Below are 72,089 nucleotides of genomic sequence, written 5' to 3' on the forward strand. Positions count from 1 at the left end.
CAAAATGGGTTTTCAGGAACAAGCTAGATGAGGATGGAGTGATCACTAGAAACAAAGCAAGGCTAGTTGCCAAAGGCTACAATCAAGAAGAGGGCATAGACTATGGTGAAACCTTTGCTCCTGTGGCTAGATTGGAGGCTGTGAGGCTGCTGCTGGCTTTTGCTTGTATGAGTGGTTTTAAACTCTTCCAAATGGATGTAAAGAGTGCCTTCTTGAATGGCTACATCAATGAGGAAGTCTATGTAGATCAACCACCGGGCTTTGAAGATCACAAGTATCCCAACTATTTTTTCAAGTTGAAGAAAGCTTTGTATGGACTGAAACAAGCTCCAAGGAAGTGGTATGAGAGACTTAGCAACTTTCTGCTATCACATGGTTATGAAAGAGGAATGGTAGACAAGACTCTCTTCATCAAGAAGTCAAATGCAGAAATAATTCTTGTGCCAATCTATGTTGATGACATCATCTTTGGTGCCACACAAGATAGGTTGTGTGAAGAATTTGTGACTGCAATGAAAGGTGAGTTTGAAATGTCTATGATGGGAGAACTATCTTTCTTTCTTGGATTGCAGGTCAAACAAACAAAGGATGGGATATTCCTAAGTCAATCAAAGTATTGCAAGGAAATTCTCAAAAAGTTTGAAATGGATAACTGCAAAGAGGCAAGCAGTCCAATGCCATCAAGCTGCTACATGGATGCAGATGCTGCTGGAAAGAGTATAGATCAAACAAAATACAGAGGTTTGATTGGATCATTGCTTTATCTAACAGCAAGTAGGCCGGACATCATGTTTGCGGTGTGTCTATGTGCAAGATATCAAGCAAATCTTAAAGAATCACACTTCAAAGCTGCAAAAAGGATTCTGAAATATCTCAAAGGAACATCATCTGTAGGACTATGGTATCCTTCTCATTCTCCAATACATTTAATTGGTTATTCAGATTCTAACTTTGCAGGTTGCAAGCTAGATAGAAAGAGCACAAGTGGCACTTGTCACCTTCTTGGCTTAAGCCTAATCTCATGGCATAGCAAGAAGCAAGCATGTGTTGCTCTGCTGAGGCAGAATATATATCTGCTGGTAGTTGTTGTGCACAAATCCTATGGCTCAAACAACAACTTGCAGATTTTGGTTTACAAATCAGCAAACTTCCTTTGATGTGTGATAACACAAGTGGAATAAATCTTACCAAAAATCAAATTCAACACTCAAAGACCAAACATATTGAAATAAGACATCATTTAATCAGAGATCATGTGCAAAATGGGAACTGTGAAGTAAAGTTTGTGGAGACCAAACTGCAGCTAGCTGACATCTTCACAAAGCCTTTGCCAAAAAAGAGGTTCTTCTTCTTAAGAAATGAGTTAGGTATTCTTGATCTTAATAATCTCTCTTAAATCTGTCTTTGATACATGTTAAAGTCTATTTGTGAAGACAAATAGGGGGAGAATTATTGGTTCTTGTATATATGTGTCTTATATGCATAAAATGTTTAAATCTCTGAGTATAAAAGTGTTTTCTGCTGCTGTTGATAGAAACAACCGATTGTTTCGTGTAAACAACCGATTGTTTATTATGTTTAAAGAGTTATAATCTAACTTGCTGCTGTAAGAAGCTTTGGACAGTATAAATGCTTTTCCTGCAGAAACTGCTTCAGATTTAATCAGTACAACACAAGCACCAGGGATTTGTCTTCATCAAATAGGGGGAGATTGTTGAACCAAGTGGTGTTCAATGTTTTGAAGAATCCAAATCCTTTGGAGGATGTTAAAGCCTCTGCTTTGCTGTGTGTTGCTGTGCTGGTTTAAGCTTTGTGCTGAGGTAGTTTAATGTTGTAATCCACCCTTAGATTAAATCTCAAACAATTAGCATCTCAATCTTTATCAAAGTAAAATGTTTTTCAAACTAAGTTGAAACAACCGATTGTTTTGTCGAAACAACCGATTGTTTACACTTAGGTGTTTTGAGAAAGTTTGAAAACTGTTTTTGAATGGTGAAATCTGTTAAGTAACAAAACAACTGATTGATTCGAGGAAACAATCGATTGTTAGTTTTGAAACCATAACAGAAAAATTGTTTTCTTTGACTGAGCTTTAAATGCTTTAACTGAATACGCCCCAGTCATTAAATGCTTTGACCAATCTATTTTAAATGCAATTAAGAGTTTGTTAAGATTTGATAACAAACTATATTCTTGAATATATTCTGAAAAACTGTTTTTAAGGTTTAAGAATCTTGAGACAAAGTTTAAAAAGAATAACAACTAAGAGTTTTTAAAAAGAAGTTCTGAGATTGCTTAAGAGTTGAGAGATTGATCAAGGTGCTGGAATAGGATTCTACTTGTATTGATTTCAGATATTCATCTGTAACAAGTGTAATCATTGAAAACTGCTGAACAATTCGTGTGTGTGTTTTGCTGAGATTGGCTGTGTGTTCTTGAGGTGTTCAAGATCAGCAATCTTAGTGTTGGCCAAGGAGAGTGTGTTTCTTGAGGTGTTCAAGGTCATTCTCTTGGTTGTGGTGTAAGTGATCAAGTGGTGATTGCTTAGTGGTTATCCTCAGAGTTTCTGAGAAGACTGGATGTAGCTCTTGTTGGAGTGAACCAGTATAAACAACTGTGTACAATTTCTCTATCCCTATCTCTTTAATTCAGTTTTGATAATTTGGAACTGGTATAAACAACCGATTGTTTCGCTAAAACAACCGATTGTTTTTCCAGCTTTGTGCTTTTGCTGTTTGTTTTGGAAAAACTGAATCCTTAATCAAGGTTCTTTTGAAGAATTTTCATTCTAAGCTTAAAAGTTTACAAAAAATTTTCTTAAACAATTTGTTGAACCAAGTGGTGTTCAATGTTTTGAAGAATCCAAATCCTTTGGAGGATGTTGAAGCCTCTGCTTTGCTGTGTGTTGCTGTGCTGGTTTAAGCTTTGTTCTGAGGTAGTTTAATGTTGTAATCCACCCTTAGATTAAATCTCAAACAATTAGCATCTCAATCTTTATCAAAGTAAAATGTTTTTCAAACTAATTTGAAACAACCGATTGTTTTGTCGAAACAACCGATTGTTTACACTTAGGTGTTTTGAGAAAGTTTGAAAACTGTTTTTGTGTGTGTTGCTGAGATTGGCTGTGTGTTCTTGAGGTGTTCAAGATCAGCAATCTTAATGTTGGCCAAGGAGAGTGTGTTTCTTGAGGTGTTCAAGGTCATTCTCTTGGTTGTGGTGTAAGTGATCAAGTGGTGATTGCTTAGTGGATATCCTCAGGGTTTCTGAGAAGACTGGATGTAGCTCTAGTTTTGAGTGAACCAGTATAAACAACTGTATACAATCTCTCTATCCCTATCTCTTTAAATTTAGTTTGTTTGTTGTTTGCTGGTATAAACAACCGATTGTTTCGAAGAAACAACCGATTGTTTTTCCTGGTATTACAGTTTTGCTTGCTGTTTTGGCTAACTGAATTGCTGAATCAATTGGTTTCTGAAATAAGTTCATTCTAGCTTTGAAAAGTTTGCGAAATCCCCTTTAAACCATTCACCCCCCCTCTAGTTTAAAGCCATATTTTCTAACAATTGGTATCAGAGCTTGGTTCTTGAAAGTTATTCAAGTTGATCCTAAAAATCTTTCAAAATGGCTGATAGACTACCGTTTGGGGAAGGTGCCTCAATAAACAGACCACCCTTGTTTTATGGTTTGAATTACCAGTTTTAGAAAGTTAGAATGAAAATATTTATGGAATCTCTTGACAAAGGAATTTGAGATGTAATTGAAAATGGCCCTTTTATCCCAATGTTTGAAAAAGATGGTTCTGTCATTGAGAAGCCATGGTCTCAATGTACTGATGCAGAAAGTAGAAAGGCCAAATTCGATTGCATTGCCAAAAATATTATAACCTCTGCTTTAAATTCTGATGAGTTTTTCAGGGTCTCACAATGCAAATCATCAAAAGAAATGTGGGATACTTTGGAAGTCACTCATGAAGGAACAAATGAGGTGAAAAGAGCTAGAAAGCATGCTCTCATCTAAGAGTATGAGATGTTTAGAATGCTGAAAGGTGAAACCATAGCTGAAGTGCAGAAAAGGTTTACACACATCATCAATCACCTTATGAGCCTTGACAAGACGTTTGATAAAGAGGAGCTGAACATCAAGATCTTAAAATGTCTTGATAGAGCATAACAACCAAAGGTAACTGCTATTTCCGAATCTAAAGATCTAACATCATTAAGTGTTGCCTCTTTGTTTGGAAAGCTTAGGGAACATGAGCTAGAGATGAATAGACTCAATGTTCAAGAGAGTGAAGATAAGCACACAAGGAGCATAGCCTTGAAAGCATCCAAACATAAGGGAAAGCAAGATTCAAGTGATGATAGTGATGAGGAAAATCTTAGTTTGCTGTCAAGAAAATTCAGCAAATTCTTAAAGAGAAACCGCAACAAAGACAACAAGGATAGGTATGGAAACAAGAAACCCAATGAATTTAATTCAAATAACTATACTTGTTTTGGTTGTGGTGAGCAAGGTCACATAAAGGCTGATTGTCCCAACAAGAGCAAAGAGAAAAAGACAAGCTACAAGGAGAAGAAAGGCAAGACAAAAAGAGCCTACATTGCTTGGGATGAAAATGAAGTATCATCATCAAGCTCTTCATCAAGTGAAGATGAAAAAGCCAACATATGCTTAGTTGCTGAGGAGGATGATGATGATTCTTGCAGTTCAAGTGAGGTTAGTTCATGTGCTTCCTTAAATGAACAAAACTATAGTGAATTGCTTGAAGCTTTTCAAGAAACTCATGATGAAGCTAATAGATTGGTTCTTTCAAACAACCGATTGAAAGATCTTAACAGTGGGCTTGAAAAGAAAGTTAAATCACTTGAAGAGGATCTGAGAAAAGCAAAAAGTGATTTTGAAAAATTGGAAAAAGATTTCAAAAATGCCTCTTGCAAGTGTGATACTCTCAATTGCACAAATTGTGAAAATCTTGAGAAAAAAGGTTCACTATCTTGTTGAAACTGTGGACAAGCTTTCAAAAGGAAAGTCAAACTTTGAGAATGTACTAGCATCTCAAAGCTGTGTTTTTGGAAAGGCTGGTTTAGGCTTCAATCCACAGAACAAGCAAGATGGGTTTTCAAAAAGCTTTTTGAGAAAATCAGATAAACAACCGATTGTTAAGACGAAACAACCAGTTGTTACATGCTTTTACTGCATGAAGAAAGGCCACTCTGTTAGATTCTGCAATATTAGAAAATATTATGTTCCTAAAGGTTTTATGAAATGGATTCCTAAGGGATGTGATGTTTCTAACAGCAAAGAAAAGCCAAGTGGACCCAAATTTGTAAGGGGACCAAATCTTGCAACTTGAATTTGTTTATGCAGGAAAAATGAAGAGAAAAGGAAGAATTGAGCCTTCTTATCAAGCTGTTAAAGAAAAATGAAGTCATTGAAGCTGAATTAATGATATGCAAAAGGTCAAAAGAGTGAAAAGAAGCTTTCTTGATCAACAAGCAATTGGCTCATTGAAGAAACAACACAAGGATAAGACCTTCCTTTTATTTGTTCTCAATTTCTGTTTCAAAGATCTTTCTTATGATTAATTGTGTTTTAATCAATGTCATATGCTTTAATTTGTTTCTGTTTATGGTTAAAAATTGAAAAATCAAGTTTTTAACTGCTGCAGAAAAACAACCGATTGTTTCTTCGAAACAACCAATTGTTTTGAGTCTGACAGCACTGTGTAGAAATTGATTTAACTGATTTTTGAATTTCTAGCCATTGCAGATATTTTTCAAAGGGAGAATCTTGGTCAAAGGATCTGTGTTGAAAGTTGATCACGTTCAGAAAGGATTTACAACAGTCATAAAGGAATATATTCCAAAATCTTGGAAATTCAAGAGCCTTAATGACTAGTCAAAGATCACATGTGAAGACCATGTGATTTTCAGCTTTTTCTGACATTTTCAGTGCAGAACAGAGTCAAGTCCTCTCTCTGAAAATCAGGTACCCATTGAATGAAATTAAATTCAAATTGATTCTCTTTCTACTATAAAATCAGGTGCAGATTTCTTTCATCAAGAACAACCAATTGCAACATCTCTTGCAACATCTCTTGCACCATCTCTTGCAACTTTCTGTGAAAGTGAGTTTTCATCTCTGTTGTCATGGAATCAACCCCTCCCACCTCTAAAAGAGTCAAAACCAGAGCTGTAAGGTCTGGAGGAAGGCTTGAAAGCTGGTTTTCTGGTGACACCGAACTCATTGAGAAGTATAGATATGAAACTAGTGTCAAGAAGATAAACAACCCCAAGGTTGTGTGCTTTGACTGGCTGAAAAGCCAAAAGCTTGACAATGTGAGGAGGCTTCTCAAAGACCAATCACTCAGAAAGTTTCTGAAGGTCAAAGGGAACATATATCCAAATTTGGTGAGAGTTTTCTACACCAACTTGAAGTTTGAGGGAAACAACTTAGTCTCTCATGTGAAAGGTGTGGAGATGGAGATAACCCATGAGGTTTGGGCTGCTGTAGCTGGGCTTAAGTTCTCTGGATTAAGAATCAACAAAGGAAACCTTGGTGTGGTAGAAGATTTCAACAAAATCCAGTTCTACAAAAGTTGCTTGAAGAACAAACAATCTCAAGTTAGCACTTGCTCGGTTGGAGGTTTGAAGATTGATGAGAGGTTGCTTGCTCTCATTGTAACTTTGATCCTAACTCCGAGGGGGAGTAATCACTCAGTGTTGACTGAAGAAGATCTGGTTTACATCTTCTACATCACCAAGAAAGTGAAGATCAATTGGATTCACATAATCAAGGAACATATGCAAAAAGCCATGAGGTTAGGCGATTACCACTATCCCTATGCTGTTTTAATATCTAAGTTTCTACACTATTTTGAAGTTAATCTTGAAGATGAAACTTCTGAGCTGGTCAAGTCAACTCAAGAGTTGAACAATGGATCACTCAGCAAGATGGGCTTCACAAAAATAGGTGGAAAATGGTTAAGTAAGGATGGTGATCATGGTGTCTCATCAAGTGGTGTTGATCACCTTGAACAAGATGAACCTGCTGAAATGGATGTTCAACATGAAGATCCAGCTGAAGATTTTCAAGATGCAGGACCTAGTGCTGATGCTGAACATCAAGGAGAAAGAATGCAAACCATGTCTCCTTTTGAAAGACTCATGGTGAATAGGCTAGATAACTTTGCTGAAAATCAAAGGAGCCTTCATGATCTATGTGTTAGCAACTTTCAGAGGATAGATACAAGGTTTGACAACATGGATGCAAGGTTTATGACTCTGGACGAACAGATTGAAGTTGTCCAGAATCAAATCTTTGACCTTCAGTTTGCTGATGAAGAAGACTGAGAGAAAAACAACTGATTGGCCATCGAAACAATCGATTGTTTTTGGCTGTTCTCTTTTCTGGTTCTAAATTTCTTTCCTTCTGCTGTTGCTAGTTTATTCTGATGTAATTGGAACAATGTTTTATTTTATCTCTTATCTTTGTCTATTTGTGAAGACAAATAGGGGGAGATATATGCTGTGTTTGTGTTTCCAATTTGTATTAAGTTTCTATTTTTTCAAAGTTGTTAAAAACAGTTTGAGTGATGTTATTTGGTTCTAATATTAGATGTTTAAGCTTTAATTGGTTATCTGTATACTAACAGGATATCAGAAGTTCAATGTATTGCTCAAAGATCTTTTGCAGGAATTGCTTCAGATTTAATCAAGAACAACACAAACATCAGGGATTTGTCTTCATCAAATAGGGGGAGATTGTTGAACCAAGTGGTGTTCAATGTTTTGAAGAATCCAAATCCTTTGAAGGATGTTGAAGCCTCTGCTTTGCTTGATGCTGTTGTGCTGGTTTAAGCTTTGTTCTGGGGTAGTTCAATGTTGTAATCAACCCTTAGATTAAATCTCAAAGCAATTAGCATCTCAATTTTATCAAAGCAAAATGTTTTTCAAACTAAGTTGAAACAACCGATTGTTTTGTCGAAACAACCGATTGTTTACACTTAGGTGTTTTGAGAAAGTTTGAAAACTGTTTTTGAATGGTGTTTTTGTTAAGTAACAAAACAACCGATTGATTCGAGGAAACAATCGATTGTTTGTTTTAAAACCATAACAGAAAAACTGTTTTCTTTGACTGAGCTTTAAATGCTTTAACTGAATACGCTCCAGTCATTAAATGCTTTGACCAATCAACTTTAAATACAATTAAGAGTTTGTTAAGATTTGATAACAAACTATATTCTTAGATATATTCTGAAAAACTGTTTTAAAGTTTTTAAGAATCTTGAAAACAAAGTTATCATCTAAGAGTTTTTCTAAAGAGTTCTGAGATTGCTAAATATTTGAGAGATTGATCAAGGTGCTGAATAGGATTCTGCTTGTATTGATTTCAGATATTCATCTGTAACAAGTGTAATCTTTGTAAACTGTTGAACAATTCATTTGTGTGTGTTGCTGAGATTGGCTGTGTGTTCTTGAGGTGTTCAAGATCAGCAATCTTAATGTTGGCCAAGGAGAGTGTGTTTCTTGAGGTGTTCAAGGTCATTCTCTTGGTTGTGGTGTAAGTGATCAAGTGGTGATTGCTTAGTGGATATCCTCAGGGTTTCTGAGAAGACTGGATGTAGCTCTAGTTTTGAGTGAACCAGTATAAACAACTGTATACAATCTCTCTATCCCTATCTCTTTAAATTTAGTTTGTTTGTTGTTTGCTGGTATAAACAACCGATTGTTTCGAAGAAACAACCGATTGTTTTTCCTGGTATTACAGTTTTGCTTGCTGTTTTGGCTAACTGAATTGCTGAATCAATTGGTTTCTGAAATAAGTTCATTCTAGCTTTGAAAAGTTTGCGAAATCCCCTTTAAACCATTCACCCCCCCTCTAGTTTAAAGCCATATTTTCTAACAATTGGTATCAGAGCTTGGTTCTTGAAAGTTATTCAAGTTGATCCTAAAAATCTTTCAAAATGGCTGATAGACTACCGTTTGGGGAAGGTGCCTCAATAAACAGACCACCCTTGTTTTATGGTTTGAATTACCAGTTTTAGAAAGTTAGAATGAAAATATTTATGGAATCTCTTGACAAAGGAATTTGAGATGTAATTGAAAATGGCCCTTTTATCCCAATGTTTGAAAAAGATGGTTCTGTCATTGAGAAGCCATGGTCTCAATGTACTGATGCAGAAAGTAGAAAGGCCAAATTCGATTGCATTGCCAAAAATATTATAACCTCTGCTTTAAATTCTGATGAGTTTTTCAGGGTCTCACAATGCAAATCATCAAAAGAAATGTGGGATACTTTGGAAGTCACTCATGAAGGAACAAATGAGGTGAAAAGAGCTAGAAAGCATGCTCTCATCTAAGAGTATGAGATGTTTAGAATGCTGAAAGGTGAAACCATAGCTGAAGTGCAGAAAAGGTTTACACACATCATCAATCACCTTATGAGCCTTGACAAGACGTTTGATAAAGAGGAGCTGAACATCAAGATCTTAAAATGTCTTGATAGAGCATAACAACCAAAGGTAACTGCTATTTCCGAATCTAAAGATCTAACATCATTAAGTGTTGCCTCTTTGTTTGGAAAGCTTAGGGAACATGAGCTAGAGATGAATAGACTCAATGTTCAAGAGAGTGAAGATAAGCACACAAGGAGCATAGCCTTGAAAGCATCCAAACATAAGGGAAAGCAAGATTCAAGTGATGATAGTGATGAGGAAAATCTTAGTTTGCTGTCAAGAAAATTCAGCAAATTCTTAAAGAGAAACCGCAACAAAGACAACAAGGATAGGTATGGAAACAAGAAACCCAATGAATTTAATTCAAATAACTATACTTGTTTTGGTTGTGGTGAGCAAGGTCACATAAAGGCTGATTGTCCCAACAAGAGCAAAGAGAAAAAGACAAGCTACAAGGAGAAGAAAGGCAAGACAAAAAGAGCCTACATTGCTTGGGATGAAAATGAAGTATCATCATCAAGCTCTTCATCAAGTGAAGATGAAAAAGCCAACATATCCTTAGTTGCTGAGGAGGATGATGATGATTCTTGCAGTTCAAGTGAGGTTAGTTCATGTGCTTCCTTAAATGAACAAAACTATAGTGAATTGCTTGAAGCTTTTCAAGAAACTCATGATGAAGCTAATAGATTGGTTCTTTCAAACAACCGATTGAAAGATCTTAACAGTGGGCTTGAAAAGAAAGTTAAATCACTTGAAGAGGATCTGAGAAAAGCAAAAAGTGATTTTGAAAAATTGGAAAAAGATTTCAAAAATGCCTCTTGCAAGTGTGATACTCTCAATTGCACAAATTGTGAAAATCTTGAGAAAAAAGGTTCACTATCTTGTTGAAACTGTGGACAAGCTTTCAAAAGGAAAGTCAAACTTTGAGAATGTACTAGCATCTCAAAGCTGTGTTTTTGGAAAGGCTGGTTTAGGCTTCAATCCACAGAACAAGCAAGATGGGTTTTCAAAAAGCTTTTTGAGAAAATCAGATAAACAACCGATTGTTAAGACGAAACAACCAGTTGTTACATGCTTTTACTGCATGAAGAAAGGCCACTCTGTTAGATTCTGCAATATTAGAAAATATTATGTTCCTAAAGGTTTTATGAAATGGATTCCTAAGGGATGTGATGTTTCTAACAGCAAAGAAAAGCCAAGTGGACCCAAATTTGTAAGGGGACCAAATCTTGCAACTTGAATTTGTTTATGCAGGAAAAATGAAGAGAAAAGGAAGAATTGAGCCTTCTTATCAAGCTGTTAAAGAAAAATGAAGTCATTGAAGCTGAATTAATGATATGCAAAAGGTCAAAAGAGTGAAAAGAAGCTTTCTTGATCAACAAGCAATTGGCTCATTGAAGAAACAACACAAGGATAAGACCTTCCTTTTATTTGTTCTCAATTTCTGTTTCAAAGATCTTTCTTATGATTAATTGTGTTTTAATCAATGTCATATGCTTTAATTTGTTTCTGTTTATGGTTAAAAATTGAAAAATCAAGTTTTTAACTGCTGCAGAAAAACAACCGATTGTTTCTTCGAAACAACCAATTGTTTTGAGTCTGACAGCACTGTGTAGAAATTGATTTAACTGATTTTTGAATTTCTAGCCATTGCAGATATTTTTCAAAGGGAGAATCTTGGTCAAAGGATCTGTGTTGAAAGTTGATCACGTTCAGAAAGGATTTACAACAGTCATAAAGGAATATATTCCAAAATCTTGGAAATTCAAGAGCCTTAATGACTAGTCAAAGATCACATGTGAAGACCATGTGATTTTCAGCTTTTTCTGACATTTTCAGTGCAGAACAGAGTCAAGTCCTCTCTCTGAAAATCAGGTACCCATTGAATGAAATTAAATTCAAATTGATTCTCTTTCTACTATAAAATCAGGTGCAGATTTCTTTCATCAAGAACAACCAATTGCAACATCTCTTGCAACATCTCTTGCACCATCTCTTGCAACTTTCTGTGAAAGTGAGTTTTCATCTCTGTTGTCATGGAATCAACCCCTCCCACCTCTAAAAGAGTCAAAACCAGAGCTGTAAGGTCTGGAGGAAGGCTTGAAAGCTGGTTTTCTGGTGACACCGAACTCATTGAGAAGTATAGATATGAAACTAGTGTCAAGAAGATAAACAACCCCAAGGTTGTGTGCTTTGACTGGCTGAAAAGCCAAAAGCTTGACAATGTGAGGAGGCTTCTCAAAGACCAATCACTCAGAAAGTTTCTGAAGGTCAAAGGGAACATATATCCAGATTTGGTGAGAGTTTTCTACACCAACTTGAAGTTTGAGGGAAACAACTTAGTCTCTCATGTGAAAGGTGTGGAGATGGAGATAACCCATGAGGTTTGGGCTGCTGTAGCTGGGCTTAAGTTCTCTGGATTAAGAATCAACAAAGGAAACCTTGGTGTGGTAGAAGATTTCAACAGAAAGTTTGAAAATTGTTTTTGAATGGTGTTTTTGTTAAGTAACAAAACAACCGATTGATTCTAGGAAACAATCGATTGTTTGTTTTAAAACCATAACAGAAAAACTGTTTTCTTTGACTGAGCTTTAAATGCTTTAACTGAATATGCTCCAGTCATTAAATGCTTTGACCAATCAACTTTAAATACAATTAAGAGTTTGTTAAGATTTGATAACAAACTATATTCTTAGATATATTCTGAAAAACTGTTTTAAAGTTTTTAAGAATCTTGAAAACAAAGTTATCATCTAAGAGTTTTTCTAAAGAGTTCTGAGATTGCTAAAGATTTGAGAGATTGATCAAGGTGCTGAATAGGATTCTGCTTGTATTGATTTCAGATATTCATCTATAACAAGTGTAATCTTTGTAAACTGTTGAACAATTCATTTGTGTGTGTTGCTGAGATTGGCTGTGTGTTCTTGAGGTGTTCAAGATCAGCAATCTTAATGTTGGCCAAGGAGAGTGTGTTTCTTGAGGTGTTCAAGGTCATTCTCTTGGTTGTGGTGTAAGTGATCAAGTGGTGATTGTTTAGTGGATATCCTTAGGGTTTCTGAGAAGACTGGATGTAGCTCTAGTTTTGAGTGAACCAGTATAAACAACTGTGTACAATCTCTCTATCCCTATCTCTTTAAATTCAGTTTGTTTGTTGTTTGCTGGTATAAACAACCGATTGTTTCGAAGAAACAACCGATTGTTTTTCCTGGTATTACAGTTTTGCTTGCTGTTTTGGCTAACTGAATTGCTGAATCAATTGGTTTCTGAAATAAGTTCATTCTAGCTTTGAAAAGTTTGAGAAAACCCCTTTAAACCATTCACCCCCCCCCCTCTAGTTTAAAGCCATATTTTCTAACACAATTCACCCCCCCCTCTCGTTTAAGGCCATATAGGTACCATAAGGACACTCTTCAATTGTTAATAGTCTTGTATATTTGCGGGATCTAAAACTAATTGGCATGAAGTCTCATGGTTGTCATGTTTTAATGAAACAAAGACTAGATCCAATTTGGGCTTGAACAAACCTTTATTAGAAGTCAAGGTCCAATTCTCTCCATTAGGGAAGCAAAAATCTTATTTAAGTTCTTAATTTTGCTATTAGTTCTAGCGAAAATTCTGAAAACATTTCCTTAGATAAATAAGTGTTGGTTGAGAGCCTCTTAGGTGTTTCCCTCAAATAATTTTCTCATTTGAATCAAACTTGAATGTTTCCTTCAAAGAATTTTCTCATTTTTAAATCATACTTGAAGCATAATTCATTTTCTACTTGAATTGTGATGAAAATTGATGTATGAATTGAGTTGTTCTCCAAATTGTTTAGTTCTGCTGGACCGAGATTTAAGGTCTGAAAAAGAGAAAAGAATTATAAACTGCATTTCTTAGAAAGAAAATGGAAGCGGCTCGACTCACAACTAGGTATGGAGGAAGGGAAGCGCGTTATGGTCAGAGGTATGGAGGTCATGGACGGGAAGCTTGGGGAACTAGTCACTCACAGAAACAGAGACTGGGAGGTACCGACCACAAGAAACAAAAACCAGTGGATAATGCAACATCTTTCTTCTTCTCAAATTTTCCACATGGGTTTGGTGAGCTGGATATGCACAAGGTGTTCCAGAGGTGGGCAAGGGTGAAAGAAGTATTTATCTCTCGTAGGCTAAACAAGTGGGAGATGAGGTTTGGTTTTGTGAGATTTTTTGAGGTGGGAAACGTTGGGAGATTAGAGAAGGAACTTGACCAAATCTATATAGGAAATCTAAAGCTGCATGTTAATGTTCCGAGGTACCGGAGAAATGAGGTAGAATATGGAAGGGAGTAGAGGAAGGAAGACATGAAGCAACAACTGGAGTTGCCAAAAGAACCAAGGAAGCAGGGTGCGGTAGGTCTGGGGGTGAGCGGGAGGTCAAGAAAGAAGGAGGTCTGGGTGGAAAAAGCTCGAAAGAAATCCTTTGTTGAAGCAGTCGTTGGAGGTTCACAACAACAATGGAAAGGACCAGTTATTAAGACACGCCAACAGTCTCTACCTTGGATGGAAAAAATCTCAATTGGCTAGTTTAATGCAGAGTTAGACTCTGACCATCTGGAAGAGGAGTTTGTGAACACAGCTAAAATCCCTACAGCAGCAATCTCTGATGGAGATATCTTTAATTGTAACGCCCGGTTATGTGAATCGGAAGTTGTGGAGGAATCAGGTATGTTATGGGAAGTTGGTAAACGTATGGGTATTTCTTGCAGAGGGGATGAAGTAGAGGTGGTTAAGGAATATAAGTGTATGGAAGTGAGAGACGCAGAGTGTATACAGAGGTTTGAGGAGGGAAAGAAGTATGATTTTTTATGTTGATCATTAATCTAAATATTAGAGGTCTGGGGGGAGGAACCAAAGCCAGATATCTGAGGCAAGTTATTGCGTGTGAGGGAGCAGAAATCATTTGCATTCAAGAAACAAAGACCACTATTTTTTCCGATGCTAGATGCTTTGCGTTTTAGGGGGATAATGAGGTGGGTGGATAACAATGAAGGGGAAAATGGAGGAGGTAGTCTACTGACTATGTGGAAGAAGTTTGTGCTCGGATATGAGAGTCATATCATGGGAAAGGGGTTCATTGCTTTGTTCGGGAAACTTTTAAGCTCTGCTCTGAGATGCGTAATTGTAAATGTTTACGCTGCTTGTGCATACACAGATAAGGAGAGGCTTTGGGAGGAGTTGTCTAACATTAAAGCAACATCACAAGATCTGATATGGTGTTTTTGCGGGGATTTTAATGCAATAAGAACCAGAAGTGAGAGGAAGAGTATAAACAGTAGAGTTGGTTGCTCTAGGGAGACCTACGGTTTCAACAATTTCATTGAAACAAACCTGTTATTAGATCTGCCTTTAGTAGGGAAAAAATACACCTGGTTTAAGGCAAAAATGGCTCGGCGAAAAGTAGGTTGGATAGAATTCTAGTATTCGAAGAGTGGCTACAGGTATGGCCAAGAAGCAAGCAGTATATACAGCGGAGGGAAGTGTCAGATCATTGCGCCATTGTGGTTAAATCGGTAGACAAGGACTGGGGGCCTAGACCGTTTAGAACCATTGATGCATGGCATATGGAAAGGGGTTTCACTGGGATGGTGAAGGAAAAGTGGCAGTCATATGTTGTTCAGGGGAATGAAATAACAAAGTTCAAGGAAAAACTGAAAAGGCTAAAGGGAGATCTAAAGGTATGGAATAGAGATGTATACGGAAACTTACATACCAGGAGGAGGGTAATCCTACAAGAAATTGAAAGCTTGGACTGCCAGGACTTCAATGGTGTCCAACATGGAAGTGTAAGGGTGGAAAGAGTGGAATTGTTGAGTCGACTGCCGGAGATTGATAGAAAAATTTACTCACTTATAAGTCAAAAGGCTAGAATGAACTGGCTGAAATTCAGGGACGCATGCACCAAATTCTATCATTCATCCATTAAATGGAGAAGACTTAGAAATGAACTCAAGGGAGTGGAAATTGGGGTCAATGGTGTGAGGAACCCTGCACGGTTCGAATAGAAGCAAAGAAGTTGTTTGAGAATAGATTTAAAGCAACAAAGGACCTGAGGGTGCGGCTTGATGCAGTCGAATTTAAAAGACTTAATCAGGAGGAAAACTTGTCTCTTCTGGCAACGTTTACAGAGGAGGAAATCAAGGAAGCGGTGTGGCAATGTGAAGGGTCTAAGAGTCCTGGACCGGATGGGTTCAACTTCAACTTCATTAAAAAAAGCTGGGACTATATCAAAGATGAGCTAGTTACAACTTTGGTTGTGTTCCATGATATAGGTACTATACCAAAGGGTTGTAATGCATCATTTATAGCATTGGTACCAAAAGTAAGGGATCCTTCTAAGCTAGAGCAATACAAACCAATATCTCTAGTGGGGGCTATATATAAAGTCATATCAAAGGTGTTGGCGGGCAGAATTAAAAAAGTGCTACCCTCTATTATTGATGACTGTCAATCAACTTTTTTAAAAGACAGAGGGATACTTGATAGTGTTCTCATGGCAAATGAAGTGGTAGAGGATCTGAGGAGGAGTGGGAGATATGGGTTGTGCTTGAAGGTGGATTTTGAAAAAGCCTATGATTCAGTTAGTTGGGAATTTCTTTATGATATGCTCTTGAAATTGGGATTCCAAAGTAAATGGGTCAAATGGATGCGTGGATGTTTGGAATCAGCATCAGTCTCTGTGCTTGTGAATGGTAGTCCAACAGAGGAATTCAAGCCAACAAGAGGCTTGAGGCAGGGTGATCCCCTCGCCCCCTTCCTCTTCTTAGTGGTGGTAGAAGGTTTAGTTGGGTTAGTAAGGCAAGCAAATAAGGCTAACCTACTATCAGGTGTTAAGATTGGAAGAGAGAAGGTTGAACTCTGTTCTCTGCAATTTGCATATGACACCTTATTCTTATGTGAGGAGTCTCATAGTAATGTGGTGACTATTAAGGCAATTCTTAGGCGGTTCGAGCTAGCCTCAGGCCTGAAGATTAATTTCCATAAATCCATAATTGCAGGGGTAAATGTTAACCGAAACGCCATGGTCTGCTATGCAAAAACCCTAAATTGTGACCAGATGGGAGTTCCATTTAAGTATCTGGGCTTGGAGGTGGGAGGGAATCCAAGAAAGACCACTTTCTGGGAGCCTGTCCTAAGTAAACTAAGAGTCAGACTCAATGCATGGAGAGGGAGATTTCTATCTTTGGCAGGGAGAATTTGTCTAATCAAATCAGTTATAACAGCAGTCCCACTATTCTACCTTTCGCTTTATAAAGCACCAGATTGCGTGTGCAAAAGCATAATCAGCTTACAACGGAGGTTCCTATGGGGTTGGGGGAAGGAGAAGAAACCGATTGCTTGGGTAAGTTGGGAAGTGTTGTGTAAACCAAAGGAGGAAGGTGGTTTGGGAATCAGAGATATAAGGAAGTTCAATTATGCTCTTCTGGCTAAATGGAGGTGGCGCTTGATATCTGAAGAGAAAGGGAGGTGGAAGGAGCTGTTGGTTTCCAAGTATGGGGTGGATTTAGAATGTCGGCAAGCACCAATAAAAGTCCAATCCTGGTGGTGGAGAGACTTACATAAAGTGTGCACGGAGGGAGAAGGTTGGTTTAATCAGCAAGTCGTATGGAAAGTAGGAAGTGGAGACAAAGTAAGATTTTGGGAGGATGCATGGGCCGGTAATAGTAGTTTCAAAACCTTATTTCCTAGGCTTTTTTCAATCTCTTTGAACCAGGGCCAAAAGGTGGAAGAGGTTGGCTCTTGGGTAGACTCAGTGTGGGAATGGAAACATAGCTGGAGAAGAGTAAGATTCGAGTGGGAAAGCATGTTGGAATCAGATTTGGCTATGCACTTATCAAGAGTTAGGCTATCAAGGGATCAGGAAGATATACGGGTGTGGGGTTTTGATGACTCGGGGCTGTTTTCTGTAAATTTTTCGTAGGAATGTATAGCTCATCCAGCTAGAAGCTCTCAAAATTATGTGTTCAGTTATCTTTGGAAAATCAAAGCCTTCCCCAATGTGTTAACCACAACGTGGGGAGTTCTTATAGGTAGAATACCTACAAAGGAAAATTTGAGTAGAAGAGGGGTGATCATGAACACAACTTTTTGTGCTATGTGCGAGTTAAAGGAGGAAACATGTCAACATACATTCATAGAATGTGATGTTGCTCAGAGGATGTGGGTGTTATGTCTTAGATGGATCGGCATTGTGTCTGTACAACAGAATGCCATCTTATCTCATTTTGAAAGTTTTTACTTACCCCAACTAAGCAGTAGACAAAATCTCTTATGGAAAGGAGTGTGGGCAACTATAGTGGCATGTATATGGGAGCAAAGGAACTTTTTTGCCTTTAGTCAAGGGGCGGTAGATGTGGAGGAGATTTTTCAGAAAGTCCAGCTTAAGTCCTGGCAGTGGATAAAGCACAGGGGCCCCTCTTTTAGCTATTCTTTTACAGATTGGATGCCGAACCCCCTTATCTGCATTAGAAGCTACAAATAAGTGGGGGAGGATGGTGGTTAAGGGAGAGAGGTTGAGGGTGTGAGGTTATAAGTCCGCTATGTGGTGTATAAAGAAGAGTTTCTAGCTGCAGGTATTCTGATTTAGGGTATGCTTGATACACTTTTTCTAAAGGAGGGCTCATGCTGCAGTGTGCTGTATAAAAACCAACAAGATGATACCTAACGTCTTGATAAGGTTAGGATGATCTTAATTAAAGTTAAGCTTTTGATGTGAAGAAATGAGTATTGGGTAGAGGAAATAAGAAAGAACAGAGTAAGGTGGGCAGGAGTTAGTAGGAGGGATGTGCGGGTTGCAGGTTTGCAAAGCAGCAGGCAAGTAAAGGCCATGTTTGTGCTTTGGTGCTGAAATGCTACAGAAAAGTAAAACAGGTTGCTAGGAGGTATCTGGTGGGTTGCAGGTCTACAAAGGTGAGGGTGGAGAAAGTAAATTGGAAGGCAGGTGATGGAAGAGGGTAGACAATAGGATTTTTTGTGGCAGAGTGATGCTCTACTCAGGTGCTGTAATGACACAGGATAAACTAGATTAAATTTTGCCTATTCTGGTGCTGTAATGACACAGGATTGACACATACATGTGGATTTTCTAATCAAACAAGCATATGTGGTTTGTCAGTGGTGATGAGGATAGCAAGATGGAGTGAATATGCAGGAAGAGTAAAACAGGCTTAGGAGTAAGGATTGGATGGACGAGAGGGACTGTCTCAGGTAGAGGAAACACAAGTGAAGGTTGAACAGATAATGAGGTTGGCGTGATCAGTCTCGGCTTGGAGCCAAATATGGCAGAGTTTGGCTGTAAAGGTGGTATGCTTCTGCGGTTTAAGAGAGCAACAACTGTTTTGTTTTAAGCTTAGTTTGGTCCAAAGCAGCCTGCTATACTGGTTAGTCTGTTGGAGGGCTACATTACACCAGTAAACGTACCAGTTGTGCATGGCATAATCAATGGTTCGGAACAAACTTACAACATTTGGCTCTCTGAAGGCAGCCAACATAGTCTGGAAAAGAGTTAAATGTCTCCTTTTAATTTAATTTTATTCTTTGCTGATAAAAAAATAAATAAAAACAATTAAAGAAAAGTCAAATTACTTAAAGTGGAAAAGGCAAAGAATGGGAGCGAATATATGCTAGAAACATGTGCTAGAAACATGTGTTGGTGAATTGTGTATGTTAATTTGAGTTAGTGAGTGTATTTTGGTAAATTTTGTCTGAAAAATACTGCACTGGACTAAGACATATCTCTTGCTTTGGAGTCTTAAAGAAACGAGCTTTTAAATAATTTACTATATTTATTTTATTAGAGTTTTATGATGCATAATATTTTGAGAGCGTGCTAATCTTAATAATATTGTATGTATATGTATCTATAATATATAGTATACCTAAATTATTATATAGAATTTATTCAATGAAAATTGTGATAGTAATAACATCTAATTAGGCGTTACAGCTTTCAGTAGAGGTTTTTACTTGTGAATTGTTGAAAATCGTTTGATTTTTTGTTTAATCACAAGGAATAAAAAATATTAGATTTTTGTTCCAGTAACTACGATATGTTCGAGAATGGTCTTTGTGTGAAGATGGATCAGAAAATAATGGTGGAAGAGACAGGATTGTGGTGTCACATGAAATTGCGTTATTTAGTAAAAGAAAAAAAAATGTCTTAAACTTCTTAAAACTAGACACTCAAAAATTTTAATTTTGTTATAATTCTCCCTTTGAAAACTTTATTCACGATAGGAAAATACCTTAAATTTCAGTTATTTTAAATTTGGTGATTAATTAGGTAAATTTTATTATTCGCTCCCTTTTTAAATGTTGTATTTTGAAAATTTATACTTTTTATTTAATTGTAATTTCCAAGTTTCAAAACAACATTAATTACTTTTTTATTATTTATATCTTTATCTTTCAGCTAATCTTTAATCTATCTATACTAGAAATCTATCTATATTACAAATGGAACCTCTTCTAGGAAAGGTTAATATTATAAGAGAAATTTGATGTGACCCCAATGTTCACGTTATTCAATTATCCTTATAATATTAAATCAAAAATACAAAGTAAGAAGATTTTCATATTTGAATTGTATTTATTCAATTTATAATCTCCGAATTTTTTTACATATAATTAGAAGCTAAAAATATTCTACAATACTGCTGCTTAGACATTATCATATTTCTATACCCATTTATACTTTAGGAATTTAAAATATAAAAAAAAAAACAATATACAAGTGCTGAAATACTACATTATCATATTTCTATTCATCCAATTCATAATTTATGAATTCTTAGATACAAAAATATAATAATCATGTTCAATATTGTTTCTTCCTTATGATAGTGGCGTTTTTTTTAAAACAAAAGTAATTATTATTCTCGGTTGTTTTTTTGACTGATAAGTTCTTAGCTTATTTCATGTGTTGGAATAATATTACAACAATACAATAGTGTATTTTCAGAGGTATAAATCTGCCATCTTCCCTTTTATATGTTTATTCATTATAATTTATGTTATGCTTTTTGCACCCTTAACCTCAGTTCATTTTTTTATTGTATTTTGTATAATAATGTTATGTTATTAGTATTATTGTCACAAATTCATTAATATATATTTCCAATTTTTTACTTTACTATTTCTCATTTTATTACTACATTACTTTGTAGGGTGATAAAATGTTATGAAATTATACAAGTGTTACTACATTCACTACAATAAAAACATGAAATAAAAACCAATTTTAAAAACAAAAAAAATTAATTGTTATAATAACTAAATTAGAGACTATTTTAGAAAATAAAAAAAATGGTTTCTAAATTAGTTTCTATTATTGTTAAATGGTTTCTAAATTGGAATCTAATTAGCAACCAAGGTTTTAACTACCAATTATTTAGTTTCTAAATTTGGTAGGAAAAACCTTAATTGCTAATTAGATACTAATTTAGAAAAATTAATTTCTATTTCATTGTTTTCTTGTAGTGATTTGGAAATTGGAATTAATATAATATTTTTCAAACATGTTCTATTTTGTATGATTGTTTATAAACATTTTTTCTTTTTAACTAAATAACATTACAATATTCATTTGTTTTTAAAGTAGTTACAGAGAAAGTAGTATGACAGGTACAAATCAATCTTTCCTACTTCATATGTTATTGTTCTCTTAATTGATGTTATTTAGATTTAAAAAGTCATTTGTTGTGTTAATTGACATTCGTTGACATTAGATTTTATATTGTTCAACACTGCAATTGTGGCAGTCAAAGAAAAGCAATTTAAAATTCCATTATTTTACTCTCTTTTTTTGTTTTTTTTTTGAATAATTGGTGCAAACTGATAATAAGTATAATATATTTCAAGGTGTACCTTTGATAGTAACAAATTCTAACTGTTCCAATAGATTTTGTTCTTTATTGGTAAGATTTTTAAACTTTTGTTCTATACAAATCCTTTAGGACATGCTATGCTATGCTCTCTAAGTGATACTTTGCTACCTTATCTCAAAAGCTATTTATTTAATTCAAATGTGATAGTTAGAACTTTTCACTTATTCATTCCTACATATATGTTTATAGGTTTTTATAATATTGAGTGTTGTCATATTGACAAGTGTTGACTCTATCTTTCCATTGTCAACATCAAAAACTTGGCAGCTACACTTTTCTTTTTTTATCATTTCTTATTTTATTTGTTAATATTTATAAGTTGTGTCAAATTTAATATTTAATCATTGTGATTGTGATTCTAGAATATAAATTTTATTCATTCTAATTTTTTTAATTTATTATTATATGCAGAAATTGATTTATCAGTCATATTGTTTTTTCATATTTGATTACATATATCAAAACAATATAATTTTGTAAATATTTTTTTATTTTTACTTAAAAATATAAAATCATAGTTGCCTTTCTATAAAAAGTCTCGTGCATTGCATAGGTCACGTACTAGTTGATATATATATATATATATATATATATATATATATATATAAAAGAATTTTTATTATATTTATTGTTTATTTTCTAAAAAAAACTTATACAATACATAAAAAAGAGAGAAAATAAAAAGTTGGTAATATTTAATAATTTAAAAATAAATTTATACCATCTTTTATTTTTAACTTAATTTCCGTTTAGTTCCTATAGTTAATTTAGTCTTTAGATTTTTTTAAAAGTTAAATATTGTTCAATTTTTAAAAAATAATTATTGTGGTTCTTTAGGTTAGATTTTCTTCATTATAATAGAATTTTTTCAATAATCCGGCCACTACACATGGAATTATAGGTGTTTTGACCACATTAAATCGTTTTAAGAAAAATTGGAACCATCACATTTAATTGTTTTTAAAAAATTTCATATCATATTAAACTTTTTTAATGGGATCGAATTGAACTTTTAAGAAAAAGTTAAAACAGATTAAACTACTTTTTAAAATATGGAGGATGAAATTGATTTTTGACCATAACTAAACCTTTATCTTTTTACTGGTTTATAATGTATAATAAATAAAAATGAACAATTAATTTTTTTAGAAAAAGAAAAATGTCGTTCAATTTACACGGTTTGTGATTTGAAATTATTCACAATGTCCTTTGTTGAAAAGTATATATGGTGTTATAATTTAAAATTGTTGACAAAAAAAAAGGCATGGTTAGTAATAAGCAAGTAAGCATGCATGGTGGTTGATATAGGGATGTATATAGGATAAAGTAGGATGGTAGGTTGTTGGGGATAGAAGAGTATGAATTGGATTAGCAATGAAGGGAGGGAGCATAATTGGTATTGCATGAATCTTGAGTACGTCAGAGAATCTAAAAGAAAGAAAGAATACGTGCATGGAATATGGAATATGGAATATGGAATATAATCTATCCTCAAATCAATGCCTATCATCATGCTGTCGTTCTCCCATTCTGTTTTTCTTCCTCTTTCAGTCCACAACACACTCTCCCACCACCATCCCAACCTATTCAATTTCTAGTCAGACATTTTTTAGTGTATCATACTCCTCCATTCATGCGTGTTTCTTGCTACACCATCACTCTCTTCTTCTTCTTCTTCTTCTTCTCTTAGCTATGTATTTCATTTTCCTCATTTCTTTAAAAACGAAATACAAGTGGGTTCTTAGATTAATTATTATTTTTTATTTTAAACTTATCAAGTTATACATCTCACTTAAACTCACACTCCAAATTTTAACAATAATATGTCACCACATTCAAAAAATTATTACTAAAAATAAAAAATAAAAGAGATACAAACGATTATTCTTTTACTCCAATGTTCTTTTTTTATTTATTTTAATAATTAGGAAAAAGGACATTGTAAACAAAAGAAAAAGATCTTTCAATAATATTTACTTATATTTATTTTTTTATTCAAAAAATATTTATATTTTAAAAAAACATTGAAGTACTATTATGACATCACTCTAAATAATAAACAAACTTTCTTTGTTCATTTAATCAAATCAATTCCATCTATCAATACATTTTTCACTCATTTCTACTGTATTTTTGCTAAATAAAATCAAATTATTTCACATTTCATTTACTATATTTTTTATTCACTTAAAATAAGCTTCCACTTTCTTCGGTACGAGTGATTTATTAACTGAGGTCGAATTTGAAATTATATGTGAAAATTGTGTATATTTAATTTAGCTGATTTGAGATAATTTTTAGAAAAAAGTTTTGAAACAAAGTAGAAATGAAAAAAAAAGAGTAGTAAATAAATATATTATTATTTAGTATTATTATTATTTTAAATTAATAATAATTTTTAATAAATAATTTATTTTAAGTTTGTCTACGAATCTTTTCCTTTTTTAACCTATTTTTTTATATATTTTATACAAATACATATATAGATAATTATGACATTACAGGAAAAATAAATTATCAACATTTGTTAATTCAATAAATTGGTTGTGTTAAATTTTTTTAATTGGTATAATTTATTTTTTAAAATGATATATATATATATATATATAAACTAAAATAATAAAAAAATATTTATATATTAATGTTATACATATATAAAAAAATTTAAGAGATAAAAAAGGTGTTAAACCAAACTAACTCACTTTTATTCATTTTTTCATGTCACAGCCGAACAAGACAATGTACAAGGAAAATAAAGGATTAGAGATAAATTTAAAATGTAGTTTAATTGCACTTTTATTCTCCAATAATCTCTTTTCATACTTTTTTTGTATCACCAATTTAGTGTTCCGTTTTTAAAATTAATTGTACGAATTTCACTTCCACATTTTAATTGATATTTTGTTATTGAGGTACTGCTCTCTTCTGATTTGACAATACACGTGACACTTGCATACACGTGACACTTGCATAGACAATTGATGGTCATTCTAATTTGATTGATAGAACCTATTATATTTTTAAGAACAACAAAATTTACAACGTATTTTAATTTATAGTTTATAAATTTTACATAAGTCATTCTTGTTGCATTAGGTAGGCCTCCTTACCAATTATAATTGTGTTAATTTTTATTTATTTAATAGTATTAACATTTTATTATTTTATTTTTCTAAATAAAAATACCATAAATATTATAATATTAAAATAAATAATATAATATAAAAGTGACGTGACATGATGGAAAAGAACTTTAGAATTTAGGTGAGATTGGAATATGAAAAAAAGGATTGAAAAAAAAAAGTATAAAAGGAGTTTTTTTTTCATAAAACTAAAAAATTGTATAGATCACGATTTAAAAAGACTTACTATATTGCTACCAAACAATTTTCTAATCGTCGTTAAAATTATTAAATTTAGATGACGGTTTAACATATTATCTATTAATAGATGAGGTTTCCAACATAAATTTTTATTTACATACAAGAATATCAATGATGTTTTTGACTAAATCGTTATTTTTATTGTCAATTAGATACACAAAACTATTCACAAAGATTGAGGATAATTGGGGTTGAAATCATTGTCTATTAGCACACATAAACAATGTTTGTGGCATTAACCGTCGTTTATATGACACATAGACGACGATGTTGATTTGAATTGTCGTTTACCCTTTTTATTAACATGTATACAAAAAATACCAACTAGATTGAACAATAAAACATAAAAACATACAAAACAATAACTAACACATCAAATCAAAATGTAAATTAATCTATAATGTCAAAATTTCATAGAACTAAAAACATTAACTAAAACTAATATTAAAAACATAAGACGAATAAATCACTAGTACAAAATATCAAAACCACGACCCCACATTTTAGGCATTTTTACGGCTAGACGATGTCATTTAAAACGCTGTGATATTTTTGAAATTAACTTTCTTTAAGAAGGCGGCTATTTGGTATAGTCACATTCTTAAAACAAAAGCTTTGTTTAAGAATGCGACTATACCAAATAGCCGCTCTATTATACAATTTTTTTTTATCCTAACACAGAGCGCGCCACTTACGCTTTCATACTTCCTTTCTCTGGCGCTTCGTTTTCTCTTTTACTCTTCTGCTTTGATGCTTCCTCGAGCCTACGTTTTCTTCTTCGTGTCATTAGTAAGTTCATTTTGAGCTCTCTACTTCTTGTTGACCATTGGTTTTTGTACTTTTTTCGTTTCTCTTATATGTATCTATTTTGCCATTGCTCGAAGGTCACCACTGTTTCATTGCCACACTGGTGTTTGGGTTTTCACTGTGCTTTATTTAAAAAACAATTGATTGAAAGCTCGATTCAACCTATTGAATTGGCCTTGACTATGAGCTCAGCCAAATTTAGCTTTTTAAAATCCTTTCCAAAACCATCAAGTGTAAAACAACCGATTGAAACGACAAATCAACAGGTTATTTTTCACTACTTTGAAAAACAATTTTCTTTTGAAAGAACTTGATTGATTCAATTTTGGATTAAGCTAAGAGTGGATTGAAAAATTCTAATCTACCCAGAACCCATGCCCACAAGCAGCAACCTTGTCTTCAAGCAATCTTCATGGATTTTGTTCCTACCGGTTGACTCCCTTCGTTGGTTGACTCTAACAGCTACTTTGGCCCTTCGATCTTGCTTGAGAATCGTGCCTTCTTGATCAAGAAACCTCTCACCTGCAAAGACAAAGGGGCGCCCTAGCGACCGTTTGCACTCTGACGCTCAAGTCAGTATTAGGGCAAAGAAACACCAAGAGTGTATATCAACTTCAGTGTTAGAAACTACGTACCTTACCAGGGTTTTGGGCACCCTTTATATAGGCTGAAACTAGGGCTTACCTTTTCGTCGTTACCCTTGACTAGGGTTCCTTGGAGAATGTCCTTGCGTCGCAATTCATAGTATCTTAGCGTATCTGGCACATGAACTTCCCTTAACTGGAGTGCAACGAATGTCAGAGTGGCCGCTTGGGTACCAACTTGTGCACCTAATCTCTAGCGCCATCTACTTCTTGGGTGCCCTAAGTATTCACGTGCCATGCATGCATCTTTCCTTGGAAACCCTAACCCTCATGGGCCTTAATGCTTCCTAGGATTATTCATACGTGTTGCGCCTTCATGTGTCATAGACACCACGTGCATGGATCCCTCGTGGCTTAGGCTTCCCACATATCTCTTGTCTTTAACTGTTATCTTAACAAAGCTCTAGGGCCCACCTTACGTGGCCTTCTACAACGCTCAGACGACCGATGTCCGATCTTCTCCCTCTACTAGCGAGGTTCGATCTCGTTCTCTAATCATCGGGGCTTAGGGTACAAATACCAAAGACTAACCAATTCCCTGGTAGGTGTGTCTGGGGCCCATCTCACGTTGCCTCCTTCCATCACCAAGCATCGATGCAAGATGTCTGAGGTCAGTCTCTGGGTTGATGACCGAGGACTGGTCGGGAAACAAGCCCCCCAGTCTCGATCTGTAACTTGTTTCAGTAAAGAGACTAAGTGATCACGCTGGGCGACCTACGTGGTGCTGGGTGACGGGCGTGAACAGTACACCGAAGTGACATCCCATCATTTTTTCATCAATCAACGTACACGTGTCGGGATCGATGGCTGAGACTTGTTGGCGCTCGAACTTCTTCGTGCACTGTTTAAACACTTTAACCCTGACGCTTTCACCACTATTTCATCACCCTTGCTTACTCGATCCTTCAATTGGCATTTGCGGAAAAACGCTCTCCTCTCTTTCCTCGAAAGCTCAAACCCTCGTTGCTCAATCTTCGAAAGGTATGATTTTTGTTCCCGATCATCTCGTCCTTCATGATTTCACTGCTAGTAATATGCTTGTATCTACCTGGGACTGTTTATGATCTCTGTTGTATCGCTCTGCACATTCATTTCTACTGTTCATGCTTCGAGTCTCTGTTTTCTGGGTCTCTTCTGGTTTCGTCGAGTTAAGCCATTTTTGACCTTCTAAAGTTTCTCTTTTTCTTCTCCATTTTAGCTTTCTCATCCAAGATGACCAAACGAGCCAAACGAGTTCCCGAACCGGCTTCTCCGTCAGACTCCAACTCCACTTCGGCTTCATCCCCAATTCCAACCTCCTCCCCAGTTCCTCCTCCCCCTGCCTCATTTATAAATCCCTTTATCGCTGGGCGCCGGTGGACCTCTTAGAGGAAACATCCACTTTCACAACCTTGGGGAGCATAGCGGCTTATAGGAAGAGGAAAACCTGCCACCCGTCACGTGTTTTTGGCAAAGACCATGACAAGTTCGTGCGGGTAGTGGCCTGTCGCGAGGGTGAGCCAATATGTTCCGATGAAGCTTCTGACCCCGACGACCCCTTCTGTTTTATCTATTCCACCATCTTTCGAAGACTAGGGCTTCGTTTACCCCTTACTCCTTTCGAACGCACACTCCTGACCGAGGTAAACGTAGCCCCTGCCCAACTACATCCCAATAGTTGGGTATTTGTAAGGGCTTTCGCCATCCTCTGTCATGGCCTTGGTCTTACGTCGTCGGTAGTCGTTTTTCTCTTCTTCTTTGAAGTTAAGGACCTCGGGAAGAAATTGTGGGTTAGCTTTAATGGGGTGGCGGGGAGGGTGCTTTTAAAGTTCTTCCAACAATCATATAAGGGGTTCAAGAAGAGCTTATTTAAAATTAGGAGTAATTAGAGGGACCCCGCCCTCCTTGATGGGTTCCCCTTGTATTGGACTGAAAAACCTAATCTTCAGAGACCCCGAAGTCTTGAGGACATAACCCCTCAAGAGCAGGGGGTGTGCGAGTTCCTCTCTGGACTCTCTGCCCCCTTCAATACTTTGGAGTTGCTCAAACATGACTTTAGCCCAAAGAGTCTTAAGGCGTATACTAGTATTCCCCTTTTACTTCTTACGTCTCACTTTTGATTGCGGTCTCTCTGGTCGTTTATTCCCCATGTTAAATTGTTGTCTATGTGCAGATATGGGCTTCAGTAACGACAAAAAGAAGAAACTGGCCGATCTACTGGCCAAGCGAAAGGCGATCGCTGTCAGGGAGGGTACTTCAATGCCCATTGCCCCCTCAACCTCGACCGCTCCAGCCCCTCACCCAATCGAACCAGCCTCCGCTGCTGGCAGGCCAGGAGGGGTGGTGGTCGTCGATACTGACGACGAGGAGATGTGCAATGGCCTCGTTTACAAAAGGTCAAGAGTTGGTGAGGTCGTGGCTCCTTCGGCTCTTGCATCGGGAGGGTCCCCAGCCTTTATGGACCATCCTCCCATCGCCTCCTCTCCCCTCCCCCTTGTCGCGCCTGAGGGCGGAGGGGAGAGTGCCCTCGAGGGCCAAGAGACGCCCTCCACTTCACCACTCCCTTTGCTGCTCCAACAAATATTCAACCGCTTCCAAGGTCAAGAGGTGGCAGAGGGTTTAAGTGGCAATCTCCTTCGGGGTCGTATGGTCGATGTCCTTGGGGACCTCTTGATTGCCTCCAACCTTGCGCTCAACAAGACCCAAGAGGCCGAGGACCTTAAAGAGGAACTCATCGCTAGGACCAAAACCTTCACCAACCGCGAAACCGCCATGTACTTGGAGCTGGCAAGCCTTCGCCAATCTGAGAAGGACGCCAAAAAGGCCCTTCATGATAAGGGCCAAGAGGTAGTTGAACTAGAAGCGAAGATCTTGCCTTTCCATACCCGTGCAGTCGAGCTCGAGGATCTGGTGACCGAACTGAAGGGCAAAGTGGCCAATCTGAAGGAGAGGGCCACACAGCGCGAGATCCTTCTGGGGCGAGTTGAGGGCGAGTTGGCTTAGAAAACCGAGTCTTTGGCTGGGACAATCGGGTCCTTCAAAAAGACAGAGGCGGAGATTACGAACGATGTTGCTGACGCTTATGGTGAGGGGTTCCAAGATGCCATTGCTCAGTTTGTCTGCGCGCACCCCGAGGTGGATCTTACCCCCTTCTGTGAGTCCAAATGCGTCGTTGACGGGCAAATTGTGCCACGATGATGACTCTATTTTATAATTTTTTCTTTGTTGACGAACTAACTTTCTTCCACGTGCACTTGTATATGTATTTATCTTCAGTTTAACCATCGTTTTTACTTGCTTCGCTCTCCATACAGAGCCTTTGATTTGGGTTCGCCCTTTAGGGAGCACGTTTCGTATGTTGTTCGGTTCGGGGGTTAATACGCAAGAGGGAACGCATGTCTCCCCCCCCCCCCTTTGTGTTTCAAACCCGAGTGAATGATTCCTTGCGGTATAAAGTTGTTCCTACCAGAAACTTGAGCACCTTCGTGCGTCTCTTCGAACGGTGGAACGCGAACCTTCGAACCTGCTCCTTCTCCCGTGAAGATTTCCTGCAACACAGAGACAAATGGCGTGCTCGCGGCCGTTTGCACTCCGACGCTCAAGTCAGTAAACGAGGCAGAAAACACCGTGCACCTCCGTATCAGAACAGGGCAACAACCGTGCTCTTGGAAGTGCGTAACTGAATTCTCTCTTATTGCCTCTCAAGTTCACAAGTGCGTGCAGTTTGCCAAATGACAGAGTATCTGGAAAATGTACCTTATGTTGTTTCTCTTGTTCCTTATATAACTTTGCCCACATTTCTGCCACGTGGCTTCTCTGACTTAAGCTTACTAACGAGCGCACCTCACGACGCTGCATTCCAGACTTAGGAGTACCCCAGCGCGTGCGGTAGCCCTATTGGAGTGCTGGCGCGCCTAGGGGTGACTACATGGGAGCCAACTGATGCACCCGTCTCTGAGTCACTTCCCTTGAGTTGCTCACGTACCCTGCATGTAGACACCCCTCTGGGGCGTGGCCTCTTACAGGTCGTATCTGCTCCAGAGGGCATCAACGGTGGTGCGGTCTGCCGTATTCCTACACCTCATGCGCGGATAAATCGTGGATTGGGGCTCTTCTTATTGGTACTGAAGGTGTGGCTTTAAATCCACCTTTCTCAGCTATGCTCGCTTCCAGACATACCGAGCCCCGAGGTCTCCAGGCCTCTACCGTGCCGCCTTCTTCTATGCCGCCCCCTCCACGGTCATTTCTACCTGTGGGTATCGGGGGTGGCACCATCTAGGCCAAAGCACGTTCTCAATACAACTGGTTACACCTTCGAGGTGGGCAACGCCTATGGTAGTCGAGGCCCTACAATGGTCGATGCCCAAAGCTGGCGACGCCCAAGGCCCGTAAACACTCGAAGTGGTCAACATATTGACTTTTCCTCTTGGAGCCCCTGGTGGGTCCTACCACATGTTGACTTTGGTCAACGCTCGAAGACGGGTCGGTACACAAGCCCCCAAGTCTTGAGCTGATAACTTGTTTTTAGTGAAAAGAATAAGGCCTCGCCCTACCATCTACGTGGCATTCTAGTGATGGGACGTTCCTGTGCTTGTGACGTGACAACTTAAGTGCTGGTGATGGGATGTTCATCTTCTTCCTAAAGCTCTTGCGATTCCTTCCCCACAAAGCTCGCGCCTTTCAACAATCAATGCATCAAAGGTACGATTCTTACCCATTGCTTGCCCTTTAATCTTACTATTTTGTACTGTAAACTACTTGGGACTGTTTAAATTCCTGCATTTACGCCCTTCCTCTCGTTCCTTCATTTCCTCTGTTTTCTGATCTTCTCGCAGGGGTAGGGGTTTCTGGGTTTTCCTCTCATTTCAACACCACGACCCTTTGTTTACTAAACCCTTGTTCTTCTTTATGCTCAGCTTTCTTTGCTGCATCATGGCGCGTACCAAAAGCACCGCCAACCCTCCACCTCCCAGCCTCAACTACAAATCCCAGTACCCTTGGGCCTCTGACGAGTTGCTTGTTGAGACCTCGACCTTAACCTCCTTATCTGATTGGCGGGCCCATGTAGGCGACCCAAGCGTTTACAAATTCAGCGCCTTCACCAAGAGGCACGACGCCTACATATTCGTTCGTCCTTGCACACCGGGTGAGCCCGTTTGTGTGGACGATCGGTCAAACGATGGGGAGGCCTTCTTCTTCTTCTACGAGATTGTATTCAAACGCATAGGTCTGCGTCTTCCTTTCCCGGGTTTTGAGAGGGAGCTCCTCACATAAATAAACGTCGCCCTTGCCCAGCTACACCCTAATAGCTGGGCCTTCGTCAAGGCGTTTGGAATCCTCTATGGATATTTTGGCCAGCCCCCTTCTGTAGACATATTCCTCCACTTCTTTGAGGTCAAAAAACAAGGGAAAAGCCTCTGGGTCAGCTTCAGCGGCATCGCCGGGAGAATCCTTCTATCCGTGTTCCAACAATCCTATAAGGGATGGAGAGGGAAGTTTTTCATAGTGTGTTGTACTGACCACGACCGCACAACACTGGACGACTTCCCTCTATACTGGGTGAAGGAGCCAGGATTGACCAAGCCCAAATCCCTGGATGAACTACCCTCTACCGATCGAGAGGTGTGCTTGGTCTTGGCCAGCGTGGGGGTCTTAGACACTGCTGAGCTGATAGAACGTGAATATGACTCTGCAGCCTTCATCCAATACCTTAGTATGGGAACTACTCCCCACTCACCCTCTTCAATTTTTGATTCTGCTAGTGTCTACTCTTGTCAATTTGTGAACTGTTTGTCTGCTTTAGGTCTCCATCTAGGCCAAAGCACGTTCTCAGTACAACTGGTTACGCCTTCGAGGTGGGCGACGCCTATGGCAATCGAGGCCCTACAATGGTCGACGCCCGAACCTGGCGACGCCCAAGGCCTATAAACACCCGAAGCGGTCAACAAATTGACTTTTCCTCTTGGAGCCTCTGGTGGGTCCTACCACATGTTGAATTTGGTCAACGCCCAAAGACGGGTCGGTACAAAAGCCAAGGGGTGGCTGATCTCGATCATGCCACAAAAGTCAAGGAACGAGTCGTTGGTATTTGAACCATATTTCTCTTTGCCTTGGTGGATCTGCACGAGAGGCTTATTGGGAATACCAAACGACCCCTGTTCTCAGTGTATCACTTCAAGGATAAAGGTTCATTTCGTTTCGCGAACCATACTATTCGTCGCCTTAGTGAACTTACACGAGAGGGGCTTATTGGGAATACCAAGCTACCTCTGGTCTCCGTGTATCACTTCAGGGAAGAGGTTCATTTCGTTTTGCGAACCATACTATTCTTCGCCTTGGTGAACTTACACGAGAGGGGCTTATTGGGAATACCAAACGACCCCTGTTCTCAGTGTATCACTTCAAGGATAAAGGTTCATTTCGTTTCGCAAACCATATTATTCTTCGCCCTGGTGAACTTACACGAGAGGGGCTTATTGGGAATACCAAGCTACCTCTGCTGTCCGTGTATCACTACAGGGAAGAGGTTCATTTCGTTTCACGAACCATACTCGCCCTACTGAACTTACACGAGAGGGGCATATTGGGAATACCAAACTACCTCTGCTCTCCGTGTATCACTTCAGGGAAGAGGTTCATTTCATTGCAATGCACATTTCTTAACTGAATAAATTTTATTCGGGCGACCTCGTTAAAAAACCCTCTTAAGGGAAAAAGAGTGTCTCCTTAACATGTACAATGCAAGATTAACTAAAATAAAACTTTAGGTTGGTCGCGTTCCAAGTGCGAGAGATCGCGCCGCCTTCTAATGTTTCGAGCCTGTATGCTCCATTCCCAAGGGCATCCGTTATTCTAAAAGGACCGGTCCATTTGGGAGATAGCTTGTTCTCTAACTAGTACGGGTGGGCCTTCCTCATCACCAGGTCGGCGACCTGGAACTGTCGAGGTCTCAGCTTAGAGTTGTACTTGTACTCCACCCTCATTTTCAAGGCTTATGCCTTAATCCTTGCTTCCCCCTCACTTCATCCAGTAGGTCTAAGTTCACCTTTCTTTCCTCGTTTGATTCCTTGGTAACGAAATTTTGGAAATGTGGTGAGTTCTCCTGGATTTCTACTGGGATCATAGCGTCTGAACCGTACACCAAGCTAAATGGCGTTTCCTTGGTTGTGGACTGAGGGGTAGTGTTGTAGGCCCACACGATTCTAGGAACTTCTTCGGCCCAGGTCGCTTTGGCTTTGTCCAACCTTCTCCTCAGACCTCTGAGCAGAACTCGGTTGGCCGACTCGACCTGTCCGTTAGTCTGGGGGTGCTCTACTCCGTACATAGCTTACCCAATTGCTGGCTTGCAAACTGGGTACCATTGTTGGATACCAACCTCTTCGGGATTCCGAAGCGACACACTATATTTTTCCATACGAAGTGCTGAATTTTATGGGTTGTGATCTGTGCCACTGGCTCAGCCGCGATCCATTTCGTTAAATATTCTATGGCAACAACGAGGTACTTCATCTGCCATACCGCCAAAGGGAAAGGCCCTAGAATATCGATTCCCCAAGTATGAAATGGCTATGGGTTGTAAATTGATCTCAACTCTTCTGGGGGTGCCTTGTGCCAATCAGCATGTTGTTGGCACTGCTTGCACCGTTGGGCATATCTCGTGCAATCTTCCCTCATGGTTGGCGAGTAATACCCTGCACGAATGGCCTTTGACGAGAGAGATCGGCCACCGATATGGCTACCGCATATCCCTTATTGTAGTTCCACCATGATGCGCGTGCATTTCTCGCCATCCACGCATACCAGTATAGGATGGGTGAATCCATGTCTGAATAGTTTCCCGTCGATCAGGGTGTACTTGCTAGAATTTTTCTTAATTTTCCGAGCTTCCGCAGGCTCTACCGGGAGTATCTCATCGGCTAAATAGCGTTGGTAGGCCGTCATCCAAATTTCTCCTGAGTCAACTTGATAAACTTGCAGCGCTATTTCCCCAGCAACCGGGTACCTGCTTATTCTGGATGTTTTCACTATTTCTTGCATTAACGATCGATGAATCCTTCTCGTCCCTTCAAATGTACTAATCTGCTGGATTTCTGTCGTATTGCCCGTGGAGGTTCGAAGTGTCTTCAGGGTCTCTGAATAACCGTCCTCTTTCTGCCCCCCTTGCCTGAACTGGCGAGTTTTGCAAGCAAGTTAGCTCGGGCATTTTGTTCTTTGGGTACATGGACTAATTCGAACATATCGAACGACTCCTTCAGGACTTGGACTTATTCTAGGTATGCGGCCCTCTGAGGATCTTTAGCCTAGTATTCCCCCGTGACCTGACTTGTAACTAACAAGGAGTCGCTCTTTGTCGACAACCCCTTTGCTCCCATCTCCTTAGGTAACAACATTTCTGTGATCAGGGCCTCGTACTCCGCCTGGTTGTTGTTGGCCTTGAAGGCGAACCGTAAGGCCTGCTCAATTAGCAACCCATCCGGTCCCTCCAAGATTATACCTGTTCTACTACCTTGTTGGTTTGAGGATCCATCTACAGAAAGTACCCACCTGAAATCTGCCCCTTCATGGTGTGTGGCTGTCGAGGAGAGTTCTACTATGAAGTCAGCATAGATCTGGCCCTTGATGGGGCCTCTAGGTTCGTAGTGTAAGTCGAATTCCGATAGTTCCACCGCCCATCGCGCCATTCTTCCTGCCACATCCGGTTTTTGCAAAACTTTGCGGATTGGAAGGTCTGTCATCACCATCACAGTGAAGCTCTGGAAGTAGTGGCAGAGTCTTCTTGCTGAGAATACCACCGCTAAGGCTGCTTTCTCTAAGGCCTGGTATCTCACCTCCGACCCCTGCAATACCTTGCTGACAAAATAGATCGGCCTCTGGACCCGGTCTTGCTCCTACAATAGGATCGAACTAATCGCCCTTTCCGTGACTGCGAAGTATAAGCAGAGCAGGGTACCTAACTTCGGCTTGCACAACACTAGAGGGCTGGCCAGGTATTCCTTCAATTTTACGAATGCCTCCTCACACTTGCGGGTCCAGACGAACCTGTTGTTCCTTTTCAGGCACTGGAAATATGGGTGTCCCTTGTCTCCCCCTGTCGATACGAACCTGGACAGAGCTGCCATATGCCCTGTTAGCTACTGCACTTCTTTTACTGAGATTGGGCTCCTCATAACTATTATGGCAGCGCCCTTCTCGGGATTGGCCTCTATTCTTCGTTCAGTGAGTAGGAATCCTAAGAATTTTCCTGCTTCTATCCCAACACACACTTTTTCGGGTTCAGCTTTAGCCTATACTTTGCTATTGTGGTGAATAGCTCTTCCAAATCGGCTACGTGTTGTTCCTTTTGCTGAGAGGTGACCACCATATCATCTATGTGTGCTTGGACATTTCGCCCTAACATGGATGTTAGCACTCTGTCCATCAACCGCTGGTAAGTGGCTCCTGCGTTTTTTAGCCCAAAGGGCATGGCCTTATAGCAATAGCAAGACTGTTCCATCATGAACGCGGTCTTGCATTCATCTCTGGGGTGCATCATAATCTGGTTGTAGTCGGAGAATGCATCCCGGAAGCTTAGTAACTTACATCCAGAGGCGCTATCCACCAGGGCATCAATACTGGGTAGCGGGTAGGAATCCTTCGGACAGGCCTTGTTGAGGTCTGTGAAATCGATACACATCCTCCATTTTCCATTGGCCTTCTTCACTAGTACCACGTTGGCAAGCCACTCGGGATACTGGATTTCCCTAATGTGGCCAGCCTATAGTAGCTTCTTTGTTTCTTCCCGTATGACTTGACGCTTTTCTCCATTGAACTTTCGCCTTCTTTGGCGGACAGGTCGGACTTTGGGGTCCATAGTGAGACGATGACACAAGAAATTAGGGTCAATACCGAGCATGTCGGCGTTGGTCCATGCGAACGCGTCAAGGTGTCGTGCTATGACCCCCGCAACCTGATACTGTGATTCCTTACTCAAAGACCGCCCAAGTTTAAACATCTTTCCTCCGATCTCCTTCTCTACTACACCTCCGACGGGCTTGGGTCGGGTTTCTCGAACGATCTCTTCGCAGGTCACTCCGTCTTCTCTCGGTGGTTTGGTAGTAACAGAAAACACCCATTTCTTTGTCTTGAGGCTGTTTTTGTAGCACCTTCGCGCCTCCTTCTGGTCAGATTTGATGGTGATCAGTGCTCCCCCAAGGGAAGGCAGTTTCATCTTCATATGCCTCGTGGAGGGTACCGCTCCCAGCCTGTTTAAAGCTGGTCTTCCTAACAATATATTATATGCAGAAGGAGCGTCGACAACGAGGTACCTGATGTTGGCAGTGCGGGAAGACGTGCCATCCGTGAACATTGTCCTCAATTCGATGTGTCCACGAACCACAACCTCGTCCCCCGCGAACCCATACAAGCATCCGGTGTAGGGCCTTAACTGGTCCATGGACAGCCGTAACTGTTTGAAGGTTGTCAAGAACATAACATCTGCCGAACTTCCTTGGTCTACGAGGACGCGGCGCACCCTTCTCCCTGTCGTGACTAACGAGATTACCACGAGATCATTATCGTGGGGTACGACATCCTGAAGGTCGGCTTTCGTGAAGGTGAGGTCGACGTCGGGGATCAGGTTCGTTTGTAGTACCTCTTCTGCCGTCACCCCTCGCGCGTACTTCTTTCGCTGAGAGGCAGTGCTCCCTCCACCTGAGAATCCTCCTGAGATAGTGTTTACCTCTCTGTGGATAGGCACCTCGTGCCCTTGATCTGTTCCCGCTGCTACCAAAACTTGGTCGTCCTGCGGTTCTTGGAGGTAATCTTTCAAGAAACCGTTCTTCACTAGTTCATCTAGTTGATGTGCCAGGGCCAGACAATTGCGTAAGTGGTGTCCGTTCACCTGGTGGAACTCACACCAAGCGTTCTTGTTGGGCCCCATCTTCTTATCTGTCTTTGCTGGTACCTTTAATTTCGCCGCTATGTTCGGGATGGCAATCAACTCCTTGAGCTCCACGCGAAAGTTATGCCTTAGGGGAGGATCTCTTCGCGCGCGCATTCTTGTATGGGTCCGCTCATAGGGCTTTTCCGCCCCCTTTTTCTCCGTGGCTGCCTCGTGCACCCACATGGGTGGAGGTCGTGTTGCCGCTCGAGGTCGGGCGGGGCCGACAAGACCTTGTTTCTGCGTTACTCGATCATCTGCGACTATGTGTGCTAACGCACGACGTCTAATCTCTGTGAACGTCTTTGGGTAAAACCTTAGTAGTGACTCACTGAAAGGTCTCGCCAACATTCCCTTGACAAAGGCATGTACTATCATAGCCTCATCAGTGGGCTTCAACCTTACCACTTGAACCCCGAACCTGTTCAGGTAATCCTTCATGGACTCCCCTTGGTATTGTTTGACATTAAAGACGTCATAAGAAAGTCGGGTGGGGGCCTTGTTCACAAGGTACTGTTCCTTGAATAGTGCGACAAACTGGTCGAAGTTGGTGATGTGTCTGTCAAGGAGGCTAACGAACCATTCCAACGTCATGCCCGATAGCGTGCTCATGAGCATTTTACAGTACACGACGTCGGATCCTCCAGTGAGCATCATCTGGGTGTGGAACACTGTGAGATGGGCCTCCGGGTCCTCTACTCCTGTGAAGGAGACTTTCGATCCCAGGGACGTTGTTGGTAACGTTGTATTCATGATTGCTCATGAGAACGACATGGGACGTGCTCTAACTGGTGCTGGTGGGGCTCGTTTCTCTGTCACGCGTTCCCCTACCTGTTGCAAATCCCTACGCAGTTCTTCATTGGCTCTGCGCAATTCTGCATTGTCTGCTCGGGAAGTCGTTACTTCCGCTTGGAGGGCACGCATTGTATCCAAGATTTGTTGTGTGGTAACGTTGTCCCCTCCGGAGGGTACTCTTCCTGCGGATCCAGCAGCTGCTTGCCTCGTACTCCTCATATTGTTGGTAAAGGCTCTTAACGTGACTGTGAGTGGACCTTGTTTTAACGGGCCCCACAGTGGGCACCAAATGTTCCTGTCGGTTGACTCTCTTCGCCGGTTGACTCTAACAGCTGCTTTGGTCCTTTGATCTTGCCTGAGAATCGTGCCTTCTTGATCAAGAAACCTCTCACCTGCAAAGACAAAGGGGCGCCCTAGTGGCCATTTACACTCCGACGCTTAAGTCAGTATTACGGCAAAGACACACCAAGAGTGTATATCAGCTTCAGTCTTAGAAACTGCGTACCTTACCAGGGTTTTGGGCACCCTTTATATAGGCTGAAACTAGGGTTTACCTTTACGTCGTTACCCTTGACTAGGGTTCCTTAGAGAATGTCCTTGCATCGTTATTCATAGTATCTTAGCGTATCTGGCACACAAACTTCCCTTAACTGGAGTGCAACGAATGTCAAAGTGGCCGCTTGGGTACCAACTTGTGCACCTAATCTCTAACGCCATCTGCTTCGTGGGTGCCCTAAGTATTCACGTGCCCTAAGTATTCACGTGCCATGCATGCATCTTTCCCTGGAAACCTTAACCATCATGGGCCTTAATGCTTCCAAGGATTATTCATACATGTTGCGCCTTCATGCGTCATACACACCACGTGCATGGATCCCTCGTGGCTTAGGCTTCCCACATATCTCTTGTCTTTAACTGTTATCTTAACAAAGCTCTAGGGCCCACCTTACGTGGCCCTTTACAACGCTCAGACGACCTATGTTCGATCTTCTCCCTCTACTGGCGAGGTCCGATCTCGATCTCCAATCATCGGGGCTTAGGGTACAAATACCAAAGACTAACCAATTCCCTGGTAGGTGTGTCTGGGGCCCATCTCACGTGGCCCCCTTCCATCACCAAACATCGATGCAAGATGTCTGAGGTCAGTCTCTGGGTTGATGGCCGAGGACTGGTCGGGACAGATTTGGATACATCAAAGCTTCAAGTTCAATAATCTCCCCCTATTTGATGAAGAAAAATCCCTGGTTTGCTTAGGATGTTCTGTTTCAATTTGACAATACCTGCAAAACACAAAATGTGCATGTACCAGAGGTAATCATTTCTAGATATCATTAGCACCACGTAACCAATTTTCACTTAGTGATTCCCATAAGGAAAATCAGCAAAATCAGTGTAAAAACTAGTGAAAACAAGGTGCAAATCAAAGTTTATGCAGCAGTTTTCAAATCAGAATAAAGCATCATATAAACTAAGTTTTAAAGTAGAATATAAGCTCATGCAAACCCTAAACTTCTCCCCTTATTTGTCTTCACAAATAGACTTTAAGGAGGGATAAAGAACAACATTAAAAAGAGAGCAAAAAAAATTGTTCAGATGATAAACCAGAAATAGAAAAAAGCTTAAAATTTTCTTCAATCTTCTTGGCCATATTGCAACTCAAATAGTTGGTTCTGCACAACTTCAATATGCTCATCCAGGCTTTGAAATCTTGCCACACAAAACTCATGATGAGTTCTTTGATCATGTGCAAAGTTGTCCAACCTATTCAACACAAGCCTCTCAAATGGAGACATGGATGTGATTTGTTCTTCCATGTTCACATCACTTGGACCAACTTCATGGGCACCAACAGGTTCATCACTAGTAGCAACAACTTCCCCTTCATTCTCTTCTCCATTGTGAGCTCCATTTGATGAGCCAACTTGGACACCATCTTTGTTCACCCATCTTCCATTAATTTTTGTGAATCCCATTTTACTCAGGGATCCATTATTGATTTCACTTGAGGTTTTGACAATTTCAAATTGCTCTTCTTCCAGATCCACTTTAAAATAGTGCAAAAATTTAGTAATTAAGACAACATAAGGGTAATGGTAGTCACTTAACCTTATTGACTTTTGCATATGCTCCTTGATGATGTGAGTCCAGTTAACTTTCACTTTGTTCATAATAGTGTAGATGAGCACAAGGTCCTCTTCAGTTAGCATTGAATGATTGCTGCCTCTTGGAGTTAGCATCCATGAGATAATGAAGGCCATGAGCCTTTTATTCACTTTCAATCCTCCCATAGAGAAGTTTCTTACTCTTGATTGAGGATTCTTTAAACAACTCTTGTAAAACTGCATCTTGTTGAATTCTTCAATAACACCTATATTTCCTTTGTTGATCCTCAACCCAACATGTTTTAAACCAGTGATTGCAGTCGAGACTTCATGAGTGATCTCCATGTCCACCCCTTTCACATGTGAACAAATATTGTTACCAATGATTTAGAAATCAATGTAGAAGACTCTTACCAAATCTGGGTTGATGTTCCCAGACATTTCAAGGAACCTTTTTAGCATTTGTTCCTTCAAAAGACTCCTCACTTCCATGAGTTTATGTTCCTTCAGCCAGTTGAAGGTGACAAGTTTTGGATTGTTGATCATCTTCCTTCTTGTTTTATGGAGATACTTCTCAATTTTCTCATTCTCTCTCGAGAACCATCCTTCTAAGCACCCACCCCTATTTATTCCACGAGTATTCATCCTTTTAGAGGAAGGAGGTGTGGAATCCATGGAGGAAGAAGGAGATAACATAAGCAAAGGGAGGAAGATAACAAATTTGATATGAAGGCAGAGAAGTAATCAATGAGTTGATTTTGTGAAGAAAAACAACTGCACAAATATGGTTATATAACAGTAAAAGCAGTTACATAGTTTGGCTTTTAGTGGGTTGATTTCATCAAGAAAAAGAATTTGTTCAGAGAAATAACTGACCCACGTCAGCCTTAGACCATAATTCACATGACCAACACATGGAAAATTTACTAGTCATAAAAACTCTTAAATTTCCAAGAGTTATAGAATATATTCCCTTTAAGACCAAAAATAACATCCAATCAGGTTATTTTCAAAGCAATAATAAATGCAACTTTGACCCAATATTGTTTGGAATTAAGAGAAACTGTTGTACCAAAGGACAAGGTTTCAAAACAGCTTTAAAACAAAACTGACAGAGAGAAAACAATCGGTTGTTTCGTAAAAATAATCGGTTGTTTCGTAAAAATAATCGATTGTTTCGTAAAAATAGTCGATTGTTTTTCTGCAACTGAAAAAAAATCTTTACAAATTAAAAAACAAACTTTGGCAGTGTTAAACAAACATTTTGATGATTTCATAAACCATAAAGTAGAGATATATTTCACAACAGATGTGCACAAGAGAAACAATTCAATTAATGTCTCATCAAATCATAATGAATCAAGTACACATGGTGAGAGATAAGAATTAAAATATTTGAGTGTTTAAATCTTATGACAATAGTATCATACATCACATAATGTATCTGTTCATAGGATTAGCCATCAAAGCATTCACACTAGATTTATTTTTTCAATTGAGGCACCATCTTTTTCATCAAGGAGTCTAAGCATTCATGAATCTCTTCAAGGTACAAATATTAACAGAAAAGATTTGGTCCCTCTTTGAATCTGGGTCCATTGGAGTTAAATTTGTTATAAGAACCCTTAAGATTCTTAGGAACCCACTTTAAAATACCCCTGGGAACAAAAAACTTTCCTCACTTTACAGAACCTGACATAATGGTCTTTTCTCATACAATAAAAGCAAGAAACAACCAGTTGTTTCGACCTTTCAATCGGTTGTTTTTCTGCAATGGTTGAAAAAGGTTTTGAAATGCCACTATTTTTGCACTGTGGATTAAAACCAAGTCCAAATTTTCCAAAGACACAATTTTGAGATGCTAATACATTCTCACCACCATCGTTGCCTTCATGCGCAAGTTTGGTGGTGTTTTAATTTTTTTTTAATGTTATTAATTTGTTTATTTTTTATTTATTACAATTTTTATTTTTTTAAAAATTATATTATTTTTATCTTTAGGTTAGAGTAGAATTATTAAATTATTAGATGGTGGATAAATTTATATTATTTAATATTTATAATTAATTTAATGATTTTTAATTTTTCCATTTAGTATTTATTATAATTTGTATTTATTATTAATTTATATTATGTTAGTTGTTAGGTTCGAATAGAATTATCGTGTTGGTATTGAGTCTGAGGGTGTTCGACCCTCGAAAATTGATACGTTTTAGTATTGAATCTAAGGGTGTTCGAACCTCGGCAATTGATACGTTTTGGTATTGAGTCTGAGGGTGTTCGACCCTCGGCAATTGATACGTGTTGGTATTCAGTCTAGGGATGTTCAACCCTCGGCAAACGTGAGATTTCACACCTGAATGACTATTACAGAATATAATGGATCGAAATTGGATTAATTATGTTCAAATAAGTGATTAGTACGAAAGAGGAGTAGAAGAATTTATACAATTTGCGCAACATAACGCGAATAATAGTGGTCATGATGGAGCAAAGATTAGGTGTTTGTGCGTTAACTATTTGAACGGAAGGATACAGGATGTTAAGAAAATCAGGGAGCACCTTATATATGATGAGTTTCTTCGATCTTATACAACTTGGACATGGCATGGTGAATTATTAAATTTACCACGTGTTTCCGTAACTGAAGAATATGTGGGGTCCACCGTGGATGATGCAGTACATGGTGAAGTACATGATGATCGATTGGAGGACATGATTCGTGATGTGGCAGCTAAGTCTTTTGCAGAAGCGCATGGATATGAAAGTATGTCAAGCGATGCAGAGACTCCATTGCATCCTAGATCTACTAAATTCACACGGTTGTCGGTGGTGTTAAGATTGATGAATTTGAAGGAAATAAATGGATGGACTAATAAAAGCTTCACGAAATTGTTTCAGTTGTTGAAAGATATGATTCTAGAGGGAAACACTCTACCTAATCGTAATTATGAGGCCAAATTTTTTTTTTTTCCAATGGGTATGGAGTATAAAAAGATACATGCATGTCCAAGGCTCCTTCACCTATATATAAAAAGAGCTCACACAATTTGTGTAGAGTTTCTTTACTTCATTCAAATTCAACTGGTAAAATACAATGAGGTAGGTCTCCTATATATAGATGAAGGAGCCTTGGAGAACAAGCATGAAGGGTAGGATGGGAAACACTAAAAAAGGGGCAGCCTTATGGTTTGACTAAGTCAAACCTGCATCCTAAGCTTGTCCTTCTAGAAACTAGGTCAAAATCCCTTCCTAAAGGGCTAGGAATAAGCTAAAATGCTAACTACACCCCTTGTTATGCTAAAGGTACCTTATTTCAACCTACCTTTGCTATTTGGACCCCTAAAGAGAGCCCAAATTATTTACAACATATTTGTATCTTATAAGAATACCAAAAGGAAGAATAGTTGGTGTGCTGGTTTATGCTTAGCTCCTCTAATGAGGTCCATGTGATCCTTGGTGGGGTTATGAATTGTTCGCTTAGATGACTGTTCATCATGTGCCTTGTTTTAAAGCTATCAATACAACCAAATCAAACATAAAATTCTCCCTTATTTGTTCTCACAAATAGACAATGAGAAGGGTTGTCCAAAGCAAAAACCAAAATGATAATACAGTAGTCCAGCAGTATAGACAATGTTGACATTTCAAGAATAGAAAATGATATAGAGCTTTCAAGGAAACAACTGGATATATTCTTTTAACAGATTCTGAGGCATACTCAATGTATATTTGTCAAAAAACAAGATTTGAAAAAGAGAATGAGGAACACAATTTGTGCAGAGTTTTCCTTCTATAAAATTCAACATGAAAATACATGGAGTAAGGCACCTTATTTATCGAAATGAGTGCCTTGGAAAACAAGATGAGCAAGGATAGGATGGTAAATGTGTGAGGGGGTTGCCTTTAGGGCTTGACTAAGTCACAGCCACACCTTAGGCCACTTTTTCTAGAAACTAGGTAAAAAACAAGCTAAAATGATAACTACACCCCCTATTATGCTAAAGACACCTATTCTAGCATATCTTGCTATTTGGACCCCTAAAGTGAGCCCAATTTATTTACAACTTGTTTTATTCTTAAGAAGACAAGTAGGAAGAACATTTGATGTTCTGGTCTTTGCACATTTCTTCTTCTGGTGAGGTCTGGTAGATCCTTGGTGGGGTATTCACTTGAAAGTTGAGATGACTTCTCATAGTGTAAATGGTAGTTTGAGTCCTTGGTCATCTATTTGTTGGCTTGGATTATATCAAAGAGGGATATATTTTGAAACAATGTACGAAAGAGTTATATATATTGTAGATTATGGTTATTAGATATGGGAAAAATATGGGAATGTTAAATTTGGTATCTAAGAAATTCATCCTTAGGATGACCTGAGGATAGTGGGTTCGTTGTGTTTCTTTTTCTTATAGTTAATTGCTTGAGTCTATATTAAAGATATAGTGAAAAGTTTTTAGATTTTTTTTTTTAAAAAAGGTTATTTAAATCTTGTTTGTGCTCTAGTTAAATGTATGTTCTAAATAAAAGTTTTAGTATTAAGAATGAAATGATCTTGATAAAGTGGTGAGGGTGCACACTCATAACTGAATCAAAATGATTTTCTATCATAATTATAAAGTTTGATGTTGAGCATATATTTTCATATTGTGTGGTATATTTCATTTAATTAAGTGTTTATTTATTTAATTGAAAGTTTTCCTTTATGATTTGTTTATAGACTCAAATTCTAGATGAGTTTTAGATGCTTGTCTTTAAAAGATCCAGATGTCTTTTTTTTCTAAATTAATTGATTCTTTATCGATTTCATTCTTATAGCTTGAGGAATAAAAAATAGTAGTTTCAAGATCTCAAGGATACAAATTGAATGGTTACCCAACAAGTGTAGAACGAATGGCAAGTTAAATTTAGTAGTGTCATGATTCAGTTTAGATAGATATAAATTATGAAGATTAAATAAGCAGCATGTTGGAGGTTTAAAGATTTAAGCACACGTTTCCATAGGGAATACCAAGGTTGATTTCCAAGATGAAAGTAGGATTTTTCTTTGATTCGGAGCTTGGAAGATCTTAGTGCCGATAACACAATATAAGATGGCTCTAGCTGAACAACAAAGTTTAAAAAGAAATTTGAGATTTGGTGGAGAAAGAAGTTTACAATTTGATTATGAAATCCTGAGAAGTATCAATGGTATTGGTAAAGAAGAAAGATAAGACATTTTAATTGTGCTTAGGTTACAGTTAGACAAAGGAAATTGTTGAAAGGAAATAAACAAGAAATTACTAGTATAGGAGATAAATTGGATGTTATTCTAGGGATGCATTTTATGATTCGAGATCAACACACTCTTTTATGTCAAGTATGTAGGAGATGAATTGGATGTTATTCCAAGGATGGATTGGCTATCTGTCAATCACATTCTCATAGATTGTGGTCAGCAGAAGATAGAGTTTCAAAATTCCAATTAATCAAAATCTATGTCTACTCAATAAGTATGGTTTGAACTGAAGGAATATCAATTTTTTTTATAATCTTAGCTCATATTGGATTTAAGAATGAAGACGAGATGAGCAGTATACCTTTAGTGAAACTTTTCTTGAATGTATTTAAGAAAAAATACCTAGATTAACTCCTAAGAGAGAAGTGAAATTCTCCATTGATTTGGTACCTAGAGTTGGACCAGTTTCAATGACACCTTAAAGAATGGCTCCAACCTTATTAAATGAGTTGAAGAAACAAGTTGAATAGTTGTTAGAGAAGCAGATCAACAGGCCCAGTATATCTCCATAGGTTCTCCAATGTTGTTAGTTAAAAAGAAAGATGAAGAGTCTCGGTTGTGTGTGGACTACATGCAGTTAAATAAGTTGATGATTAAGAACAAGTATCCTCTACCCATAATTGATGACTTGATGGATTAGTTACATGAAGCCTCAATGTTCTCAAAGATTAATTTGAAATCTGGATACCACCAGATTTTGGTAAAGGTTGAAGATGTTCAGAAGACAACCTTTAGGTCTCGTTATGGACTCTATGAGTATGTAGGGATGTTGTTTGGAGTAAAAAATGCTCCAGCTCTCTTCATGGATTACATGAATATAATTTTTCCCTTCTTTTTTGGATAAGTTTGTTGTGGTCTTTATAGACGACATACTTATTTATTCAAGGACTGAGGAAGAACATGAAGAGCATATGAAGACATTGTTGGAAATTCTGAGGGAAAAACAATTGTATGCTATGTTCTTCAAGTGTGAGTTCTGGATGAAGGAAGTTAACTTCTTAGAGTATGTGATATCAGCTCAGGGAATCTTAGTGCATCTAACCAAGGTGGAGGCAGTGCTTCAGTGGGAACGCCCTAAGACAGTGACGGAGATAAGGAGTTTTGTGGGTGTAGCTGACTACATTGGAGGTTCATTGTAGATTTTTCCAAGTTAGTAGAACCTTTGACACAACTAACTTGCAAGAGTCAATCTTATGCTTGGACTGACAAATATGAGCAGAGTTTCATGGAGCTGAAGAAAATGTTGACTAGTGCTCTAGTGTTGGTGATTCTTGATACATGAAAATCCTTTGAGGTTTATTGTGATGCTTCACATAAGGGATTGGGTTGTGTCTTGATGCAAGAGAAGAGAGTAGTTGCATATGCTTTAAGGAAACTAAAAGTTCACGAAAGAAACCATCCTACTCATGACTTAGAGTTGGAAGTTGTGATGTTTGCTTTGAAAATTTGGAAACATTATTTGTAAATAGCTCAATTTCAAGTGTTCAGTGGCCATAAAAGTGTGAAATACTTGTTTGATCAGAAAGAGTTGAATATGAGGCAGAGAAGATGGATGGTCTTTCTGAAGGATTATGATTTCCAGCTGATGCATCATCCAGGGAAGGCTAATGTAGTTGCAAATGCTTTGATTATGAAATCAGTATAGGTGTCAGCCATGGTGATTGAAGAAAAAAAGTTGATTGAGTAGTTCAAATATTTGGATTTGGGAGTAAAAGTTCCATGTTGATCATATTAGTTGTAGTAAGATAACTATAATTAATGATTTCCTTGGAACGATCAAGGAAAAACAGTTAGAGGATCATAATTTGAAGCGTATTGCGGAGTTGTTAGGTATATATCAAGCTAAAGACTTTGTGGTGGGAGAAGATGGGATGTTGAGATTCAATTGCAGAATTTGCATACCTACAAATGAAGAGCTGAAGAGAATGATCCTAGGAGAGGGTCATAAGAGTCATCTTAGTCTACATCCTGGTATAAATAAGATGTACCAAGATTTGAAGGAGTCTTTTTGGTGTTCATGCATGAGGAAAGAAATAACTTAGTATGTTGTTGCATGGTTGACATGTCAGAAGGCAAAGGTAAAGCATTAAAGACTTGGAGGTTTGTTTTAGCAATTTGATATTCCAGAGTGGAAATGGGATAATATTGGTATGGATTTTATTACTCATTTGCCAAGATCACTAAGAGGCCATGATTCAGTCTAGGTAATAGTTGATTGATTGACGAAGATCGCTCACTTTCTTCCAGTTAATTTGAGGATATCTATGGCCAAGTTGGCACAGTTGTACATCAAAGAGATTGTGAGATTTCATGGAATGCCTTCTAGTATTATTTATGATAGAGATTTCAGGTTTACTTCATGGTTTTGACAGACTCTACAAGATGCATTGGGAACTAGATTGAGGATGATCTTTGCATATCATCCTCAAACAGATAGGCAGTCTGAGAGAATGATCCAGTCCTTAGAAGATCTGTTAAGAACATGTGAATTGGATCATCTGGAAAGTCGGGATGAGATGTTGCCTCTGGTGGAGTTTACTTATAATAATAGTTATCATGCCAGTATTGGGATGACACCATATGAAGCTTTGTATGGGAGGAAGTGCAAAACTCCTTTAGGTTGGTATCAAGATGATGAGGCAATATTGGTTAGGCCAGAGTTACTTCAGCATACCACTGGGAAGGTGGGGCCGATATAGGAAAGGATGAAAGCTTCTCAAAGTAAGCAAAAATCATATGCAAATTAGAGGAGAAGGCCTTTGGAGTTTGCAGTTGGAGACCATGTGTTCATGAGAGTGACATCAACAAAGGGTAGGACGAGTTATCAGATCAAGGAAGTTATCTACTAAGTTTGTTGGACCCTATCAAATCCTGAGAAAGGTATGTTCAATGACTTATGAGATCGCTCTACCTCCTCAGTTCGCAAACCTACATCATGTCTTTCATGTGTCTCAGTTAAGGAAATATATCCCAGACCTTAGTCACGTATTGGAAATGTACAATGTGCAAATCAAGGATAACTTATATTTTGAGGCTAGAATATAAGATCATAAGAGCATATAGCTCATAGGCAAGACCATAAATATGGTGAAGGTGGTGTGGGATGATAGATCTGGTGATTCAACTTGGGAATTGGAAGAAACCATGAGAGGAACCTATTCATATCTCTTTTCTAGTAAGTCAATTTTTAGGGACAAAAATTTTTCTTATTGGGGAGAATGTAAGGATCTTAAAAACAACCTTAGGGTACAAAGTGATATATTTTAAATGACACCTAAATATTTTATTATTAAAATAAAAAGTTTAGGTTTCATTTTAAAAGAATCATCATCTCTCTAAAACTTCTCTTTTCCTTTTCTCTTCATTCTCTCTAAGATTCTGACCTCCTCACTCATAAGTTTGACGATTGGAGTCCGCCATTAGACTACAAGACTTCCCAATCAAAATCTCAGATAAAGTAAGTTCATTTTTGTTCTTCTCATTGAGTCAAATTTTGAACTTGTTAGGTTTGTCTCAAATTAGGTTTTGCTTGCGACTCTTTTAGCTTAAGGATTAGTCTTTGTTAGCTTAGAGTCCTAGTGATATTTAGATCTTTTTATCAGGACTCTATGGTGAAAGTTAAGCTACCATTGAGCTTTTGGTAGGTTTGGAGCTCTTAGTGAGCATTTGCTCAAGTTAAGGTAAGGGAAGTTAGGTTAGAAGATTTGGATGTGGACGTGGTCACTAGTTCCAAATTTTGTTTGCAGGATTGATTGTTTATGAGTAATGTAGGGTATTGTTTGAAATAAAATGTAAATATGTTGATTTTATTATGGATGATTTATGGTAGATGTTTTTGTTTGAATATGAACATTTGGTTTATTTGTATAGTTGATATAGTGTAAGTTACTCTTGAAGTGAATGAGTTATTGATTTTTATTTTTTTTTACTCTGAATGATGAAATTAGGTAGAATTATGCAGATTATTTTGCATATCTTGCTCAGGCGAGATATTTCTCGCGCAAGACAGAATAAAATGAAAAGATGGGGTGCTCTCGGGTCCGTTTTCACCTAAGCGAGAAGGAATCTCGCTTATGTGAGGCCTTAGATGAAACTCTGGGTTCTCTTGGGTTCAATCTTGCTCAAGTAAGAGAGTTTTCGCTTGGGCGAGACCTAATCTCGCTCAGGCGAGCAAATTTTCGCTCAAGCAAGTTAAAAAGAAAACTTAAAATTTTTATTTTTTATTTTGAAAGCCTAGTTTACTATTGCCTATTATTAAGTGAAAATTCTAAAATTTATTTATAATTATGATTACTGGAACTTAGTTATGTCTTTAAGTGAAATTCGAAATATATTTGGAATGTTTAGAAAGTTTAAAATATGATGCGATTGAATGGTGCATTGATGTGTTAAAAGATTTACACAATGAGGTGAAAGTGTGATCAAGATGTAGTATTTTCAAGAAAGGAATACTGTGTTGAGATTGTTATTAGGGTGTATTGATTTGTGTGTTTACTGTGAATGAGACGATCTTGACTCTACTAATACAATGAAATAACATAGATGAAGTTATTCAATTGGTTATTTTCGAAAGAGGTTCATTTGAATGAGTCCAAGGTTTGAAATAACTGATCAGAGCAGATCATATGAATTTACCTTGTCATATGAGATGATAAGATATTATTGTTGAACAAGATGCTTTGATGTGTCCTAATCCAAGTGGAAAGCTTGAAGACTATGTTGCTGTTATGTGTGTGTGTCTAGTTGTTTGAAACTTGTTAATTCAATCCTTAAGATGATCCAAGCTCAATTGAATCTTTAACATTTTGAAAAGATGGATTTTCTAAAAGGAAGTGAAATTTTAACAAGTTGAAATTTCGAATCAATAGGTTGTTTGACAATTAGTGAAATCATTTAGAAAAGTTTTGTCTTTGCCTTTGCTGTAAAAAAAATTTCAACAGGTTGAAATTTCGAAACAACAGGTTATTTGACACTTAGTGGATTTTAATGTTGTCAAATAAAAATCAATCGGTTATTTTGAAAAATCAACCGATTGTTTTGTTGAAAACCTTAACAAAATTCTGTTAAGTGGTTTTTTTGTTTTAAATGATTCCAACTGCTTTTGGGTTTTTGTTGTAACTGCTTTAACCATTTGATTGAAAGATAAAAAGGTGGTTTTACGCTCCTATGCATTGACTAAGTAAAATAGATAAATCAAAAACAGTTTTCAAGTTTTCAAAGAGCTTTTTGGATCATCTCAAGTGTGTAATAGGATTGGGTCTTGTATTCTGATATTTGATTTTGTGATTTACCCAGGTGTATTCTATTCCCTTCCTTCTTAATAATTGTATTTTTGTACTGGTGTTGCCAAGAAATGTTGTGTGTTCTTGAGGGGATCAAGATCAACATTCCTGGGGTGGTTTTTACCAAGGAGTGGTGTGTGTTCTTGAGGGGTTCAAGATCATCACTCTTGGTGTGTAGCTTGTAATCTAGGCTTGGTTACATAGTGAATTCTCAGTGGTTTCTGAGGACTGGATGTACCTCAAGTGTTGAGTGAACCAGTATAAACATTCTGCGTGAATCTCTCTATCCTCACACTCTTTAAATTGCTTTAAATCTGTTTTAATAAACTGCTGATAAAAACAACCGGTTGATTTTTTGCGTCAAGCTTAAAAACAATTTTGTATTTGGTTGGACATATTTTCCATTGATTAATTCTTCATAGCCTTTCACTCTACCTTCAATACTTGCGAAAATCTTTCAAAAACAATTCACCCCTCTTCTTCTTTTAGCCCTATAATTGTAACAATTATGATGATTATGTGCATGACTGTGTGGATTTCACAACGAGTAGTATGACAAGTTCAAGTCTCTAGATGCTAATTTCAATATACTAGTCTTCCGGAAGTAGAGTCAAATGTTTATGTGTTATGAGTCAGTAGAAGTCTAACATGAGAAAGACGAATTATGATTTGTGATAGACACTTGGTTGTTTGTGAAAATATATGAGAATTGATGATTTTATATCAATATTTAAAGTTATATTTATATTAGAAGTTTTAAAAATAGATATAGCTTACCTGTTGTTTGCACTGTGTTTTAGTTTCTTTAATATGTGATGATCGTCTACTTACACCAGAGCAGATGATGTTACAGATAATAGAATTCCTTAGTGCGAAGCTGGAGGATGAAAATGTTTATTTTATTTTAAATATTTAATTTTAATTTTATGTAAATATATAAAATTCCTATGAAGAGAAATATATTTTGAAACAATATACGAAAAAGTTATATATATATATATATATATATATATATATTTCATATGATTATTAATATGGAAAAAATATAGGAATGTTAAAATAATAAATAAGAAAATATAATCACCTTTTAAACAAATAATAAAAAAATAAGATGACTTAATAAACTCGATTAATTTATGTCAATAAATAATATATATTCAAAGACAATCGGTGACTCCTCCTATTCCTGATGGATTGTGTGCTTCCCTTGGAAGTTGGAAGGCGGCTTCGTTGAAACAGAGGAGGCCCTACTTGTTGATTGCACTCCGATGATCAAGTTAGTTCAAGGCTTATAGAAACAATAAGTAAGTGAATAAGTAGTTTCAGTCTTAGAAACCGTGTACCTTTACCAGGGATCTCAACTCCCTTTTATAGACTGCTTTTAGGTCACATCATTGTAACAACCCCTCTCTCACCAGAGCCTTATCTCTAGTGAAATTAGGTTTGCTGGGAGAACATTCTGTTACGTTGTTACACAATCTTAGCACAACAACTGCATAAAATCTTCCTCTTGCAATCTTAATAGCATGGATGCTAGGGTACGAACTCATGTAACAGCGTTACGGAGTCCATCTGTTCTATAGGTGCCCTAGTCCTTTACGTATCATGCATGCAACTTTCCCCCCAAAAACTCTAGCGCTCTTGGGCCTTGGCATCTTCAGAAGATATTTACTTGTGCTAGACCGAATGTACTATACACACCACCTGCATATATATACGGGTTTCAACACACGCATCTCTGAGGGCCCACTTACGTGGCCCACTATCTCGTCCAGACCACCGAGCTGACCTACTCCACAGGTGCTGAAGTTTGATGTCGATGTTCGAAGTCTGGTCTAGTACGTGTATATATATATATATATATATATATATATATATATATATTATTTGTAGTTTTCTTCCTGAATTTTCTTTTTTATCGTTAAAGTGATCGGGTAAGCCACAAACTATGTCCCACACAAGTTCCAATTAACCACAAATTAAAAAAATGAATAGTGGGAATTTTTTTGGCTTTTGACTCAAAGTTCATTTTAGGTAAAGGTGACAAGAAACAAATAAAACAGCATCATCTTTCTGTTTTTAATTGAAAAGGTGTAAAGCTGACGACATATTATGGATCATTATAAAATTATTTCCTTATAACTCAACCTTTTACCGTCGATCGGTATAACTTTTTTTTGTTAGAATTTTAAATTCTTAATATTTAGGCAAAAACCGTAAAAGATAAGTTATTCAAATCGTGCTTTAGGGCTTTAAAAATTGAAGGCAAAGCATGCATTGTATTCAAAACTCATTCCTAAGATAGAATCAAAATAAAAGTTCGAGTCAAAGCTAAACAAGAATATATACTTTATGCCTAAAGTTATGAAGCAGCAGTGCCAACAGTTAAACTTAAACAAATAATTAGGTATGTAAATGCCAAAAAGTAGGTTTGAACTCATTTAAAACTCAACTCAATGAAACATAGTAAGATTAATCGATTAAAATAATAATAATATATTTTTAAATCCTATATTAAATAATAAAAAAACATAAACAGCACTTCACATAATATCGCTAGAAAACAACACATTATTTAAAATGAAGTACTTATTAATTGAAGTGAGGTAGAAATGGTAGTGATGGTGGTGAAAATGGAGAGAAGAAGGGAGAAGGAGGAGGAGACAGGAAAAGGTGGAGGGAGTGGTTGGGTCACGTGAGGGAGAAGAAAGAGAGAGTTAGAAAGGAATGAGAATGAGATGTAAAGGGAGAAAGGAAGGGCATCACATCGTGGATATTGCGTATCGCCTTGCTTTGCCACAAAAGCTGACTCCACCACACAACTAGACAAGCTCAAAACTTGCTTTCCACCGTTTTCAAATCAACCTAATGTGCCTTCCATAAAGATCTTCCAAGTGGATTCCACACGATCACCTCTTCCATGCTGCCCTAGGCCATCAACTTTTCTTTCACCCAAACTAACTTTTCTTTCACCCAAACTAATATCATATATATAACTTCAACACTTTCATTTATGTTACCACTAAAACACTATATATTAAAACTATTAACTAGTTTAAATATTTTATCTTCAAAATAATTAACCATAAATTATTTTATTTTCTAACTTTAATTCAATTTTATATATTTTACGTTTTTCAATTAATTCATCAAAACACTTTATTATTTGATTCTTGTTCTTCCACAAAATCGAAAGAGATCATTTCCTTTATGCGTCTTTTATATGTATGGCCGTCGGTTATTCAGTCTTGATTGGAGGTGAAGTACTTGTAAAGTACTTGTAAAAAACATCCTAACACTTAAGTTAGAGATCGATCGTTGGTGGTTGAGAATAATAAATATTTTTAAATGCGTAATTTACTATGAAGTTGATCCATCTATTTGTAAGAATGAGTTTGACCTTACTTATTAATGTGTATTAATACGGTTTTCGTGATTAATATTCTGATACTATGTACGGTTTTACTTCTATTTTTCTTTCAAACTCGTCATTAGAATGTGAAAGTAAGATTTATACAGTTTAGTTTTTTATTTCCAAGTTCTTGCGTAATACAGTTTCTAATTTTTATTGCCACTAGAATGATATAGCTGTTATTTTTATTTTTTTAGTCTCCAAATCAACCTTTTATTTCCTTTCCAATATTCTCTAACTCATAGCTCTATTTAGTTCTTTTTTATTTAAAAGTTAGTTGACCAACAAGTTGAAAAAAAAATGATAAATTGAAAGACAAGAGTTAATTGTTAATTTGGAGATCAAACACAATTCAGGATTCTTAGAAAAAAAATGATTTTGAATATTCAATAAAATATTTTTTACTAAAAACAATTAGAAGTATTTAAATTTAAAAGTTGTTTTATGTTTATTTTATTACTATACTTAATATTTTCCTTCTTTAATGTTAATAATTATAAATATACAACGTTTGTATGATGATATCCATCTTCTATGAACATACTGCTATTAGAACTCAAATTTGAGTTGCAATTATTAAGTTATATTAATTCCGTATTAATTAATTCATGTACTCAATGATATTATAAAATTATAATAATTGTTATTCAATAAATTTAATGATTAATTTATCAATACTGGTAACTTTAGTTTATTAGTTTGAATTATAAAGTATACGTTTTAAAGTTTATTTTAACTTTTATCAAAAAGTATTTTAATAAAACTATAATTGAGTTGTGTTTGACTTAATTTCAGATTCTAAATCAGAATTTGAATGAAAGTAAAGTAGCATTCTAGTTTCTCAAAAATATTTCAAATTTCAACAATTTATAAATTAAAATTAATCACCATAAAAGTTTAAAAAAGGTACAAATTAAAATCTTGTTTTCACTTTAGTGTTTTAAATTCAATTTGGTAATTACTTTGTTTTTACATGAGGTTGGTTACCTAAAGTCATATTTTGGGATGAAAATGGAATATTTTGAAATAGAAAGAACAAAAGATAATACAAAATCAATTTTGGATAGCAAAAGCTAAATTTAAAAAATGAAAAAAAAGAACTAGGAACACACTTTAAAAAAAGGTTGAGTCAAATTAAAATTTGGAGACAATAATCCAAACATGTTTTTAGAGTGAGATGTTTGTTTTGACAATTCGGTAAAGTTTGTGGTTTTCTTTCTTTAGAGGGATTTATTTTGTTGGGTTGTGGGTCTAGAAACTTTTTGAATGTATCCCTATCTCATTATAACATGTATGATCTTTTTAGTGTAATGGAGTGTACCTTTGTCCTTCACTCTGCTTCACTTACCATTATTTTGTAGTTCTTCCTGTTCATTTGGGGTTGCTATACTAGGTCCTTTAACTTCCTGCAAACAAAGATGATTTCCACTTTTTCTCAATAATTTTGTTTCCTCTCTCTTTATCTTCTGTCTATCACAGGTCGCACACTAACTCAAAATTCCACGCTTTTTATTGGCACAACTTAAGTTTGAAATGACCGGGGATCACAGTCCAGGTTTTATTATCAACTTATTAAATAATAATAAAAATTATACACTATTATTATTTAATTCTAAACTGTATAATAAATGTCTTCATTTTACCTTTTAATGTATTATATTATTTTGTAGTATTTCTTCTTTCAAATACATTCTCTTACACTCTTCATATTCTGTTTTTTATTTATTGTAGGTTTTTTTCAATTAATTAATGTATTTGTTCTTGTCGGTTGACCTGCTCTCCGGTTGACTCTGATGACAAGCTTGAACTCTATTTGTCTCTGTTGGAATCTGCTCTTCCCTTTGTGCGCTGGAACGCAACTCCGTTGAAACAGAGGAGGTCCTACCTGTTGATTGCACTTCGACAATCAAGTAAGTACAAAGCTTATAAGAATCAATAAGTAACAAGTTCCAGTCTTAGAAACAACGTACCTTAACTTGGGGTCTCAAGTTCTTTTATAGCTTACCTCTTGCAACAACTTTTTATCACGAGAATCTAATCTCAACTGAAAGCATACTCAACTGGAAAATATTTGTTCAAGGGCACACTTTCACGGTGCTGCAACAAAACAAAATCTTTCCTCTAGGGAGTGCATAAAATAATAACATAATAACCATCAGGGTACCAACTCATGTACCAACATCAGGGGTCCAGTTTGTTTACGTAGGCACCCTCAACGTGGCGCTACGCTCCTTTCATCATACATGCAACGTAACCTTTGTTGATCAAGAGTGATCAAGAGCTTTGAAGAATCCAAATTCAAGGTGTTTGGTGGAAGGCTGGAGTTGCTGTTGTGTGTTTGTGTGGGGTCTGGGGTAGAATAATTTGTAATCCACTCCTTGTTTGAATCCAGAACTGATGTGATTTGAAAACCTTTTTAAAATGGAATGTTTTTCAACTAAGGAAAAAACAACGTGGTTTTGAAAAAGGTTGAAAGCTGTTTGACTTGGTTGACTTAGTTGTCAAACCAAATCAATCGGTTGTTTTGTGTTTTCAACCAATTGTTTCTTTGAAAGTCCTAATAGAATTCAGTTTTGATTTGTGAATCTCTCTTAAATGATTTATAACTGAATGCGCTCCTGTTTTAAATGTTTTTAAATATTTTTTGGAGTATAAAATGTTTGTTACACGCTCCCGGAATAAATGAGAAAGAGTTTTGAGAAAACATAGTGCAAATTGAATTTCAAGTTTTCAAGATTCACTTCAAGCTTTGGATTTTCAAGTGTGTGGAATAGGATTGGGGTGTACTTATGATCTTTAACCTTTGTAATACCCATGTGTATTGTATTATCTTTTTTCTTGATTACTGTATTTTTGTAATTGAGTGTAAGTGCAAAATCAGAGGGTGTTTTAATTTCTGTGGGTTGTTGTGCCAAAAGGAGTATGTTTCTTGAAGAGTTCAAGGTCATTCTTTTGGTGGTTTGTGTTGTAATCTAGTTTTGATTGCTTAGTAGAAACCCATAAGTTTCTAGGGACTAGATGTAGCTCTTGCCTTGAAAGTGAACTAGTATAAACCGCTTGTGTGTTTTTCTCTTACTCTGATCTCTTTTAAATTTTGTTTTTAAGTTGTTTTAAATCCTGCTGATAGAAACAACCGATTGAATCGAAGAAACAACCAACTGTTTTTTTGTGCTTCACTTTAAAATAGATTGTATTCTTGGCTAACTTGGTTCTTTTTCTGGATTTCTTCACTGAGTTTCATTAAACGTTCAAAATTTTTTGAAAATCTCTTTCAAACAATTCACACCCCCCCCCCCCACTTGTTTAAAAGCCATATATTCTAACAACCTTTACGTGCCCTAACACACATGAGCTTAGGTTTAAAAGAAATCATTTTACTTCAACTAGACCCTATGCGCACTAAGCGCACCCCCTAGGTCCATAATTACCCCTCGCTAGCCGCCTAGGCCTTATGCATGAAGGATTACCTTAACTATACAAAAATGGACTTATACATACATCTAGGGCCCAATCACATGGCCCGCTATCTTAGCCCAAGAGCCGAGCTGACTTGTCTGCGCCATGTACCGAGGTCCGACCATTGAGTGCTGAGCTTTGAGCGCTTTGGTCCTATACACAAGCCCCCCAATTTCAAGTTGAGCTTGCTTCAGCGAAGGGACTACTTGCTTTGCTCGCCCTTGGCAACTTACGTGTCCTTCTCGTAGTGGCGGGTGTGGCGCGACGCACGAAGCGTCTCTGAGATGACATATCACCATACTCCATTGCGAGCGTACACGTGGCCTTTCACCAACGGTTGGAAGGAATTACCGCTTGCCCTTATCACCATCGTTTTACTTAACGTTCGAAAATCCTCAGCGTTTCTCACTATTTCATTTCTCCTTTATCACGCTTTCGCGTCTCTCTTAGATTCTCTGCACCTCCTTCCTCAACCTGGGAAACCTCCTCGGCTCGACTCGCTCTCTAAACACGGGTACCTCCTTCCACTCAACCCATGACTATGTACTGGCATCATTGGACTATTTTGTATTCATTCTTTTCTGATTATTATTCCTTCTAGTTTCATCGTTTTTCTTGAATCTGAAATGCGCGTTGTTTTCTTTTCCTGAATGTGTGTCTACATTTGCTTGTTGTTTCCTGTTTTAGATACTCTATATGATTGATTACCAAACCATGTACCCCTAGGCACTTGAGAACCTTCTAAAGGAAACCTTTATATACACCTCTCATGAGCACATAGTGATTTACATGAAAAGCAAACGCCTTAAGAAGTGTATTTTTGGTAGAGAAAATGATAGAGGACTTAATTAGTGCCATGTAGAGAGGACGAGCTAGTTTGTTGCGATGAGTCCTCGGACCCTAATGGTCCATTTTTCTATTTTTATACCACTATATTTAAGAAAGTTTTTCTTGGCTTACCCTTGTACAATTTTGAAAAAGAACTTCTTACCAAAATCAAAGTCGCCCCAACCCAGCTACAGCCATATAGTTGGGCATTTGTTCAGGATTTCTCTATTCTTTGCGCACATTTTGGCCTTTTGCCCATCTGTGGAAGTCTTCTCATATTTCTTTGAGGCCAAGCGTTTGGGTCGCCAATTGTTGGTTTCATTCAATGGAGTGATGATAATTGTCTAATTTCAGTAATATTTCATATTAAAATTTAGGCACTTATGAAGATTTATTGCTAATTTACATATAAAATAATTCATAATTTATGAATTTATACCTTTTTACATTTCTTATGAGCTTTATTTGAATAAGAGCATTTTATTCCCAATTTGATGTTAATTGCAGATTTTTATTTATAAGTATATGAGAGATCGATATTTAGGAAACATTCTTAAGAATTTTATATGCGAGAGATCGATATAAATGAATTTTCTACGGGTGTCAATTTCAATCAAAGAATTTAATATTGACATGCTAATCAAAATACATAAGAGTGAATGATGGTATACAATCGGTTTACGTGCTAATGGGGATCTTTATACTAGAGCTATTTTTCTATTAGTTCTATCTACTATATCTTTAATAGCGGGTTGGTTACACCTGTAACCAAAATGGAAACCAAGTTGTTCGTGGTTTAAAAATGCTGAATCCCGCCTCAATCATCATTTGTCAGGACTATTCGGAGTAAGTTCCTTGGCTTGGACAGGACATTTAGTCCATGTCGCTATTCCGGGTCCAGGAATAATTTATTAGGTATACTGCCGCATCCCGAAGGATTAGGTCCATTTTTTACAGGTCAGTGAAATCTTTATGCTCAAAACCCCGATTCTAATAATCATATATTTGGTACCCCTCAAGGAGCAAGAACTGCTATTCTAACACTTAAGATGAAACCTAATCACTATTTTTCCAACTTGAAGAAACCAATTCTTTGTTTGTTTTCTTATTGATCAGTACCAACACAATTAATTCAAAACTCTTTTTATTGTTCTGTTTTTATATTTAGAGATTATTGTACTCGATAATTCACGGTTCATTGTGGGATCGATATCCGTCCTTAAGGACAATTATTACTTCTGACAAACGCAGTGCACTTGCCGTAAAAAATGATCAAGTTTTTGGTGCCGTTGTCCGGGAACAGGTTTGATTTGTTGAGTATAGTTTCCTAAATATTGTGAATATTTTAATTGTTTTGATTTGTTTTAATTTTGTATTATATTTGTTACTGTTTTTTTTAAACAGATTTTGTTTTTATTTTATTTTATTTTATTTTATTTTATTTTAATTTGCAGATTTGCTGTTATTATTTTAATTCTTATTTTGATTTTATTTGTTTCTATTTATTTTTGGATTTATTTTGATTTTTCTTTTCTTTTGATTTGTTTTATTTTATTTTAGTTTTCTTTAAGTTTAGGTTACGTAGTTTTATTTAGGTTTACGTAATTGTTATTTATTTGTTTTAATTAATTATTTTTCACTACTAGTTTTAATTCTTATTTTTACGTAAGCTAGTTAGTTAGAATTTTAGTTAGTTGTTTACAATTATAGTTTTTAGTTTTATTTTTGTTTTTATTTTAAATTGCAGATTTGTTTTTATTTTTATCTTTAAATTTATTTTGAATTTTTTTATTTAATTTTTTTTAATTTTATTTAAAAAAAGAATTTTTTTTCTCTCTTCACTAATATGTTTTAGGAAGAAAGCAAGAACAAACACCACCTAGGAGGAGAACACTTGGAGATTATGTCATGGACCAAGGACCAAGGCATTTTTCTAGTATAAGGATCCATGTTCACATTTGGATACATTTTATGAATTGGTAGGAACAATGGGTTTTCAATCAGGTGATCTTGAAAATGTTTATATGCACTTGTTTTCTATTTCATTGGCAGGAAAGGCTAAGGAATGACTCAAATCACTTCCAAACCAGAGCCTCACTAGTTGGAAGGATGTAGAGGAAAATTTTTTGCAAAGATTTTTTCCAATCTCTCGCTACATCAAAGCAAAGTCTGAAATTTCTATGTTCAGACAAGGAGCAGATGAATCATTGTGTGAGACATGAGAAAGATTCTAGATGATATTGAGAAAATGCCCAAATCATGGGTTTGAAGATATTGCTCAACTGAGCATATTTCTCACTGGTCTCAGATCTGACACAAAGATGCTCCTAGATGCCGCAACTAGTGGCACAATGATGGTTCTTGAGGTAGAACAAGTGGCAAGAATTATTGATGCATTGGCATAAACTGATTATCAAGCCCAACATGATGGACAAAGTCTTCAGAATAAAGGGTCGTTAAAAGGTGCACTCTTGGCTAGAAATTAAATTCTGACAGAGTAGATTGAGCAACTAACCACACAAATGGCTAAATTGCCCCAACAATTATATGTTGTTCATTCCTCTCAAAGCCAGAGTCAATCAATCAGGTGTGATTTTTGTGGAGGTGCTCATCCTAATGATCAATGTTCTTATCAGAACAATTCACTTGAAGTTGAGGATCCATCCATGCTTGAAAGAATGAGTAAAGTTGAAGACGCCCTGGCAAAGATTGTGAGCGCTCAAGACAATATTATGAGAGCGCAGGACAATAGCATGGCCATGATTAGGAGTATAGAGATCCAAACGAGGCAGTTGGCCAAAAATATTGCACTAATTGCAAATGGACAAAGTGGACAGTTAGTCAACAACCAAACCAACCCAAGAGAGGTGTTTTTGAAAAAGATTTATCATATCCTCATCCTCTTTCAAAAAAAAAGATAATGAAATAAAATTCTTTGATAAATTGCTCCCTAAAAATTATTTTGCAGGAAATTTGAAGAAAGATTCAACATTTGAAATATTTCGAAAGAATAGGAGCTATATTGAAGAAAGAAATATAGAGCTGGAGGATAGATATAGTGCCATTATTCAAAAAGACTTGCCTAAAAAATTCAAAGGACCCAGAGAGTTTTAACCTTGCGTGTCTATAGGTGCTTTATTTGTAGACAATGCTTTATTGGATTTGGGAGCAAGCGTAAATATAATTCCTTTGACAATGCTGAAGAAAACAGGTGATTTGGAGATTAAACCCACCAAGATGACTTTAAAGTTAGTTGATCAAGTAACCAAGTATCCATATGGTGTGGTTGAAGATGTTCTTGTCAAGGTGGATAAATTCACATTCCCTGTGGATTTTGTTACGATGGACATGAAAGAAGATGAGGAGGTTCCCTTGATACTTGGAAGATCATTTATGAAGATTGCTAGAATCATAGTTGATGTTGACAAAGGAGAACTTCAAGTTAGAACTCAAGATGAGGAGGTAACTTTAAATCTTTTTTATGATCTTATAAATTTTAAGGTAGGGGAAGAATGTGTACAAAGGGATGCAACAAAGGGAGTTTTTCACCTTGAAATAAACAGGCGTCAAGCTAGATGACGTTAAACGAGCGCTTACTGGGAGGCAACCCAGTCCACATTTTAGTTTTATGTTGTTTTGTTACCTTTGTTGATTTTATTTTTCAAAAAGTAAATAAATAAAAATAAATATAAAATAAAATAATAATAATATTAAAAAAAAATAAAAAAAATCCTATATGCCTCCTAATCATTTTGCAGGTTATGTATTTTCACTGGTGGACAGGTTCTATTATTCAGGGGGCAGATCCAGCAAATGAAGCAAGACTGTAGATAAAGATTTTATCAAAAAGCTGGGTAGCTTCTTAAGAAGAGAGGATTGAGCAAAAATATGGTTTTATCTTTCTAATTCTCTTTTATATTCAGTTATTTGAATTTTATTTTTTGTTTAGTTTTATTTTATTTTATTTTTCAGTTTTCTGTTTATTTGCTTATTTGTTTAGTTTGTTTTAATTACTTATTTTGTATTTTGAATAAATTTTCTGTTTTGTTAGTTTGTTAGTTTCAGGTTTGAATTAATTTTCTTGAATAAATTTCAGTTTTAATTTAATTTATTTTCTAGTTTTATTTTTTTCAAATAAAAAAGAACTAGAATATTAATTTTGAATTGTGGAAAAAAGAATTTGTGTTTAAATATTAGATAGTGAGATGAATTAGACACTGGTTAGAACAAATATATGATTGAATCCCTATTCAAATATAGTTGAAATTATGATACATGAAAATTTAACAGGATGATTGATTAGGATAGAGAGAATGACAAGACAAAAAGGAATGAAACTAATTAAACCAAGTGAGTGTGTGAACCTTAGACAGTTTTGAGAGTTTTACTGATGAATTGACAGTTGTGGTTGCTTAATTTTTATTTTTGTTACATCATAAAAGAGCATGAAAATGATTGAGTCATTTGTTGTGTTAATTAGGAGCCATGGCCAAATAGCCAACCTTTATGTTATTAGAATCCCATTTTTTTTTATATATCCCCTTTGGGCCAAGAATTTTTTTTTTTAATATTGCACCTTAACCTTTAATGATATATTTTCCTACCCTTTAGCATGTTTAAGGAAGGAGAACATAGATGCAATACATATAGAAAAGGAAATGGTTGATTTTGATTGTGAAAATTCAAAAAGTTAAAAATAGGAAGAATCTTTTCCTATTATTGAAAAAAAGAAAAACAGAAGAATAAAAAGAAATAGAAAGGAAAGAAAAAAAATCATCATGAAAAGTCAGAAAGAAAATGAGGAAAAAGGTGACATCGAAAGAAAATGGTAATTAGATAACATATATGTTCTCTATAATTGAATTGTAGGTATGTTCTTCTTCTTTAAGATGTGCATTTTGTTATCTAAGAAAAACCAATATTTTTTGGAAGCCCAACCTCATTACAACCCTGGAAAAGACCTCAAGATTCGTGTGTCTAATATGTTTGTGATTTGAAGATGAAATGAAAAGCAACTGTGATTTGTTATGATTAAGTGAAAATAGAGAACAACACTTACCCATGAGTATATGAGAAGATATTCCTTGATGAATTGTCATTTATTTATTTTGATTTGATCCTGGAAGTTCATTGTGTCTATATTTTTCTATATTTAAATTTGGAAGCATCATAAGTATTTAATTTGATCTGTTGTTTAGTAAATTAAGTTGTTTGATATTTAAATTCAAATATATTCATTTACTTTGCTTGAGGACAAACAAGATTCTAAGTTGGAGAGAGTGATAAGTGTCTAATTTCAGTAATATTTCATATTAAAATTTAGGCACTTATGAGGATGTATTGCTAATTTACATATAAAATAATCCATAATTTATGAATGTATACCTTTTTACATTTTTTATGAGCTTTATTTAAATAAGAGCATTTTATTCCCAATTTGATGTTAATTGCAGATTTTTAGGGAGGATTGAAGATTTAGAGTAAAGGAGAATAATTTGAGCTAAAAAGAGAAAGTTGGAAAGTCACAAAATGGAAAAAGATGCAAAGAAAGATTGGGCCTTGTTTATGTTTTATCACTTAGCCCATTAGCGCGACACAGGAAGCGACATAACCCTAGAAAACTAGGAAAAATAGGGGGCTAGAGGCTCAACCCTAGTGTGCCAGATTGAGAGAAAAACATCATAGAGTGAATTGTAACCTAATTGGGAGAATGAAAGGTGCTAGAAGTATGCGTGGCTAATTCTACCCTTTGGGATTGAGAGTAATCTGCTCAAACTCTTATGTATTGAGGTGATATCTTATATATTAATATTCAGCTCTTGATTGATTATTGGTATTGTTGTTTTACTTTTAACTTTCCATGACAAATTGAGAATCTTAAATCTGACCGAGAGGTAATTTTAGGGTTCGGACCTAAACATCAATCCTTAACAGATTTGAGTGCTAGAGAAAGACTTGAAATGTTAATTTCCATTAAGTCTGATTGTGATTTCTAAGTTGTTTTTATAAGTATGTGAGAGATCGATATTTTAGAAATATTTTTAAGAATTTTATATGCGAGAGATCGATATAAATGAATTTTCTACGGGCATCAATTTCAATCAAAGAACTTAATATTGACATGTTAATCAAAGTACATAAGAGTGAGAAATATTAAACCTAATCCCTATTTTTCCAACTTGAAGCAACCAATTCTTTATTTATTTTTTTATTTATCAGTGCCAACACAATTAATTCAAAACTCTTTTTATTGTCGCTCTTCCAGCAGTCATATAAAGGCTTCAAAGGCAAGTTTATGAAGGTGTGCTGCAACAAGAGGGACCCAACTCTTCTAGATGAGTTTCCCCTATACTGGACCCATAAACCTACTTTCCAAGGTGCTTTGTGCCTGGGCAGCATACCGCAGCGGGACCAGGAAGTGAGCCACTTCTTCTCCAATATGAAGGTGGTTTTTGATACGGCCACCCTCATAAGCCAAGAGTTCTCCCCATGGGGACTAAAAGCATATATTGGTATCTTTCGTTCTCTTGCTCTTAGCAATGCTTACTTACTTTTTGTTATTAAACTTCTTTTGCTTTTCTTGTAGACAACATGTTGGGTTGGCTCAACAAGAAAGACTTGGCAGCTAGAGCCAAGAAGATGAAGGCGGCTACCCAAGAACTCCTCCCTGAGGACCTTAAACTGAAGGTTGTTGTCGAAGTTGCCCCTACTCCTACTGACAATGAGGAGACCTATTTTGCGCTGGTCTTCAAAAGGAGGCGGAAGACCACCACTGAACCATCTGAGCTCTCCGTCTCAGATTGGAATGCTCTTTCGCAGTAGGCTCCTCCACCAAACCACCTCCCCCTCGTGACATGATAGTGGTGTAGGAAGGTGAGGGCATAAGCGCTCAAGAGGAAAGACTGTGGGATCCTAACTTGGATGCTCCTTCCTTCCTTGAGAAGGTCCTACTACCCACCAAGACCAAGGAAAAGCTAGTTGGACTCGAGGAAGATCACTTGGTGGGACAAGCTGTGAGGCAGCTGAGGCAGGCTCTAGCTACGAGTTGCCTAGCTATCTTCAAGCTGAGAGACTGGAAAGGGTCGGCTGAGAAGAAGTCCCATGAGGTCACCGAGCTCCTACAGCAGGTTGGAGGCCTCAAGCAAGAAATGTCAAAGCTTTATGAAGAACTCCAACGGTCCTAACAAGAAGCTAAGGCTCTCCTGACTGAGAAGTTCAAGGAAGCCTTAGAATTATCTAACAAGAACGCGAGGCTCTAAGCTGAGGTGGAGAGGCTAAAGGAGGAGCTAGCTCAGAAGGATGAAGAGCTGGTTCAGAAGGGTGAGGAACTGGTGAAAGAAAGGGAAGCTGATGTGAGATGATTTAGATTCATTAATACTGTGACACTTTTAGGAATTAGGATCAAGATTCTTAGCAATTTAAGGTGAGTCACTTAAGGAAAATCCCCACTGGACATTAACTTAACAAGTGTTAAGTAGATGTGAAGGTTCATTTCCAAAGGTCCAAGGAAAAACACAAGTATATGTGATGAATGATGACAATTAGAAGCTGTAAAGACAAGGAACAATTCGGTTAAGTGGAGAAACTTAAGGAAACATCAATGGAGCTTAAAGTCTTCCAAATGATTAACCAAACTCATAAACACGAGTGTCATTCCACAAACCTATTCACATGAACAACACAAATGTAAACCGAAAAGGAACACAAGGAATTAAACACAATTACCGAATGAAATGGAGAGCTAAGTGCAGAATTGAAAAAGGATACACAAGAACAACAAGAACAATCGGTAGAATTGAAGAAAAAAACAACATAACCGAATAGAATGGAGAATTAAGGTACGGAAATGGAAATGGAGATGAAGCAAGAAGGAACTTAAGTGGTTGAAGACATGGTAGGGAAGAACACACCACTTGGATGGTGATTGATCCAAGATAAGTGCAAGATGTCGCCACTTGAGAGCTTCTGAAATACTCACAATATGATACTAGGCTAGGAGAAAGCAATTCTCACAATTCTAACACAAAATGTGTTCAAATTCAATCTAATTTTACAAGAGCCAAGCACCTCTATTTATAGTGTTTAGAGGGCTGCAAAAAGAAGAGGGAAAATTCAAATGCAAGATATTCAAATTCGGCGCCTAACAAGTCACAAGGAATGTGTGACTTGATTTCTTTCTTTGGAAACTCCTAAAACTACACCTACACCTTCTATTTATGTCACATGGAAGGTGTGACTTATCTTTGTACATTAACATCCCCTATATCTATATCTACACCTTTCTTTTGTGTTCTACTAAAAAAACTACTAAAAGAAATTATAAAGAGATACATCCAATGATGCTCATCTCCCAAAGCCTTGGCCTTGCTCTTAGTAATCCTTTGAGGCATGAAGGATGTTGAGCTCATGGGTTGGGCTTGGGCCCCCACTTCGGCTTGGGCTTCTTGGGCTTGGGCCTCAGGAGCCTCCTCTACTTGATCTTCATCAGAAGCCCTCACCGACGACACTGCCAACTCGTACATGGAGGGCTTTGAAGACACCGTTGCCCAAGCCTCAGGAATCTATCCTGGGATGGACTTCTCCATACTTGGCTTAGGCAAGATGGTGGTGGACGAGCAACTTGTGGATGAGTAGCGTACTTGTGTAACCTGCTGCCTTTTGTGGCTCTCTGAACAATCCTGATCTTTTAAGGACATATATGTATGATACTAGTATTTTGATTTGCTTATTTGACTTTTTAGTTTTGGTAAGCCTCGACTAGTATGTTAAAATTGCATGTCTTAGTGAAACGCGACTAGTATAAACTGTACCGACCAGTCCTCGAACTTCGGCGTGGACCACAGTGATGGTGGGGCCCCGAATGATGGGAGGCTGGGAGGACGGGCCAGTGTCTCAAGAGGCTCGCGAGTAAGGGTAGCCGAGGAGGGGGCGGCATCCAGGCGAAGGGCGTGGAGGCCTCGGACGTCGGTCACCCAAACAGTAAAGTTGGGCCGAAAAAGGTGGTCTCCAAGTCACATTTCAGCTCTCGGTAAGAGAGAAGTCTAGATCATGGAGGGTCCATGCATGGGGTGTGGACAACGCGGTAGGGTGCGCCACAATCAAAGAGTCGCTGGGAAAGAGACGACTCGTAAGGGTCACGATCCAGGGGTGATCTGCATGCATGGCACATGAATAGCTAGGGCACTCCCCAGGGCGGATGGCCCAAAGATTGGGTGCATGAGTTGGCACCCAAGTGGTCATCCCGTGGAGGTTGCACTCCGGGAAGGGAGTCTTACGCACTAGATGGCCATAAGAATGTGTGATAGTGACGCTAAGACACACCTGTAGTAAGCCTAAGTCATAGTTAGCGAAAGGGGCAGAAACACTAAAGAGTATATAAAGGGTAACAACCAACATAATAAGGTACGCAATTCTAAAGCGAAAACACACAGAGAGAATACACACACAGAGCTCTCAGAGTTTAGAGTTTTTTGGTGTTTCATTGCCTGGAGTTTGACTTGAGTGTCCGAATGCAAACGGCCGCGAGGGCGCACTTTGTCTCTTGTTTTCCAAATGATCCACTGGAGGGAAACACCGTGGGAGTGGAGGGATTCTTGGATGCGAAGGTTGTTGTGAGTACATGAAGACGTTTAGGCCAATCGACAGCAACATTTGGCGCCCACCGTGGGACTCGATCTAAAACGATTGTCCCAACCACAAGAACATAAAAGATCCATCAAGATTCATCGAGAATCGATCAAGATGAGGAATACGAGGCAAGGATCTGCTGCGCCAATCGGGGGCGAAGGTCTTACCCTGCAACAAGTTATGGAAATTGATCCTGCCGGTTGACTTAGCACAAGAGCGTTGCCTCGTCACAGTCTTCCTCACCAGCTTGTCACCACGTGCCCTCCAAGTCCACACAGCAGATAGCCTCTCTGAGGACCTGAAAAACACACAGTGGCCTTTGCGGCCGGTGGCGCTCCGACGCTCAAGTCAGTGACAAGAACACCCAAAAAACTAAGAGAAAATATGCTCTGTAGGACCGTACTAAAGGCACACAACCCTAGCAGAATGAGCCGTATGAAAAACGTACCTCTGCAAATTCTGTTAAGGTTACCTTTATAGCTAGGTTTCTTCTCTCTCCAGGCCGTTATGCTTTTGGACGCGTGGCTCGCATCCAGCCCTGCATGTGTCGCCATCTAGGCTGGGGTAGCAGGTAGCAGCCAGCCCTACACGTGTCATCATCTAAGCTAGGACAACTTGAGCGTCATTTCTCTATTGCTCCCAACCCTACACGTGTCATCATCTAGGTTGGAGTAACTGGTGACATCCAACCCTACACGTGTCGTCATCTGGAATGGGGCAACTTGAACGTTATTTCTGTGTAGTAACCAGCCACACAGCTAAGTCCTCAACTCAAGGAGTAACCCAGCACGCCATGCGCTGGGAAACACCACCTGACGAGGCGAGTTTCGGATGCAACAAAGTGCATCATCTCTGTGATATCGCTCGTCGCAAGTGGCACCCTCCTTACTGCTACGCCATGCATGTTCCAGCTGGGGAAACCTTGCCACCAACGACTGTCCACTCTGGGAATCCTGTCGCTGATGAGCAAGGTGTTCCCCCCAACCCACTCAACCTTCATGCCCCATGCTTTACCTTGTTCTGTAATAATTTTCATTTTATTCGAACTGTTCGATGCTCATGTGCACATATATGCATATATATATATATATATCTATATATATATATACACACATAATCTTCTTATTTATCTGCTGCGCAATCAACTGGTTTAACTAACATAACTGGCGAAACTTACTCAACTGCATGAACTCAGCAATACTTGAACTTAACCCTTCACATACCGCTTCTAACTTGAGTAAATTGATAACCTTATAACAAACTTAGCGAGCTGTTAACTCAAAGTAAATTTGAGCAGCTATCAACTCTTCGGCAATGGCATTCAATAAAACTTGTGAACTTAAGGTAACAAAACTTAACATAAAATCACTTACTAGGCAGCAGGTTTTAACTCAAACTAGTATTAAAATACAGTTTACCTGATCTGCCAAGTGAAGTGCCCCTTACTTCCGTCATTGCCTGGAACTCTTCTAGTCTGGCACTCGCCGTACAACCCCTTCACTGTCTCAACCTTCACGCCATAGGGTTCTGGCGATGTTACCTTTCTTCTTTGTATAACTTGATCATTGTTCCCTCATCTGGGGTTAAAGGCACCTTTCGGATCCTTCTCTACCTCCCTGAGTTTTAGAACAATGATCTGGATAGCGAGGTGTTCTCTTCGAACCTACCTCAGTTATCCTTTATCTTCTGCCACCCTTCACGCCGTACCTGAACTCATTCAAGACGAAAAGGATTTTATCTATCTTCACACCGCCCGCAAGCGTGGAAGCTTTATCTGGTCTTACTGGGTCAATATTGATGTTTCAGTTAAAGGGGAGAAGGCGTTTTCCATCGACCTTCCCTTCCCGTCGTTTAAGGTCACGAACACCCCTGACTTTCCAGTTTCATCTTGCCTGAACTCACTCCGAGGTGAGAAGGACTTTCTTTGGTGCCTCAACTTGCCCAGGGTGTACATCTCCTCCCCCCTGGATGCACTGAGGACTTTTAATCTTGCCTCGATCTGCTTATGGAAAGAGGCCTTTCAATCTGTTCTTGCCTTCACTCGCTCAAAGGCGAGGAGGACTTCTTCTCTTTCTCACCTGCACTCGCTGAAGGGCGAGGAGGACTTCTTCTTTTGCCTCAAAATGCACGAGAGCGCTGAGGGCTTTTTACACTATTGGTACCTCCTATCGCCGAAAGACGATGAGGTCTCTAAACTTTTAACTACTGCCACCGATCGCCGAAAAACGACGGGGACTTTAAAACTTTTAACTCATGAAGCATGCAATATAACTTTGCTGTTGCCCTAGATCACGTACAAGTGATAAGGTCTTTTTTCTAAAACTTTCGAAACAATAAGCATGCAAACTTAGAAGCCTTAAACTTTGAAAAACTCTTCTTTTATTTGGTGGCCTCATTAAAAACCCTTTTTAGGGAAAAAAGAGTGCCCTCTTGAAGTTGTTTTAACAGAAACTATTCAAATCTCTTCATATTTGTCTTTACTTACAAGGCTTTAACTGTAATACAACTTGAGATGTGTGGCGTTCCAACTGCGAGGAATCGCCCCTCCTTCTAACGTCTCCAAGCGGTAGGCGCCATTCCCGAGCACCTCGGTTATTCTGAACGGTCCCGTCCACTTAGGCGATAACTTGTTCTGCATCTCATACTGATGGGCCTTCCTCATCACTAGATCGCCACTTCTAAACTGCCTTGACATTACCTTAGAGTTGTACCTTCGCTCAATTCTTCTCTTTACTGCTTCGGCCTTCACTCTCGCCTCCTCCCTGACCTCATCCAGCAAATCCAGATTCATTCTTCTTTCTTCGTTCGAGTCTTCCGCCACAAAGTTCTGGAATCTCGGCGAGCTTTCCTGGATTTCGACTGGAATCATCGCATCACATCCATAAACCAAACTAAACGGGGTCTCGTGGGTTCCTGACTACTCAGTGGTATGATATGCCCAAACTATGCGGGGTACCTCTTCAGCCCACGATCCCTTAGCTTTCTCTAATCTTCTCTTTAAACCTCTCAGCAACACCCGATTGGCATACTCCACTTGGCCATTCGTCTGTGGGTGCTCGACGGATGCAAACACCTGTTGTATTCCCACCTCTTCGCACAGCTTTTTCAAGAGGTGAATTGCAAATTGAGTCCCATTGTCTGACACCAGGCGTTTAGGCACACCAAACCGGCACACTATGTTCTTCCATACAAAGCTCTCGATCTTGTGTGCGGTGATCTGGGCCACTGGCTCCACTTCGATCCACTTGGTGAAGTATTCAATCGCCATTACCAAGTGCTTCATCTGCCTGACCGCCAATGGGAAGGGTCCCAGAATGTCAATTCCCCAAGTATGAAACGGCCAGGGGCTATAAATTGACTTAAGCTCTTCTGGGGGTGCCTTGTGCCAATCGGCGTGCTGCTGGCATTGCTTGCAACGCTGGGCGTATTTCTTGCAATCTTCTCTCCTCGTGGGCCAGTAATAGCCTGCACGGATAGTTCTTGTCACCAGCGATCGACCTCCAATGTGGCTCCCGCAAATTCCCTCATGGAGCTCAGCCATAATCCTCGTGCACTTCTCTCCGTGTATACATAGAAGAAGAGGGTGTGTAAATCCAAACCTGTACAGCTCGCCGTCAATAAGGGTAAACTTGCTGGAGCTCTTCTTTATTTTTCTGGCCTCAGTTGAGTCAACTGGAAGCACACCATCCGCTAAATAACGTTGGTAAGGCGTTATCCACGTGTCTGGTTCGTGGACAGCGCAAACCTGCATCGATCTTGCCCCTTCCGCTGGGCGCGCTCTGACCCTCGGCACCCTCAGAGTTTCCTGCGTTAGGGATCTGTGACTTCTCGCCGGTCTTCCCATTGATCTGTAAACATGGAGAACTTGGTGGTCTGCCACGAATGCTCGAGGCGCTTTCAAAGTTTCTTGAATGACAGTCCTCTGCTTGCCCCCCTTGCCCGAACTGGCGAGCTTGGCTAGCAAGTCAGCTCAGGCATTATGTTCTCTTGGCATGTGCACCACTTCAAATGAAGTGAAAGATCTTCTTAGCTCTTGCACATACTCCAAGTAGGCTGCCATCTGCGGGTTCTTGGCTTGGAACTCGCCAGTTACTTGTCTGGTGACCAACAGCGAATCGCTCTTGGCCATCAGCACTCTCGCCCCCATTTCCTTAGCCAGCAGGATTCCGGCGATCAAGGCCTCATACTCTGCTTGATTGTTGCTTGCTTTGAAA

At 37.9% G+C, this 72,089-nt stretch overlaps 1 protein-coding gene across 1 annotated transcript; it reads right to left on the reverse strand.

Annotated features, from left to right (window-relative positions):
- Nucleotides 1-35,931: 35,931 nt before the first annotated feature.
- On the reverse strand, nt 35,932-37,689 carry LOC137834032 (uncharacterized). Its single transcript, XM_068642098.1, has one exon. The coding sequence runs from the start codon at nt 37,687-37,689 to the stop codon at nt 35,932-35,934; it is 1,758 nt and encodes a 585-aa protein (XP_068498199.1).
- Nucleotides 37,690-72,089: the final 34,400 nt, after the last annotated feature.

Source organism: Phaseolus vulgaris, chromosome 5 (genome assembly GCF_000499845.2).
Source record: "Phaseolus vulgaris cultivar G19833 chromosome 5, P. vulgaris v2.0, whole genome shotgun sequence".
Classification (NCBI taxonomy): Eukaryota; Viridiplantae; Streptophyta; class Magnoliopsida; order Fabales; family Fabaceae; genus Phaseolus; species Phaseolus vulgaris.

Bases quoted from the DNA above. Each gene is read 5' to 3' on its own strand.
- LOC137834032 (XM_068642098.1), bottom strand. From the start codon at position 37,689: ATGACGTTGGAATGGTTCGTTAGCCTCCTTGACAGACACATCACCAAC.